General features: G+C 40.4%; 3 protein-coding genes across 8 annotated transcripts in view; 2 read left to right on the top strand and 1 right to left on the bottom strand.

Moving 5' to 3' along the window:
- The first annotated feature begins 367 nt into the window (after positions 1–367).
- On the top strand, positions 368–38,882 carry GPCPD1 (glycerophosphocholine phosphodiesterase 1). Of its 2 annotated transcripts, XM_062490664.1 has the most exons (20): positions 368–429; positions 6,600–6,685; positions 10,173–10,257; positions 11,191–11,284; positions 17,297–17,372; positions 19,184–19,225; positions 20,363–20,486; positions 20,639–20,882; positions 21,886–22,048; positions 22,140–22,272; positions 22,491–22,545; positions 24,094–24,186; positions 25,267–25,344; positions 26,193–26,232; positions 26,976–27,037; positions 27,915–27,980; positions 28,826–28,962; positions 29,757–29,892; positions 30,204–30,364; positions 36,678–38,882. In XM_062490664.1, the coding sequence occupies exons 1-20, from the start codon at positions 422–424 to the stop codon at positions 36,880–36,882; spliced, it is 2,088 nt and encodes a 695-aa protein (XP_062346648.1). In that variant the 5' UTR covers positions 368–421; the 3' UTR covers positions 36,883–38,882. The 2 variants fall into 2 exon arrangements, with proteins under 2 accessions (XP_062346648.1, XP_062346649.1); XM_062490665.1 differs by lacking the exons at positions 368–429; positions 6,600–6,685; positions 10,173–10,257 and adding an exon at positions 10,923–11,078.
- A 3,125-nt stretch (positions 38,883–42,007) lies between these two features.
- On the top strand, positions 42,008–46,716 carry MAL (mal, T cell differentiation protein). Of its 4 annotated transcripts, XM_062489480.1 has the most exons (4): positions 42,008–42,112; positions 45,290–45,457; positions 45,580–45,702; positions 45,930–46,716. In XM_062489480.1, exons 1-4 carry the CDS (start codon positions 42,026–42,028, stop codon positions 46,002–46,004), a joined length of 453 nt encoding a protein of 150 aa, XP_062345464.1. In that variant the 5' UTR covers positions 42,008–42,025; the 3' UTR covers positions 46,005–46,716. The 4 variants fall into 4 exon arrangements, with proteins under 4 accessions (XP_062345464.1, XP_062345465.1, XP_062345466.1 ...); XM_062489481.1 differs by lacking the exon at positions 45,580–45,702; XM_062489479.1 differs by lacking the exon at positions 42,008–42,112 and having other exon boundaries at positions 44,926–45,457.
- Positions 46,717–49,866: 3,150 nt separating this feature from the next.
- MRPS5 (mitochondrial ribosomal protein S5) overlaps positions 49,867–70,761 on the bottom strand; it is a 26,109-nt gene continuing 5,214 nt past the window's right edge. Inside the window, exons 3-11 of one of the 2 annotated variants that reach the window (XM_062490667.1) lie at positions 65,577–65,702; positions 65,021–65,254; positions 62,570–62,604; positions 55,385–55,475; positions 54,638–54,684; positions 54,026–54,083; positions 53,133–53,195; positions 51,875–52,011; positions 49,867–50,429 (exon numbers count right to left, since the gene is read on the bottom strand). In XM_062490667.1, coding sequence (XP_062346651.1) covers positions 50,205–50,429; positions 51,875–52,011; positions 53,133–53,195; positions 54,026–54,083; positions 54,638–54,684; positions 55,385–55,475; positions 62,570–62,604; positions 65,021–65,254; positions 65,577–65,702 — 1,016 coding nt within the window. In that variant the 3' untranslated portion in view covers positions 49,867–50,204. The remainder of the gene's footprint in view (positions 50,430–51,874; positions 52,012–53,132; positions 53,196–54,025; positions 54,084–54,637; positions 54,685–55,384; positions 55,476–62,569; positions 62,605–65,020; positions 65,255–65,576; positions 65,703–70,761) is intronic. The other variant, XM_062490668.1, reaches the window with a different exon arrangement.

A 70,761-nucleotide genomic window follows, 5' to 3' on the forward strand; every position in this document is an offset into this window, starting at 1 on the left:
GCACTGCTTCCTGTGAAATAGCTATAGAAGATGTTAAAAATTGGACATTGCGTTGGTCTTAAATAGACACAGGTAGCTTAAGCTGGCGTGTAATTGATCTTTCAGTAAAGCATCAACAGAATGGATCCAGGCTTTGGAAACCCATTAAAAAAGTGATTTGTTGAGTGCTGTGGGGAGCATCATACATGTAATTTGTCCAAGTCATGACTAAGTGAGGAATGTTAGTGTGATCACAGACAGCTGAATTACTCCCTGCCTAAGATCTTGTCATCCGTACATTAATAACAAACAGTACTTCAGAAAAGAGGCATCAGACTGATGCTGCTCTTTTTCACTTGCAAACGTGCCCCAGCTGTTTCCTGTCTGTTTCAAGAAGTTTGCGGAACTACTGTGGCATATCTGAGGTGGAAGAGTCTGTCACATGGACAGGTATTTGCCAAGTGCTGAAAACAATTAACTTATTGTTACTTAAAGCAGATACATTGTGGGTGAATAGAGAGGGGTCGGGTGTTTGATTACTAGGGCTGACGTGGCTCCACACATGGGGAGCGAAATTGATTCTGAAAATACAATCCTCAGAATATTTTTCTCACTTGCTGTGCATTAATGTGATGTAATTTCAGAGGTATTGCTTGTTCTTTGCTGCTTTCTAAATGTCAGCTTAAGCCTGTTGGTAGAATTTCAACCTTTGAATCAGAGCAGCATGTCCAGATCTTCTGTGCGAGTTTGTTTGCTGTCACTGCAATGCAGAAGGAGAGATCTGCTGACTTTCTGGTCGTCCTTGCTCCTGCAGTCAAGGTGCAACGGGGAGGGGAAGGAGGGGGCAGGAAGAGCCCTCTCGTTGTTTGGTTGAATATGAAGGAGTTGATGATGTAATGCTGTTTTTAAAAACTCTCTCCCGGTTGTTAGAGGGAATGCCCTGACAAATATATATCCTCTGACGCTGTTCTAAAACCTAGGTGTCGTCAACTACTCTTGCATAATTATCTTGTATGTCTAATTTGTTGCTTTAGATGTATGATACCTCATTAGGACCAACCACAAGCAACAAAATCTGTTCATCATACTAGGAGGTTAGCCAGAAGTGGTTTGTTCTCTTCGGAATACCGCAGTCTGTGTCTTAGGTTTGCATCTCTTTGTTCAGCACAGCAGCAGATCTGATGCGTGGTGGATTTTCTATTGATACGTGTAGCAAAGCTTTTAAGAAGGCAAAATCTGAGCACAGTACCTTTTCCAGAAGTGCTGGGCTGTGTTCAAATTCGTGGTTCATGGGGGAGGTGCAAGGTCAGCCCCGGTGCTGCCAATGTGTCCTCCCAGCTGTCAAATGACTTGGCTGGGACTGTGGTACCTTTGCCCTGCTTCAGCAGGGAGTTGTACTCTCCTGGGTGTTGATACATCTCATGGGTCTCTTCTCTTAAGGTGGAAAACGTTGGCTCAAAATGACAAAAGTAAAAGCAAAAATGCTCCAGCCTTCTAGTCCTTGCCAATTTTATTTTTATATATAAAAAATGTAGAGGTGTTTTGAAATAATTGAGCATGTTTGCTTTTTGGATTGTGCACTTTTAGGACCACGCACCACGATCTGTGATGAAACGTGTGCTAGCATTATGAAAGAGCCTGTTTGTGTACAGGGTGGCTTGGCCTTGGCTGTGTGCCAGTTGCCCACCAAGGAGCTCTGTCATTCTTCTCCTCAGAGGGGGAAAGGTGGAAAAAGCCTCAGGGGTCAAGGCAGAGACAGTTTATTAAAGCAAAAATAATTTATGCGGAAGCGAGGGCAAACAAGATTTTTCCCATTAAGGAAGCAGGGCTCCAGTATGTGTAGGGGTTGCTCTGGAAGACAAATACCTTAAATAACAATAAGAAATGCCTTCTTCTTTTTTTTTTTTTTTTTTTTAAACCTATCGATCTCTTAGCCGATGTCCTATGGTAAGGAATGTTCCTTTAGTCAGTGTGGATCACCTCCCAGGATGTTGCCCACCCACAGCAGCCTCCTGGTGATTGTGAGGAATGTTGGAGAGACAGCACTGCTGCTGTGTGAGCACGGCCGGGAGCTAACTCTGCTGTGTTATCCACACCTTTCTAGCTGCCAGTGCAAAGCACGGCAGTGTGAGGGCTGTTGTAGGGAAAATTTAACTCCATCTCAGCCAGGCCCAGTACAATGGCCTTTGTTTTTCTGCAGCTAACAGAGCAAATTCAGTAACAGAGCAGGCAGAAGTCATCTTACACTAAAAATCAGATGTTTGAAAGTACTAAAATGAATTCCAGGAATTTCGTGACACCTGTGTACTTTAGTTGTCCCATTAAGTACTTATGAAATGTATTATCCTAACCCCCCCCACCCATTAAAAAGATACTTTGTATTTTTTCATCTCATTGGAAAAATCTGTGCTGTCTATTATCCTGTCATTTTTAAACATAATATTGCCCAAGAGAATTTTGGGTTGATAGCTTTGCATCAGAATTTTTTTACTCTTAGTTTGTTAGATAGAGATTTGTGGCTTTTTGTGGGGAGAGAAGGGGAGAAATGTGACACTTTGCTGTGAATCTGATACTTTTTGGCTTTCTTACCAGCATGTTGCCAAATTCTGATTATCCTTTATGGATATTCTTAGTGTAACCAATCATTCCACAGCCCTTGCAGCCAAGTTAGAGTCGATAAAATCAGCTTTTCCTTCAGATTTGTCAAGGTACTTGCTTCAAGTGTTCCCTGCCTAATTTTGAAAGCTTTGTGTCCATGCAGCTAAATTCAAGGCCTTCAGGCTTGTAAGTCTCCACAGTTGAAAAAAAAAATCCCATTTTACTTCAAGCCTTTGGACCACTAGAATCAGAGCCTGGAAACATGTTCAATTATATTGAGTAGAGAGCAGGTAACCTGGCTTCATGGCTGCTATGAAATTTTATGACTCTGGAATTTGTTTGGTGTTTGTCAGACAGACTGTTATATTCCAGGATTGCCCCAGTTTACCTGGTGTGTATTTAGCTAATGCTGAAAAAACATAAAAGATATGGTACAGCAAGCAGACAACACCTCTTAAATCATATTGGAAATCTTAGGGAAGTTAAGGTGGGGCCAGGATAATCCACTAAGGATGAAGGCTTGTGAAGGGTTTTAATATCACCAAACCTGTAAGGCAGAAGGTTCAAATGAACTTCAGGTTTTGAATTAATAAATTAAGTCCCTATCCTCGTATATTTTTAATTGCAACCAAAAAATATTTTGCTCTTCCCCATCTGCAGTGACCTTTATTACATCATTTTAGAGTAAATCTGTGATACTTTGTGATACTTTAACAGTTGATTGTGTTATGTCATCTTTTCTTTCTTACCTGCGTTTTCTAGAAGTTTTCTTTCAGCATCAGGGAGGTTAGTGTTTGGATTTCCTATTTTTCTCTCCCTATTAATTTTTTTTTTAATTATAAATCGATTTTTTTTTTGTGAAGTGCTGATATTTCTCTATCTGTATGATATGTCTTTCCCATTGAGATTCAAGTGTTCACTGCTTTCTAGGATGTGGTGGTAGTCTAGAAAAGCTGACCAAAGAGAGGGAGAAAGTGTAGTGTAGGAAGAGGAGTGCTTGTTTGCACCCAGGTTAGCATCTCAATGCCTGTTGCTGCAGCAGATGTGAATTCAGCTTTATTACTTTTGGACTCAGAGGTTGTTTGAAAAGGGTTGTTGCACAAGAGTTTCTAGTTTGTAAACCTGCTCAATTGATTTTTTTTTTAATATTTGCTGATCAGGAAGTGTTTATCATTTTTAATGTCACTGTTCTAATTGCTTCAGTTCCCCTTAGCAGTTATGACATGACCCCCTCTGAGCTGAGGATTCCTTGCATTCTCCTAAAAAATTCATAATTACAGGAGTGGGGAGCAAAAGAGGATTTTGTTACTTCTTTGCCAGCTTTTTTGGTTAAGCAGTGCTGAAAATCTGAATGAAGGAACATCACATTTCAAAGATGCCTGACACTTAGAGGTCAGAGGATTTGATTATAAAAGCTTGCCATTCCCCTTTGGGAATTAAATTATTGTATCTTTTCAGGAACCATCAGTAACTAGACAGCTAAACTTAGGTTGTTTTTGGTTTTTTTCCTCCCCCTGAAGTAAAATGTTTTTGGATCATGTCTTGAAAGCACAGACTGCTTTTATAAGTGCATTGTAATGTACCACATAGGCTTGATTCCTTAACAAAAAGCAGACTTGGTTTTTCCTTGCTGTGTGCTGGCATTCAGTGCTCTGCTAGAAGATATCTTTTTTCAGAATGAGGGGTGGTACTTTGACCCTAAATATAAGTGCAATACCTGTACCTTCAGTTCTGCTAGAAAAAAACATGCCCTTGCTTGGTGAAGTGGAATTTTTCTTTTCTTCATATGCCTCCCTCGGGTAGGTTGAGTAGGTTTTTGAGATAAAATGCATTTTGAGTAGAATTTTGGCAATTTTTCATAGTTTATCAAAATCTTAAAATTGGCTACTGCTATGTAAAAAAGTAAAACTATTTTACTAAGCAATTTGGAAAAGCCCACACCTGTCTTGCAAGTAGGTATATAGAATTTTTACAAGGTTGGCTAAAGGCTTTATAAACTTAGGAGGGTTTTGGATGATTCTCTAGGGGCAATTGGGTAGTTAGTTAAGTAGGACACATGCTGGTTTTTGTGAAGTTTAAATTTGAGTCGTTGCACTGGCTTTGGAAGCAGCTGGTTTTTTTTGGTTTTTATTTCTTTTCTTCAAGCCAAAAGCATGTTCTTGCTTTGGGAAAATGAATGCACTTTGTCAGCTTTCACTTTCCTGCTTTGTAGGCTTTTGCAAGGCATTTTTTGCCTACTTCATTTCCCCTTTGGCTCCTCTGACCTTTCAGGTAAAGGCAGTCCAAGCAAGGGCATTTGGTGAACACAGTCAAGCCCTGACTACTCAGTGTCATCATAAATGCACACCAGTAATTCATATTCTCTGCATTACACTGAGATTTTTTTGGTCATATTAGACCAGTTTCATGAGCCCAGTCTTGGTTTCAGCACTAAAATGTGCTGTGCTTCTCTGTCCATAAATAACTGCTAAAAGCAAGTGCTAGAATGTGTCACTTAACATACACAGCTACTAGTGACACACATGTGAGAAAGCTCCTAAAGGGCATGGCCTTCATGGAATTCCTGTTTATCAATTGTGCTTCAGTAGTCTGGAATTCTATCATTTGCAGAACGATAAAATTAGTGAAAGACAAATGCAGAATTATGATATGTGACCAGAAGCCTTTATATTTCTACTATTTTTTTGCTCTCATTTTACTGCTGAGAAGTCATCTTCTTTGACATGGAGAGGGAACATAAGAGAGGAGAAAAGGGAAGGTGTAAAGTAAAGGCAGTGTAGTTACAGTAGGAGCAGAGGAGGAGTGTTATAATTGAGGGGAGGAGAAGATCTGGAAGAAGCAGTTTGAAAGGCACAATCCCTACAGTAACATTCTAAATACCCACAGGGAATGAGGTTTGAAGATGAACTTCTTTTCCCTTTCCTGTTTGGTATCTATCTCTTGCTTTCAAGGCATGTTTATCTTTCCTGTGCCCTTTGAAGGCAAGGGCTTCCCCTTTAATAATAGAGCTAATGAAAGGCAAGCTTTTCTTCAGTGTTGTTAGTTCTTCCTGATGCTGTTATTAAGGATTGCTGACCAAGATTGTACTGAAATTAAATGCTGTTTGTCCTGTTCAAAAATAGCAGTAGTAACATTCTACTCTTTGGTTGAAAAAAAACCCCAGCAAACAAAACATGCACAGAACAAAAAGCCCTCCACAGCAATGTAGAGAACTGGATTAATTGAAACTGTTGCAAAATTTATTCTGCACATAATTAGTACAGTTATTTTGTAGCCCATATCCAGATGGATATACTTGGGTGATGACAGTCTAGCAACATCCATATGTGGACTTTGCTAGATTATGTAAATAATATAAAAGGATGTGATACATCAATAGTGTTTCTGCTGTAGTGGTGAAAGTGGGAATCTGCCAGTTTCTTTCCAGTTCCTGTTTCTTTTGGTGCTTCCAGTTGCAACTGGTGCTTCCTGTGAAAGCCTGGATGGAGGGGAGCAGAGCCTATAGTGATGGACAAGTGACAGCAGAGAGCTGTCATTTGTTAGGGGTTGTTCCCCTTTTCCTTCAAGGTGGTTGTGCTTCTCTGTGAAAACTTTTTTGTGCTTTGTAGAGGATGCTGCAGGATAGCACAGATGAGACAGAAGTTACTGTTTGCCAAGGGTCATAATCTTAAATCTCTTAAAACCTTCCAGTGGCCTGGAAATGGTCCTTAGAAGCAAAATTAGTCAAAAAAAGAGAGTTTTAAAAAATTTCAGCTGCAGACTGATAAATGCTGCAGGATGCTGGTACTTACATATGGTATTTCATTTAGTAGTCTTTTTCTTGTGCCAGTGTTACAGCTGGATGCTGTTTTCTGGGTCTGCAGCTGCTTTTAAAAGAGCTTTCTGCTTCTACTGCTCACTCAAACAGTAATATCACAAGTGGCTTGCTTCCTTGTAAGTGGTGGGATTTCTGTTTCCTCTTACTTAGAACAGCAACAAAATAGTGTTTGTTCCTCAAATTAGTATTTTTTTTTCCACTATAGGAGATTTCAACTATCCCAGGACAAAAGTTTTGCAGAAATGACCTCTTGTCAAGTCACTTTTGAAGTAAGAGGATCATCATCAGCAGGTATTCAAATCATGCTTTCTCCTTTTTTGTACGGTTGACGTAGGAGAAAACTTAATAGAGGAGTGTTCAAAGGCTGTTTTCCTCAGAGACAAAAGAGCATAACAGTTCAGATATCAGAATGATAAATAACTGTAAAATACATTAAGACATTTCACCTATGAATTCGAAAATGATAGTTGGGAAATAAATTTTACCTCTTTCTCCAAACAAAAATTTCATGATGTGCTAGAGATGTTGATGCTAACTGAAATGGTTATGATTGGTTTAAAATCTTCTCACTCTAGTATCTTTTTATTCCATGGAAACAAGCATTTGTATTCTGAACCATGATATTTAGGCACACATTGATTCTGTTTTTCTGCTGATTCTGTTTTTCATTCTCTCTGTATCCCTGCTGAAAGTTCTCAAAAGATGTGACTTCTATCAAAAGTTACAGGCACAAAGAATATGAGGCTTAATTCAATATCCTGGCTATGGAAAAAAAAAAAAAAGAGTGCAAAATAACTTCTGTAATCCAAATGAGGAGCACAAGGTATCACATCAGGTAGAACATGAAGATCTGGTTGATAAATTGTGCATATTATGTTGACCTTCATTTTCAGGAACTTGGAAGGAAGGAGTTGTTGTTTAACCACAGCTGGTAACTGAGGCCCACACAACTGCTCCCAGCCATGTTCCTTCCCAGCTTCCTGTGTACCCCCAGCTTCCTCTCTGGTGGGAAGAGAAAGGAAAAGGCCTTGGTTCTGTGAGCACTGCCCCAAAGTAACTGAAATATCCCTCTGTTAGCAGCACTGCTTCCAGGACAAATTCAAAATGCAGCCACTACTAGCTGTTGTGATGAAAATTAACTTTACCCCTGTGCACGGTGAACCAGCACAGAAGTTACGCCAAAAAAGTAATTGATGGTTGCCTAACAGAAGCAGATGCATGTGGGAGCAGATTGGCAAAATTCCTGTGCCAGGGCAACACCAGATGGCAGAAGTGTCTCCTGTAGCTGCTGGGGAAGAAAATTATAAAAACTTCTTAAAGGTTTTGACATCTGCCTTGTGTTAGACCTCTCGTGTGTTTCTCCGTTGTGATTTGGCATTTGGGAACTGAAAACTGATAATTAATGTCAACATGAAGCTTTTAGTAAGGAGTAGAGTTTTCTTATAGCATTCTGGAGAAAATGTTAACATTTTAGAGTAAATTGACCTTAGCTCAAGACTGGTGTAGGTGTACCATGGAGTATTGCAAGCTGTGCTCCCTCTGCTTACACTGTTGCTTCCACAGCTGTGATAGCATTGTCACTAGCAAAGCTGACTTTGGATGCATAACTTCTTGTACTAGTAGTATCTGCAGTGAAAAGTAGGATTAGTGAGAACTAGATCCTGCCTCAGCTGCTGTTCACAAAGAACTAATCTGGAAATACTTATAGCATAAAGAGATGACACAAAAGGGTGCTTCTGCTTATGACAATATTGGTATTGTTGGGTTTTTGGTTATTATTGCTGGATTAGTGAGGCTGTTGCAAGCTTTGAGTTACAGCAGCAAGCTTGGATTCACCTTCTTTGCAGTGGATGAAGGAGCTCTGCCAGAAGCAGCCTTGAATTCCATGACAAGGAGTGGGGAGAAGCAGAGGACCCTAAGCTTGAAGCACAAACCCAACCCAAACCCCACTGTGTTCAGAATTGTCTATGGGAAGGCAGTGTGTCATGCATTTCATTTTGGATTCACTGGGATAATTAAAGGCAGTGTTTTACAAATTCTAATTCGACCTCATTGTAGTTGTTGAAGGGAGTTTTGGGGTGGCTGCACATCCTATTCCAGCATTGCCTTTTGTGTGTGGTGCCTTACTGAGTGAGAGGTGGTCACTGGATGTTCACACATTTAAGAGCCTAGAGAACTATTCCAGCTGGCACCCATTAAGAGGAATATAATTAGATGGTGCTTCAAAGGTTGGCTGTGTGTACATGAAGATGTGTTAAGTACTGCTATTTCAAAGGGATGCTAAAAGAATTTTAGCTTCTTTTTAATATCTCCACTCAGGAATTTTACCTGTGTGGTGTTCAGGTGGTCTTCCCTCCCCACTTCATCTCCCCTGCAAAAACAAATCATCATGTGCCTCAGGATGGGGTGGAAAAGGGAAAGTCCCTGTCACATGCAATTGCTTACTAAATATACACATAATGCAGATTTTTGTCTGCATTTCTGTGCTTAGAGTGAGCATCCAGAAATCTTGGGCTTCTTTTTTATTATAAATTGCAGCAAAGGTTTGGGATTTTTTTTTTAAAGCGACTGAAGTTCAAAGTGTTGTCTGAAATTATCTCAGTAAGCTGCTTTCAGAGAAAAATTGTCTTTCTGTCTTCTGTAGACTTTTTCTAACCCTTGGGTCTGCAGAGGTTTCTTTCATAAATAGGCCTGGTGGTATCCCTGATTAGTTTAACTGGAGAAAAGGGATACAGTTTTAGAGACATAACAACATCCTGAGAACTGTACCTGTGTACTTGGAAGTGTCAGCTGTCATATGTGGCTTAGGAAAAGGTAGTGTACAGCTATTGCATACAGTTTGTCTACTTTGTATCTTGGGATTATTGTGTCCCCCACACTACTCACTTTGAGAGCAGGAAATAAGTCAGAGATGCTCGTATCATTCTTTTGTGGTACCTAACTGTACTTCAAGACTCCCTATTGTGTCATTCTGCAACAGCTTTTTATTATATCTAAAAATCTTGTTGAAACCCTGTAGGAGCAAAATACTGATTTGTTCTTTCCATTAGTATTTATTATGGTCATTCTTACAGTTAGATACATAAAGGTTGTATATTAAAAACAGGGGTATGTTGCACTGGTCACCTTGGGATACCCCAAAATTAAATATACTGTTGTGACCTTTTGAGTTCTGTATGTATGTATGCATTAAGAGAAGTGTGACAATTTCATGTGGGTTTCTTGTGTAACAGTGTTATGTTTTGATGTCCAGTAAAAACTGAAAGCCTAACAGCAAAGTTAACTTTATTTGTCTTGGGAATCAAATTAATTGGATATGTTGCCCTGGGAATAATACTAGCAACTTCCTGTTTGTCTGTGCTTTCTAAATTGTTGGTATGAATTTGAGGACATATATTTGAGGATATATTAAAAAATACAGAGTGTCTAGGAAAATAACTGTGTTAGCTTGAGATGAAACATTTTACTGTGAAAATGTGCCCACTACATTCCCAGGGATGTTTTGAGCACTATTCTTTAAGAATTGTTTGGAAGCCAACCCTTTTAAGGGCTGGGGTTGTCAGTAGTCTGTCTCTCAGGTCCTTGGGATGGTGAAGAAAATGCTGTTGTAGTTTTGGATGGGGTAAGATTCCTTTCTGGACAGGAGGGATTTTAGATGAGTGATTCTGGTGTATAAATTTAAAATACTTGCAAGTTTGACTGTGGCTGTACTTTTTTAGTGCCATCTAACCTGAAGTAATGATGATTGTGGGTTTTTTCTGTTTGTTTTTTTTTTTAGGAGAGGTTTTTGCAATATGTGGGAGCTGCAGTGCTTTGGGAAACTGGAATCCCCAAGATGCAGTGGTCCTCCAGCCTGAGCATGTGTAAGTTGGTTGTGATTTTTTGGTTTCCTTTGGAGGATTTTTTTCTTCATTTTTGGATTATTACTTTTTTTACTTGTTCTATTTGAAGTAGCTGGAGTTCTGGAGGAACAAATTTATTCTGACTTTGAGGTTATAAACTCTTGAGCTGCATGTACTGTTAGTAGAACTCCAGAACTCTGGTTGCCCTTGAGCACTTTGAAAGCTTAAGAATATGTTTAGGAAAATATAAAACTTGGGTGTGTTTTTCTAGTTACAGGTGATGCTTCTGCTCTTGTGGCTGGCATCTCAGTAGTTTAGCTTTAGATACTTGGTGTAAGAAACTGCTTTGGGATAATTATCAGTCCCATGGCTGTGCAGCAGGTTATAGGAGATGTATAGGAAAAAAAGAAAGTAAAGTAAAACGTGTTTATAGTCAAACTTGTTTATATAATAACTTGTTTATAAACAAGTTATTATTGTGCTAGAAAGTGATGGGCGATTATTTAAACTGAAAGTTGCATTAAAATTCTTGAGGGAAGGGGATGTGTGTATAAGCACGAGTGTACATAAAGAAAGTTTAAATGCAGTGGAAGAATTCTGTATTCTCTTAAAATGGTGCCAGCCATTATGTGATGCAGGAAAATAGGGATTGCAGGCTGTGTTTGTAATTCTGTCAGTGACTTGCTGTGTGATCTTGGATGAGTTTCTGAATCACTTCACCATGTTTTCCCCATCTGTTCAACGGGGATGAGAATTCTTGCTCTCTTAGAGCACTTCAGATGTGTCGAACAAAAAGTTCCCTTTCAATTCTACATCTCCTGTTCTGTGCAGATTTGGCTAAGGTACTAGAATTTATTTTAGAATATTACTTAGATGTGTGTCTGAGGTGGCTGTTAGGCTGTATTTTGAAACTTTTGTTTTGGTTGGTTGTTTTTTTTCCCCCTTTCTCCACAGTGTGTCTCAGGAAACCTGGAAAGCTACTGTAGAGCTTCCTAGAGGAGTTCCTGTTCAGTATCGGTATTTTAAAGGATACTTTCTAGAACCTAAGGTATGTACAGTCTTTTCTACTTCAAGTTGGCTTATCCCCAGTAGAAAGTCCCATACTTGAAATACAAAAAGGATTTCCTAAGTTAAACATGAGGGTTTTTTAAAATAAGCCTTGAATTGCAATATGTGAAGCATTAAAACGTTTGTGGAAATACTCACAGTTCACTTCTGGAAATACATGACCATATGCTGTTAACTTAAATTATATTCTCTTCTTTCTTTTACTGGTATTAGTGTTCTAAAAATTTCAGTGGTAAAGAAATCCCTTATGTTTTTATAAGGTTTAAATAATATGGTGAAGTTCTCCTAGTTAGAATTTAATATGGATTTCAGCAGAGATCAAGTGATCCATGGAAGGAATGTGATAGGATGTGATATCTACAGCTTTCATCCTATATGATAGAATGGAAGCAAGTGATAGCAGGAGAAAAATGTTTAGCATAAGAGGTGCATTACAATTGTAAAAGTTTTTAAAATCACTGCAGGTTTGTATTTGTGAAGCATGAGAAGTATTAACCAAATGTTGTGCTACATAATTAACGTAAGTTAATCTCTTGAAGTGAAAAGGTGAAACAAGGGATGAGGCATCCCATTGTTTTCTGTATGTTTGTATATCGGTATTTGCACAACTTGGAGGGAAAATAAACACTCAAGAGACAGAGACTGTGTTTTCACAGGTATTGATGTCAAACTCGTGTATGACTTAAGTGACATAAATGAGAGTTTAATGTAGGTGGCATTGTACTGGTTTGTAAACATTACACTAGGGCAGGGGGAAGTTCTTCAGCTGGGATGAGGCTGCATCCAGGAAAAAGCTGGGCTAAGTTGGGAAAATAAGCAGCTACTCTTGAACTTCTCATAATGACAAGCAATAACCTTAAGAAATTTTATCCTGCCTTTGCTGTTTCTTATTCTACTAATATCCTGTAGCTGTTCACCTTGGGCTTTAGTTCCTCACTGAAACTGGGATTACAAAGGTTGTATCTAAATGTGCAAAGGAGTTACAGAACCATTCCAGCAATATCTTTTAAAAATTTCAAATTACTGTCAAGAGCACCTAAGTTTTTGTCAGCCTTTTTTCACAAAGGAAATAAAAATTAACAGAGGCATCATTTCAGTGAATAATACTGATTTCAAATGAAGTACAGCTCTGTTTTTTTCATTACCGCACGCGAAATAGTCCAGTCAGAAACTGGTATTTAAATTGGTACTTTGAGGAAAAAGAAGGGGAAGGTCAATAATAGATTTCTTTTGCTGAGGTCAAATAGGTCAAAAGTAGATTAATTCTTACAGCTCAGCAGCTCTGATGGGACTCTTACATTTTCTTTTTGCAAATGCCTCTAAGTTAGATGTAAGTAATAACACACTTGAAAAACCAGTTAGTAAGCAGAGGCTGAGCCATAGATGATAGACAATACAACTTCTGTTTTACATTTACAAAAGTTTACCCTCTGTATTGGTGAGTGTGTTTCTTTGAGTAGGTGCTCTGTATCGTGCACACTTTATGCACCGTGTGATGCAGAGTCTGCCAAGGTAAGTATGAATTTCATGCAATACCAGCATAAAGAACAACTAAATATAAGGAGCAGGAAAGAAGGAAACCACCCATACAAAACCAAGTATGTGAATTCCTGGGGTACAGGGTTATCAGCTTAGTGGTGTCTGGCTTGTGCCTGTTGAATGCACAGGACTTTATTTCTTATAAAATTTAGTCTTTTGAGGAAAAGAAATCCAGGTACAGTGTTTTCTTCCTCTTTTTGTAAACTTCTTGAAGAACAATGAAAAAGTAACAGGGATATCATGAACAGTATAGTGCAAGTGAGGCAGTACGTGGGGAACTTCAGCATAAAGGAAATGCTGATAAGGAAAAGATAGTTTTGAGTTTAATTGTTCTGCATATTTTAATTCAGATTTTTTTAGTTAGGCATTGCGTGTGATTCATCTTCTAAATTAGACAATATGATCCCTGACACTTATTTTTTTGTATCAGTTTTATGTGTAGTAAAGTGACAGCGTAATCTTAACTATATGTGCAAGTCTGAGTGTATGAATTTGACATCACATAGTTGGTAAATCATGCTGAAGACAGATCCACCTGAAGTTAGTGTTCCCTTCTACAGCAGCTGCTTCTGTGAAGTTATTTGAATTGTGTGTGATGGCAAAGATGGGGGTGATAGAGCAGGGCTTTTTAAAAATACTCAGTATATTGAAATCCATAGAAATTTTGCATGCGTACAAATACATATACAAAGAACATTTTGCTATAAAATTGGTGTCAGGTCTTGGCTCCTGCATATTGAGAGATTTTACTGAGTGGCAAGCATTTTGATCTTGAGCATTTTAAAAGCATTGGGTGAAGTAAGATAGTAACTTAAACTATTTAGCTCGAGGTTGTTGTTTCCTTGAACATAGTCTGGTACCAGTGAGTTCCCTGTGAGGATCTTCCTGGGCTTTTTTCTACACTCACTTTCTGTTTGTGGCAGAGGTGGTGGGTTATGAGGGGGTTTGTGTGAGGCACACCAGAACTCCCTTGGCTGGAATTTGTCTTCTGTGTATCTTACATTTTAGAAGAATAATTTTACATCATGTTTGCATGATGCATATTAAAAACCTTAGTCAGGAACACACCTTATTCTGTTCAGCTGTGTTCTTGTATTTGCTTTTAAAACTGTAAATAAGCATGCAGGTTCAGGGTTACTTCTTTCAAGGCAAGTGTGAAATAACTAAGCTATCTGTGCAAGTAGCAGGACTTCAGAAACTGCATTGGAGGACATTGTTCACACTTTCTGCTTAATTACAGAAGTTTCAAATGAGGGTTAAATTTACTTTTCTAAAGTGCAAGTAAATAAATCCATTTAGTACCTGGATTGTAGTAATAAAGGTGAAACTTAGACCTAGACTTGGTAATTGATGCCTTAGAAAAGCTTTTTGTAGGTTAAGAACCCACGGTTGTCGTGACAGTAATGAAGGAATTATCATCTGCTGAGATAGCAGATTGTGTGTGAAAGTGTTATTGGAAATACTAGAGCTACAAAATCTCTACTGAGCTCAGCATTTCCTGCCAGATGACTTTTATGTGCTGTGGCCTTGCAAGTTTGGTATGATGGCTGAATGGCTTTAGTTACTCAGTTTAGTGCTTAATCATTGTTTTCTACATGGTACAGAAATCCAGAGAGATTTTTGTCAGAAGTGTAGCTTTAGCAATTAAGCCTAATTTAGCTGTTTCATATTACTGAAGTAGAATATTGTTCTTGAAACATAGTTTTAATTAGTGACGTGCACATGGATGAATGTGTTTGTGTGGCATTTTTAAGATATGGTTTGGGTTTCCCCCACCCCAGTGCCTACTCTATTGTGTTGCCTTAAAGCAGGAGCCTTGGAACTGATCTCCTAAATTACCACTGAAACATCCACAGAAGTGTTTTTATTATTTAATTGTACTGAGTACCCAGGCACTTCATGCCTGGTGCATCTGCTGTGCACCTCTGAACCATTATGCTAGATATATTTTATCCTTCATTTCAGAAACATCTAATGATTGCTGGGGAGGGAGGCCCAAGCTTCTCGTAATGGAAGAGGACTTCATTTTTAAAGAAAGCTCTTGAATGTCCTTTAAAAGCTTTAAAATTGCATCAGATGTTCAGCTAATCACGGTCAAGCAACATAATGTTTGTGTTGGCTTTAAAAAAGAAAACCCAGAGTGTATTAGTAGAAAAGGATCCACAGTGCCACTTACCTCAGTGTGTGTACTGCCTGTGAGATGCTGGATGTGACATTTGAATAGGTGCCCTTTTAAGACTGTCCTCCAGAAGCTCCTTTTAGGCAACATTAGCATACTATTAATATTGATGACACATCATTTAGTTCTGCTGCTCAGCTGGGCTGCTTTTCAGATGTGGTCAGTATATGCCACAGAAATGATGTTACTATTTTGACCTCCTTGTAACAATGACTTCTGTTACAAGTAATTAAAACGTTTTTTTAAATGCCTGTAAACTCATAGATGGTCTGAACAGGGATTGAGAGGGTTCTTAGTGTTGCCTGTGCCTGTTCTCTAATCAATTGCCCTTTTTTTCCAGGTAGCTTTGCTTGGCTCTTCTTAGTATGGAAAATGTTGAGGGTTCCTGGGATTAAATGCACAATCAGTCCATTGTTTTCCTTTCAGGAGAGGAAATGGTGCTGAACGTATCCAGCATGGTGTCCTTATTGCTGGGATAATGTTATTCAAATTCATTCATCATTTTAGAACTTTCATTTGGAATGGGCAGTTACAGTAGTGTAAGAAATAAATCGGTGTTTTCATACAATACATTGGGTGATTTTACAAGAAAAAACCTTTGCTTACTTTCTGTAGAAAACATCTTAATTCGTGTTAGGGAGATTTGCATTGCCCAGGTTCACAAACTGAAGTTGTGCATGTGTTAGTGGGAGCTGCTGTCAGAGGTCTTGCACGCCTGCATGGTGGGAGTAAATGGCAACCTCCCTGCTGACACACGTGGTTTGCAGCTTTAGAAACTGTCCTTGTGACAGGCAAATGTCACTGCTGTGAAAGAAGGGGAAATAAAATTATTTCTCTAGGAATCCTCAGTGTGGTCATTGTGGCAGCAGTGAGAAGTTGGGAACTAAAACTGCTCCATAACAGGAATAAACTGGAAGCAGTCATATAATTGTATTTATATTTTGCATGCATTCTGTCTTTAAAACATGACTAAGCATATGTGTTTTATTCTGACATGACCTTTAAGTGTGGATACCTCTGAACTCATTAGGAGCTGTTGCTTTAGCTGAGACTCACAGAGCAAACCCATCCTACTGAGCACTTGTTAAATGTTTGGCAATTGCTGTTAACCCTCCCAAAGGCATGGGAGATTACATGTGGTCAGTCTGTGTCAAGAAATCCCATCTGCATGTGAAGAATTTATTGGGTGAGGTGTAATGGGACAAAGCATTGTGGTCCTGTATAATTTTACTACTGAGTTTGAAGTTTGTCTGGATGTCCCTGTGGGTCTGAAATCTGTTTAAACAAGAACCTGAAGTACTGGGACAAGCTGGCATTGAAGTTCACGTGTCTGGCAATATGGAAATAAGAGTTAGTTAGGCCTCAAAATGTCAAAATGACAAATTGCAGCTATTTGACAGTGTTTTTTACAGATAGTAGCAACTGTTAAGCCATGCTAGGGGAAACTTCTCAGGATGACTGAATTGGGAATCAGGCATGTTCTCTCTGTTGTTATGGTTACCTATAAGCTTTTACCTAGAAAGCTATTTCAAAGTTAAATTGTTCTGAAATAAGAGATTGTGTTACTGTTCTGGTTATCTGAGTCTTGGCTATGTTTGTCAACAAATGTATTCTTTTGGTGGACATTATTTCATTTTAATGAAAGAATCTAATTTATCCTCATCCAGCTAGAATAGACTGCAGGGCCTTCGTTGCTGGCTAATTAGATCAATTATTTATGTTTTAATAAGGAGGTAAATAACTTGCTTTCCAGTACCACAACTAAAATAACTGTGTTTTATAGTCTTTGAACTTAGTAAGGCAAATTTTGAAGGAGAGCCCACCCCTGCAACTGCTATGTGCATGAGTAGATGCTGAGTGCTCTTTGGAATTGGAGATGTTTTTCGTAAACTGTTGCTGTAGCTTGAGAACAAACTGAGCGCTCTTAATGAGTTAAATTTTTTTTTGTACCAGAAGGAAAACTAAAGTAGTCCAGCAGAGTATCTGTTAGCAGTAAAGGTTTAATGATTCCATGTAACTTCTCTACCATGTCAGACTGTCACAAGTTTTGTCATATGTATTCACAACACATCAGAGTCATCAGCAGTTGCAAGGGTAAGAAGCCTCATCTGTTTTCTTTCTCCTTCAGTCTCTCTCTCTCTGTTCTCCTTCTCCTTCTTCTGTTGCTTCCTTAAATCTCTAAGCTTAGTTCAAAACCATCCCAAACAGCTTCATGGGTACGAAGTCAGATCTAACAAAAGAAATTATTGCAGACATTTAACTTTTAAATTACAGACTATCGATGGTCCCTGCGAAGTCATAGTTCACACGTGGGAGACTCATCTACAACCACGATCAATAACCCCTTTAGGTATGGGCATCAACTGCATCTGTTTGAGGCATATGCATAAGATTGCTGATATGCTGCACACTGGTTTAGAGGGATTGATAGCTGTAGTTTTAAAATACTTAAATTTATTAATGTGTGGGAGGTATTGACTTTTTCTTTGCACAACATGGGCCTTACTCTCAAAATATATCCGTACGTATACATAAGTGGCTTCAAAATGGAGTGGATGTGAAATTCTTAGCTGTCATCCTTAAGATTATGTGGGTTAGTTTTTTATTAATTTGGAATTGTAATAATTTTCTGTAAGATTAATTCTTTGAGACTAAGGATCCATATTATCTTTTTTTAAGACAATGGGGGGGAGGGTATGAGGTCACTGCTGTTTTTATTTAAGTACTATTTAATTAGAAAAATTTTAAACCAAAAATGTTTCATTGGGCAAATTAAATAAAAGGATTAATGACAGTAGAAACATGAATGGACTTATTTACCCAGCAGTTTAGCAGAAGTGTATTTTGTTGATAGAAAGGGTGGCATGCAGACTTGCATATAAGTTACTAATGCTTTTCTGAACAGGGAAGAAGTTTGAGGTTTAAGAGTAACTGAAATAACCTTTGAATGTAGCTTGTAGTTTAGATCTTGTACACTGCTATAGCATGTTTTATGCACTGTCTTTTCTAGCACATGAAAAACATTATTTTCTCCACACTTGCAAGTTCACATTTGTTAAGAAACTTTCTGATTATTTGAAGAAGTGTCTTTCAGAAAGAGGGTGGTATCAAAGAAACTGTTTGTTAATTATTAGTAGTTAGTACCATGATCACGTTCTGCTTTCCCTTTGCCTTTTTTTTTAATTTCAGTTGAATTAGTAGAGTTTCTGTTCTTGTAAAAAGGTTATTTCTGTATTTGTCAGTATCTGGTAAGAGAAGCAGCCTATCCTCTGCTAGGGCCTAGACTTTATCTCTAGATTTAGATTGCCTCACTCCAAACAGTTGGGATTTTTTTTTTTCCCCCCAGGTAGTACTTGATTTTTCATAAGCAGTTTAAGAAAATGCAGCTAACACAATAAGTTAGCACTGGGTCATTTTGATCCTAAATTGTCACCCGTGGTTATTAAGAAATTAGGTTAGGAGCGAAATGATTCTTAGGGGAAAAAAAGGATTAACCACTGTAGAGGCACAGTTATGTGAAGTTTTATGTTTTGAGAAATGCATGGGTTTTTTAGACTATCACGGTTCTGTTAATGCTGGTGAATTTACTTAGTGCCTTAAGATTTCTGTTCTTAAAGCTTTGGAAAGAGTAAGAATAAAAGTAAGTGTGAACTGAGCATTTTCAATATTTCATGCTAGATTGGTTTCTGTCATGTGGGCAGAATAAGCATTGTGACTAACTTGATCTAAAAGCTTTTAATGTGCAGCAGGACAACTTTCTTATATGTTTGCAAGAAAATTTAATGTCTTTGACAAGTAAAGCATGTTAGATACTAGTGGGATGTAGTTGTCAGCAAAATACTGCAGCAAGCCAGAAAATTGTGCAACCTTTTAACTCTCAGTTCAGATTACTTGGAGTGAAATGTGGTATTTTGTGTGTTGGTTGTTTTTTGTTTGTTTTTTTTTTTTAATGCAGAAACTGAGAAAAAGCATGAATTGAGATCAATCTTTATAGAAGGTTGCAAAAAACATGCTGCTTTTGTCTTTCAGTTTTCCTACCTTTTTTTAGATACACTTTTTAGAAGTGAAGTGGAAAAGTAGAATTAATTTAACTTGGCAATGGTTTTTAAATGTGAATACTAATTACTTTTTTCCATTCTTTACCATTCCTTTTAATTCTAGAGAATGAAATTACTGTCGACGATGGAGAGTTTGGAATCTGTAGTAAGTGAGATATATTAACCTTTATTCTTTAGCATTAATTTAATTTAAACAAGGTTAAATCTTGTAATTGAAAAATGTTTGAGATCATAGGTTTTGAGAAGAATATCCTATGATAGTTTTCTCTGCTTTTACAGTTATTTTTATATCCAGCATTTATGAATTCACGCTCAGGCTGTTACACCTTCTAATGTTAATAAAAGACTGCTAGGAAGAGTTGAAGTGTTGTCAACACTAATGGTCTAAAGGGTTGAAATTTGGGAACTTTAAATCATGAGCATGCATCTTTTGAAAAATACAGAATGGTCCTAGCTTTCTCTTAATGCCAAGCCTTAGGAAAACTTCTCATGCCTGGAAAAACATAACCACTCACACTGAGTATATCCACTCTCTTCAGCTGGAGACACAGCTGCCAAAAGTTTCTTGTAAGGCCCCATCTCATGTTCTTGTGTGTGCAGAAATGTTTCACTTCTGGCAGTTCTGACTCACCTCTCACTTAATGCTCACTCCTCTGAAACTGAAAGTGACTCTTTATCATACCTCATAAATCTTGTCTTCAAGCTTTTCCATTTTCTCTTCATATCCCCTTCAAATGATGGGTTTGGCTCTTTAGGAACTCTTCAAAACTGTGGGGTTTGCTTCAGCACCTGGCTTTCAGCTTGTGTTTCTGGTCCTCCTGCTTGTAGGCTTTCCTTGTTTTGGTGTTCAGGGTGAGGATTCTCCATGCTTTTCATCAGAACTGCTGCTGCACCCTGTCCTGCTGACTGGCACTGATTATGATGATGGACACATTTATATCTAATTGCTTATGAAACTTCAGAGTTCCTGTCAGTATTATTCCATGTGTTGAGAGATCCCAGGACAAGGGAATGCTACTCAGTGCTGTCCTGCAAATAGTTTACACATGATCAGTGTTCCTGTTTAATCCCCTTAAAAGCCAGCAGACAAGTGCAGTATCTGTTGGCTGTTCTGGGTAGTACAGAAAGACTGGGGAAAGGCTGCACCCAACTTTTTGCATTGCTGTTGGTCAAAGTTGGTGATAAGGAGGATTATCTGGAAGATGATGGCAAGAGGAACTGCCGAGATCTCCCTAAAGTAAGTTACTAAAATGTCTTCTCCTTTCTGTTTGGCTTTTGATAGATGGTATTAAAACTGTGGATTCTGGGTGGCTGACCTGTCAGACAGAAATAAGGCTACGTCTGCATTACTCTGAGAAACCCCCTGTACTGATATCTAAGAAGAAATTTAAAACATCAAGGTTTAGGTAAGAGCCTGCTCATCTCAGCATGCAATTTACCTCATATTAATTGTCAACAGCTCAAGCTTCTTCCTAAACCTTTACCATTCACAAAGGCACTGCAGTGACTTACTTGTGACTAAAAGTGACGCATCTGTTTTGTGTTTCTGGTTGAGTAGAGTAAAATTGACCCTGGAAGGCCTAGAGAAGGACGATGACGAAGAGGGCCAAGAGAAGACGTCCCCGACTGTCCCTCAGAAAATGGCAAACACGGTGGAGTTCTCCTTAATCAGTAACGATGACTACAAGTGTCGGCACACTCAGCCAGACTGTGGCTATGCTTTGCAGCCAGACAGATGGATAGAATACACCATACAAACCATGGAGCCTGATAACTTGGAATTAATATTCGATTTTTTTGAGGTATGTCTCTTTACCCCTAGCAACTCCAGTCTGCCTTTTGGAGCTCAAGTCAATTATGGTGAAGATTTCACTGTTGAAAGAGCTGCTGTCTGATGTTCTTGGTCTTTTGGGTTTGTTTACATGAGACTACTGACTGCCAAGCCATTTATTGAAAGGTTTTTGTGAGCCTTCTTGATTTGACACAGGAAGTTTTTCAGTTCTGCTTATTTAGAAGTCAGAGCAAATTAGAATTGAATCTCTATGTGTGCAGTATTGCATGCTGTTAGGTTGACTTGATAGTAATCCTTTATCAGAGCTAAGTTATGCTTCTCCTGTTCAACCTGTACAATGTGTATATGAACTGGTTATATCACAAATTATTGAACCTAAATTTTTATATTATAAGAAAAAAAGATTCCTCTGAACTCACTCATCTCACTACTACGTCTGTCATTTTGCACCATTTTTTCCCCTCAAAGATCTTAATATTTGAAGTTCTTTTTAAAAGAAACTACTTACACAGAATAAAGCTTTTAAAGCGTTCTCTTTTTGGTCTGAAAATGCCTTTGAGATCATTTACAGTCATAATTGTAAAGTGTCTACATAGTTTCTGACCTTGATTATGGTCAAGTGCACATTCTGTGTATTAGTTCTTCCCTGAAAATGCATGCCAAATTTTTTAGCATTTTAAGCATAAATATTACTCTCCTTCATTTTTGTTCTAGACAGGACTTGTGCATTTTGGAAGACAGACTATTCCATGCATACTGTTTTTATCTGAAAAGCTCATCAAATGTTAGGGGTCTCAAAGGAAAATACAAGTTCTGTAGATTTCAGTCAAAATTTTCATTTTTCTGATAGTAATTCTTAACTCACATTAAACAATTTTAGCTGAAATGAGTGTTCTGTGTAACACACAAGAAACCTGTGTTGTGTCCTGAGTAGCGAGCCAGAAGAGTTTGTTTAGAATTCTCTCTCACGTCTAACAGTAGGGGTTTTGGGTTTTTGTTTGTTCTGTTTTTAGGAAGATTTAGGTGAGAAGGTAGTACAAGATGATGTGCTCCCAGGTCACGTAGGCTCTGCCTGCCTCCTGTCATCCACAATTGCAGAACTTGGAAAGAGTGCTGGAATTCTTACCCTTGCTATTATGAGCAGAAATCCAAGGAAGACAATTGGAAAAGTTAGAGGTACAGTTGATACCACTAACAGATGTGGATAACTTTCCTCAAAGCCAACTGCTGCTTACTGACACGTGAAGCATTGCTGTTTTTCTTGCAGTGGACTACATAATTATCAAACCAATCCAGGGATATGCTTGTGATATGCAGGCTTCATATGCAAGATACTGGAAACCAAGAACAACTCTGGATGTTGGACACAGGGGAGCGGGGAATTCTACAACAACAGCTAAGTGAGTTTGTTTGCACTTTACACTGGGAGAATGGTTTTGTGTCTCTGACCAATCAGCTGAGGAAGTGGACAGTTCAAAAAGCTGCAACCCATAGTCATTTACTTCAGTTTCAAGTTGTGGGTATTCTCTGGAACAAAAACCTGTGGTTTGTATTTCTGTTGTTTCAGTTCTGTGCTATACTGCATCTAACAAAGCCTTTTTCTTGGCTGTTGTTTCAGGCTTGCTAAAGTTCAAGAGAACACTATTGCATCCCTGAGGAGTGCTGCTAGTCATGTATGTACACACTTTTTCACACACAAAGAACTTGTCTAGTGCAAGATAGGTTGGCTTGTGTGCTTAATTTGCATGATTCAGTATAGTGAATGGTAATTGCACTGATGCAAATTTGATAAAAATCACTGTGGAAGTTGCTTGAGTTATGGCAAGTTAATAGTAGATTAGACTCTCATTCTCAAGTCCCTTAAAAAATCAAAACTTCTATTTAGTATATTCTGGTGGTATTCTAATGCAGGGAGAATTTTAATCTCAACTCTATACAGACAGTTTGAACAAAGGAATAAAATTTTGGCACGGCTGGAGTCTGTCAGCATCCTCTCAGGTGGCAAAGGTCTTGCTCAGAGACTGCTGTGTACTGAAGCTCGCTGCCTGAAAATGTGACTTGGGGGCTGAGCTGATGGAATAAACCAATCCTTGTTTTGGTGCTTGCTGAAGTGAAGACTTGAAATCCTAAAACAGAACTTCCAGTTTGGGAGATAATAGTTCCATGTGCCTAAATTCTTTGATGGAGGTGGTCACTTTTATTTCTTCCAGTAATCTTGAAAATTGAATAAAACCATAGCTACTAAATTACTGTTTTGAACAGTAGTTCTTAGTCCCTGCATGGACACTACAGGTTTGTAGACAGCTTTTAAAATGCTCACAAGAAATATGCATTGAGGCAGAAGTTTGCTGTGAAGACATCAGCAGCATCACCAGAGAAGTGCTTTCATCTATTTGCAGACTGAAAAGGCTGAAAGCAACCACTCTGAAAATATTTCTGCTGAGAAAAGGGCTGAAAAATGTCCTATTTTCTCTCTGTGCTGGTTGAAAAAGTGGGTGTCAGGGTGATAATTTGATGAATGGTATTCTTGGAGGCCTTTGAAGGCATGATTTGAAGACAGTCAATATAAGTATAAAACCCCAAACCTGTTACTATATTTCTGTTTCTTTCTGGCCCTCCCTCTTTTCCTAAAGACTGTACTTACAGCTTTGGGATTTTTCTTCCTTTTTTAAAGTCTAACAGAAAATCACTTAAGAGCTGAAAAGGGCAGGAGAATGCTGGGATGCAGCTATTTCTGCTCTTGCAAAGATTATAATGCCCTGCTACTGTGTTACTCACTAGTGACTCCAGAACTTCCTATATGGAATATCTCCCTAAAGCCTTGGCAATATGGAGCCATCACTTGTCTCTTGGTGTAGTGATGGGGAGGAGGGAGGAAGATCCCTCAAAGTCATCTGTGTTTAAAACATTTGTGTCTAAAAAGATCATCTTAGTCTTTCTCTGTAATCAGGTTCACAAGACTTGAATCTTACTAGAGGGTTTATAAGATTAAGCAACATATATATATATATATATATGTCTGTATTGTAGTAATTAAGAAAATTTGCCATATAATTTTTTTCATCATTAATAATCCATTGCTAAGCATGGTTTAACTGATAACAGCCGATTGTATTTGACTTCTGCTTGATGTCCAGGACCTGTGAATACTTGACAGTACTTGCATACAGTTTTGTAGTCCTTTAATGGGCTTTTGTTTTGTGTTTTTCAATTTTCTGTAGGGAGCAGCATATGTGGAGTTTGATGTACATCTTTCTAAAGATCATGTGCCTATAGTATACCACGATCTCACATGTTGCATGGCCATGAAAAAGGTAAAGAACATAATACCTGTATTTTATGTATTAATATGCCCATTCTAGAGATATAAAATGTCAAGCTCTCATAGAAATAACTCTGGGGACTCAAGGGATGGAATGGGAATAAATATGCAGCATTACTTTGTGCATAGAGCAGGGAAGTTGAGGTTTTTTCCTTTTGATGTCATAGTAACAACATTTCAGATGCGTGGCTTGGCACTCTTCAAGTCCACATTGTAGTTACTATTTAGGTTCTCTCTGACTTAAGATTTGTAAGAAATAAGCAGACAACTGTGCTGTATTCAGAGTGCCTGTGGGGTACTCTTATACTCACTCCTGAATATTTGCATTCTGTCCTGTTCTGGTTATCTTTCGTCCTAGTTCTGGCAGTGAATGCAGAGGGAGATTGCAGGGCATGCTGCTCTTGTCTTCTTGGCACTGAGTCTTGTGTCTTCAAACTCCCACACCCATTGCAGTATTGCACTTTATAACAAGCTTGGTTTTTAACAGCTGTGGAAATGGATCTTTGACTGAGGGGGATGAATGTTCAGTGTATCTTCACTCAGTGTTGTCTTATTGCTCAGTAAAAAGTTTTTAGTGAAGAGGGGAAGTGAGAAATGGACAGAATTTTTTTGATGCCAGATCTTTATTTTGGGAGCAGTCTGTGTATGTCAATTTTACCCCAGGACGTTAATCTTTTTTAATTAGTTTCTGAGACATTGGATAAACAGCAGTAAACTGAACTACCTTGGAATATTTTTTACTGCATTTCTTCACTTATTCTTTCCTGAATGCATTAACCAATCAAGTTTTTACAGAATAATTATGGTAACATTTTGAGAAGAAATAACTTTAAAACCTCTCACTTGCATGAAAGACCAAACACTGGTTTTTTTTCAAATTGACACCTGTTTTATGCTGTAAAAATGCCTGTATTGTCTTGTGAAAACTGATCATCTTAATAATAAGAGATCACTTGCATCATTATCAATAAAATAGGAAATATTAATGGCCTTTAATGCTACTGTATAAAAAGTGTGTAGGCTTTTTTGTTGTTTTCAGTGTTGCTTAATTATGTGTTGGTTCTCTTCAAAGAAACTGGATACAGAGCCTTTGGAACTGTTTGAGATTGCAGTCAAAGAACTCACATTTGATCAGCTGCAGTTATTAAAGGTATTGTTACCTTGGCTAATACAATATGCTGTGTGTAGGATTTCAAATTATCTATGAACCTTGGAGGTTTTGGTAGCTAATAGGTCAGGAGAGTAGAGTCTTATAAACTGTACAAAGAGAACAATTAGGTAATTCAAGAAAAACACTTTTTTCATTTTTCAAACTTGGATAAATGTCATTACTTTCATCCTCTAGAAATATGGTATCTAAATTTCAGCTCTTAAAAGGGACTGTGTTGAACTCTGTTCTACCTTCCAAATGAATTGTCTATATAAATTGTCTAGATAAAAAATGTCAGGGGATGAGTGGGCTCCTGAAGACCCTGCTGAGATACCTGCCCTCAGTCAAGGAAACCCATCTGGCTGGTCCAAGAACCATATGATTCTTTTTACTTAATATTACTTGGTCTGCTCCTTTTTGTGGAGAGAGCATTTGAATGGACAAAGGGAGTTGGCTGTGTCTGGCCTAATTCTAGCTCAGGATGTGTGACTGTAATATAAAACAGGTCAGCCCTCTGCACTGAATTGGAACACAGAGGAGGAATTAATGTTTAGACTTCTTCACACCTTGATGTTGAATTACAGTTTGTATGGATCTACCCTTAACATGATTTCTGAATTTTCAGTGAGCATGTTTTCAGTTTGGTTTTGAGCTTTTCTTGAAATCTTTAAAACAAAGTTTGAAAGAAAATTGTGATATGTACTAGTATGTCTTTTATTCTTTCACAGATTACTGAAAATGTCTATAGTAGACTTTCAAACTTTAAAACAATTTACAAGCAAAATTAGTTATATTTTGCATGTAGGGACCTGTGGGTGGAGTGTTAATGTTTCTCTTATGCTCTTTAGCTGGCTCACGTGACAGCCCTGAAAGTAAAAGATCACAATGGTATGTACTAGTTTGGAAGAGTGTTGGGATTGATTTATTACCATGTAATTATATAAATTCTGTGGTTGCTTGTTGTAATCACATTTGTCCTGAACATTTCTAAAAGCTTATGTAGTTAATTTTGTGCATGCTGTAGAGTTCTTTACTGGGAAGGAAGGATCTGAACAGAAGTTGCTCCCTTGGGAAGCAGGGACAGAAGGGTAGAAGGCAAATATATTGATCAATATATGTTTTTGAATAATTGTAATAAAATTGCCACTCATGTTTCTGTCTTACGCTTCTCCAGCTGTACCTTCAGCTCTTCAGAATTGCTGACAAGAACTTTGGTAAATCCTGTAGGATATCTTTTCAGTACTGTTAATTTTTGGCCTTAATTATCCCCTTTGTAGGGACAGCAAATTCTCACACATCTTACCTGTATAAGAAAAGATAAAATTTAAAAATAAATAAATAAATAAAACAAGCCTTGATAGCCAAGGATGTAATTCACTGAGTGAAGCAGTGAGGAATGGGAGAAGCCATTCTGAAATATACTGTAGCAAGGTTTTAAATTCCAAACTAGGAATTGCCAACACCATAATGGCAGCATGTCAGTGTTAGAGGAAAAGGTGTAGGTAATCAGAAGGGAGACATGATTTTATTGTTCACTCCTAAAGGCCTTATGATTTTGAGCCACTCTTTTCTTTCTGGCATAACTGGGATTATGCTTCTGTTTTAATTCAATATTTTATATTTCTTTCCAGCATCTTTTAAAGAGGAAGAGAACTCTGCTTTTGAGACGCAGCCATTTCCTTCTCTGCAAAGAGTAAGTAGTGAATATGGAGCAAGATGATTGGGGAACATGCAAACCTGTGTTTTACTTTCAGCTTTGCACACATAGCAAATGATACTGGTTTTTTTTTGGTTTAGGCCTCTGGTACCAATGCTGGCACTAAGAACGGGGATTTTATTGTTGGATACTGGAGGGTTTTCAGTGTTTACAAGTAACAGTCTGTGTTACAAGCCTCTGAATTCATGAGCCCAAGCTGTGTAGCTCAGGATGTACTCGGTTTTACAGCTGGTTGACATGTGGGCACTGCCTGTTAATACATTGATGGTTGTTTCTGATTTTCAAAGAGAGCACTTCTGGCCTTTGGCAGTTCCTCACAGTGTCTTGGCCATGTCTCAGAGCCAGACACTGAGAAGTATTGAGTGAATTTCCAGCGTGTTTCCATTTTGGATTGGTTTGTGTTAGCTCCACCGTTTGAAATCACCTTGCAGATAATTCTTTACAAGAATTTCACATGAAAGAACTTTTGTTATCATCCTAATGGCAAGCTCCTGGATTACATACTTATGATGCTCTTTGCATTCAAAATAACTTCCTGGAGAAAGAAAAGCCATTTTTTCTTTAGGAGTACAAATAGGGCATTTCTCACATGTGTTAAGGTGAATTGACTCACATTTGTACCTTGTCAAAATCTTGTCCTTAAGATTTTATCCACCTCTATGTGTTCATTAAGATGGATGGAGTAGAAATGGGTGTATATGTGTGTTGTAGAAAATGTAAAAAACTTAGGGCTTTTAATTCTGTTAGACAACATTAGCATTAAATTCCAATATGTTCTCCCAAGAATTACCTTCACAGTGCTTTGTTGTCCTCCTTTGTTTTGGGCTCTCTTCATAGTAAAACTTTTTTTCAGGTCCTGGAGTCTGTTTCTAAAGATGTTGGGTTCAACATAGAAATAAAATGGATCTCTCAACAAAGGGTAAGTAAACATACATGTGATTTCCTTTGATTCTTTGACATTCTCACAGCTAAAGCTTGTAATTTGATGTGAGAGTTTATGAGTTGCAAAGGCGTAATTTTTGTGGGGTTTTGTGCCTTTTTTATTTTTTTTAATAATGCATTGCTTTGAAACTGGGAGTATAAGTAGCACCTCCAACAAATGAACAGACTTATTCTTAAAATGATAAAAAGTATCTGTAGGATTGAGTTCATAATGCAGCTCAGACTGCTTTTGGTAGGAGACTCTTTTTGAAGTCAACAGATCACAGCAGGGCAGGCAGGAAAGTCCCAAGAAATTCAACCTCTCCTGGCCCAATGCAGGAGCAATTACAACAGGGTGCAGTAATGCAAGCAGCTGCTTCCTTCTAGGCAGCAGGCTGCAGACTCAGCTGGACTGTGCAGCACTCAGTCCAGAGGGAAATGGTTGTAAAGGCTGGGATTGGAAGCCTGGAGTTGGGGGAAGGAAGTTAAGGAGAGTGGTAGGTGGAAGTCAATATGCTAAAAATAACAGAGAGTAGCTGCTGTAATTAGTGCTCTTCAGGGAATTTCTTTGTGTTTTTGAAGCTGTAATAGGCTTCCTAGGAATGCATTCCTTGGATGGGGAGACAGAATTTTTCAGTGAGTTTGATTGCTATGAGAATTCAGCTGCACCTCTCAGGCTGTCAGTCCTGGAGAGCTGTAACCAGGGCTAAACAGACTGAACGATTGATTCTGTGCTCAAACTGGCCAGCTGAATTCTCACTTTGCTCAGGTTGACATTGCTGGTTAAAATCATTTTATTAAGCATTCATTTAAGTGACTCAAACTTGTGCTTTCTCTTTCTAGGATGGACAATGGGATGGCAACTTATCAACCTACTTTGATATGAACCTTTTCCTAGATATTATTCTGAAAACTGTTTTGATGAATGCTGGAGAAAGAAGAATTGTGTTTTCTTCTTTTCATGCAGATATTTGTACAATGTAAGTTAAGAAGAGAGAAATCATGTACTTTGTTTTTGAAATGTATTTTTATTTGGTAAAATTTACTTTGTATTTAAAAATACACACCAGGAAATAAATAACAGGTGTTTCGCTTAGACATAAAATTTGGGTGCCGAAATAGCTGGGAACTGAAATGAGAAAAAGCACTTTGAAAAACTACTTTGCCATCTGAAATGAGCCAAAAATAAAATGGGAGAACAAAGTCATACTGGATATTTTTGTCAAGTGCCTTTCTGGATGCTTCACTCTTTCTTAGCACAGCAAAAAAAGGTCAGGAATTCTTCTGCCATCCCAAAGCCTTTTTCAGCCATACTTGAGGGGAGTGCAAGCCTAACTTAGAAACAATCATCTTGTTTCAGTATCCAGTTTGAAAAATGCATTAGGAAGGTTAAGGGCTGTATATTAACCGTGTTAAGAAATTCCCATTGTGGATCTTCATGATCATCCTGAATCTCTGCATTTAAGAAGAAAATTACAGAATTAAATGGCCTTTGGAGATTATACGTGAACATTTTGAGGATGTGGGGATGAGTTCAACATCAAGTCTAGCTTCCCTTAACATGTGTGTTAATCTCCAGCAGTGGCAAAAGGGCTCATTTGAGCAGTTTGTCACACAGTGTGATGCTGAACTGTGGGACCATCTCCTTGCACCAGCTAGGAACTAGAAGAACATGCAGGAAAGAGAGGAATTCCCTCAAAACAGTGAGATGAAACTTTTATTTTTTCTGTTTTAGTTTTTCATTTGCTACTTGTAGGCTTTTTTTTCCTGACAGGATCCGACACAAGCAAAACAAGTATCCTGTGTTATTTCTCACCCAAGGGGAATCTAAACTCTATCCAGAGCTTATGGATCTCAGATCTCGCACAACTCCAATTGCCATTAACTTTGCACAGTTTGAAAACTTGCTGGTAAGCTGACAAGTAAAAATCAAACTAAATTATTACTGCTTGTTTTAAATCTATCATTTTTGACACTAATGCTTTAAATTAAGACTAACCTCACAAAAGAAGTGCACTAATATTGGGTAACTGCCAAAAAACGTTCATAGTTTCAAATGCTTTTTTAATAAAATTGCACTATAAATAAACTTTAATTGTATTAAATATTTTTTTTATTATTATGGATGAAATGCTGAGGAGCTGCTAGTGTCCTAAGATTAAAAAAACTGATGTAAGTGTTTCAGAAACATGGATTTTAATTGAAGTCTTTTGTATTTCAGGGAATTAATGTGCATTCTGAAGACCTGCTGAGGAATCCAGCGTTTATTACACGGGCCATATCCAAAGGCCTGGTTATTTTTTCATGGGGTGATGATGCAAACGACCCGGATAACAGGAGGAAGTTGAAAGAATATGGTGTTCATGGGTTGATATATGACAGGTACTTAGTTGTGGGTTTTTAAAATAATAATAATAATGATCACCACCATCATCAAGCTTAGAAACTGTTGTAAATTGATTCTGGTGAAATTTCATGTTGCCTCTTGCTTGACTGGGTACAGAAAGTACAAGGACCCCATAAACCCAGATCAAGAGCAAGTCTAACACCAGTTCCCTCTCTTTCAGCTGTATATATGAACCAAAATAACTTTTGTTTTTCCTGAGATTAACTTAAATGTAATTTGATTCTTTAAAAGAGCTAGTGCATGGCATACATGTTTAAGGTGCTACTAATATTCATGCTAGTAACTTTTAAGTTTTGTATATGATACGGTGAGGAAAACGTTATTGTTTGACTGGAAGTTTCAGCATTCTACATTAAGCTGTGGAAATAGTTAACACAACATGCTGTTGTGTTTCAAAGCTGTGGATTATTTTCCCTGTTAAAATTAGCTTGAAGTGACTCCAGGGCAAACTGCCAAATTAGTAACTTCAGAAAGTAGCTCTTACATCCAAAAATTCAGGTAGAGACATCAGAATACTGTGTTAAATATTTGAACAAAAGTGTTGTTGTGTTATTTAGTTGCTTACAAGAACCCAACGGTTTAGGTCTTTTTGTCTTTGAAGATGAGAAATTCATCATTATAAGACGAAGTTTAATTTGAAAAGCTGTATATTGAACTAGAATTTCTGACAGATAAGAAAGCGTTAAGTGTAACTGAAGTTTCAAATTACAGAAGGCTTTCAAACCTTCTGCTTTAGCAAGAGTATTGCTTTGTATATTGTTTTACCTGGGGGGCAAAAAAAGAAGCAAAACCAAAAAAAACCAAAACCCAAAAAAAACCAAAGAAAGAGGAATTAATAATTGTCAAAGGCTTTGTTTTACAAAGTGAAAACTGAGAGTCAGTTTAATCGTATCCAGTGGCAAGAAATCAAATATGTTTTCTCCTAGAGTTCTAGGCTCTCAGTATAAAAGAAAAAAAGTTAACTCTTCAATCTGTAGTTGACTGCTGAGAGTCCTTTCAAGATGGTGGGTCTGTTGCTTCTCAGATTTGCCAGAGGTGTCACATCTTGTGCTGTACAGGATGTCTCCTATTCCTTAGCAATAAGAAAGGAATAACTAGGTTTTTACACTGGGGATCAGCTTCCGACTGAAGACATGGACATACAAGTTCTCTTTCCTGGTACAGCAGTGCTGCACATTGCACCTCTGCTACAGCTCAGGATTGGGGCCCCCTTTAGTCAGTGGAAAATACCTCTGGACTAGAATGCAGGTGAAACAATCCTCTGACTACATAGTGTGCAGTCATAGGGTAATGAAATTTTATTCTGTGGTATGCATAAGTTCAAGTGATACATTGTTGGTGGGGTGTTTTAATTAAATCCTGCTGCATCAAGTGTTCCTTCTTCTCCTGTCTACTAGTCCAGTCTTCCAGAGTTGTTAATTACTCTTTGTGCAGTAGATATTCACTGCTATGGTAAAGCAGTAAAGCAGGTTGACAGCCTAATTTCTGATTTCATATTGCTTTTATTGCTTTAGATATTCCACACCACTTAAGTGCTGTGGCATTTATGTTGAGGTTGCAAGTCAGCTACGTGTCGCCTTGTGTCCTGTTGTACTGTGTGGTGTGTTTTCAGTTGTGGTAGGACAGTAGAACATCTTTTATCTGACTTTTTGATAACCAGCCAATTCATTGAAAGGTTGAATTCCCTTGTGGATTTAACTGAGCAAAAATTTCTTAACCTTCCTTCACTGTTCAGATCATCTGGATTCTTAATAGTGTTCATCCCTTCTCTCATTGCCTCCTCTATCACTTCCACTTCAATATATTTCCATTTTCTGGAGAGGAACCCAGTTAGTATTAGCTCCAAAGCTGTTAGTGCAGGCTTGTTAAGTGTAATTTCTAAATGTCACTTCTCTTGTTTTCTGTAGGCCAAAACAAGTAATGGGATGTCCCTTTGCAATTCTTAATTGCTTTTCGAGTTTTACTATTTGTGTGAATAAAATTAAATTCAATCTTAATACAGATTAGGGATATGACACTTAATGAAAATTGCATCAGATGTCTCAAGGTGGACATTTTGAAATGCAGGTGGACCTGGAAGTCCTGGAATGTAGGAATGTAAAACCTAGCAGCATATGTTTCTACTCACAGCTGGAGCTTCTGGGTAAAGAGCCAGTCTTCCAGATCATTTCAGACTTGAAGTTGATAATAAGAGTACAAATAGGTATGGTGTCAGCATCTATATTCTGTGCTGTTTGGAGTTTAGACACGAATAAATTCAAAACTAAATCTAAAAAGCAGAACTCAAGAGAGATGTACATGACTGTTACAAGGTGTAGAAATAAGCAGAGGCTGCAGTAATCTGTTTTAGTGTAAATCTAGTTCATGCTGTCGTTGTGTCTTCCAATTTCAGAATATTTCCAGGGCTGAATTATGATGATGCTTCTTCCACGGTTTCTGCAAAATCTTAGTTCTCTGGATTTATGGCCAAGTCCAGATACCTGTCAAATATGGTATTTTGTGTTGCTGTTTACTAGACCTTTATTTACACCATGTTAAGTGCTAATTATCTGAATAATCTAGGAAGTGGATAGGGGAATTTTAGTGAATTTTAGATTGCTTGTATGTAGCACCGAGTTACTGTGTGCAGTAGTTATTTCTGAGATTATGAACTGTGTGCATAGAGATTATTTCTGTAAGCTATTTTTTTTCCAAACTTTAATCATCCATGTAGAATTGACCAAAACACTGTAGCCAGTTGTGAAGATGGCAGAAAAACTGTGTCCTGAATACCAAAAGTTGGTGATACCAAGCACTGGGCAAAAAAAAATGCAGGTAGGGGGTCTGGCTTTGCTTTGCATGGAGAAAAACTGCAAGACTAAATCTGGGAAGCTTACAAATGCCAAAAATATCAAAAGGCTGATGTCACTGGGGCAGAGGAAAGAACAGAAATGCGCTCCCTTCCCCCATCCAGGCCTTTCTCCACTTGGGCTGCAGATTATTATGTACACCCAAAGTCATTAATCCAAACAGATGTTCTGGGATGCTGGGATGATAGTCTCCCATTTTCCTATGTTTAACTACCATTTGTCTCAGTGTTTAACCAAATTATTTGAATTCAAAGGGCAGCCTCTACAGAAAGGTGCCACGTCTGCCTTCAGGCTTTTATTTGGGCTCTTACACAGGAAAGTACTTCGTGTGCATGACTGGGTATCTTCTGTCTGCACAGTAATCTCATCCTTAAAATGGTTTATTAGTCTCATGCTTAGATTTTAATTAGAGAAGAAATTCCAATCTGTTGTGAAATTCTCTGGCTTGGTTAAAATGCTGATTTTTTTTAAAGCAGGATTTCTGGGGTGATTGATCTGGTGTTTTTCTCTTGGATAGGCTTTGTCAACAGTCCAGAAAATATTCCTGTATTTGAATATACTTAGTAAGAACAAAGCAGCCTTGTGTTTTTACACCTGCTGCATGTATATTAAATACCAATGTGGAGAGGGGTGGGTGCTAGCTTACACTTGCATCATCTTTTCTCATTCACTTTACGTGATCTGAATTTTGTTTGTTGAATAATGCACAGAACTGCATAAAAATACTAAATCACTGTTTCCAAAATGTGGATGCTGAGAGCTTTTCCACGACAGCTTTGTCCAAACACTACAGTTCCTTAGGCTGCATGTTGCATTTGCAGGCAAAAGCTGTGCTTGATTGGTATTAGTAACTTCCCAACATTTACACAAATTTAGCTGGTAATAAAATCAAAAGCGTTTTAAACACTTCTCAAAAGCAGAAGACTGCTGAAATCTGGGCTGCCCTGTTTGCCTGAAACTGCATGCTACTTAAATGACAGCATGGATATGTGGAGAAAGTGAGTATGAGTTGATTTATAATCTACTCAGTGACTGAATTAAGATGTTATACAAGGACAGTGTAAGTTTCCCTGTTTTGTGAATTGCGGAGTAAACTCAAGTTTTTCTCAAGATCTAAAGAAAAGCGAAAAGCTTTATTCAAAAGCTTCAGAAAATCTTTTGAGCATGAAAACAGTATTTCAGTGCTGCTGCCTCTTGTCTTGTATGTGTTTCCAGAGGTTGCAGAACACCTTTCAGGAGCCAAGCACTTCTCTTCTACACCCACTGCAGAGCCCTACAATGTCCTGCACGTCTTTTGTAGAAGGTGCTTACTTTAAAAAGTAATGTTTAAAGGACTTGTAAGTCTTCTGCAGGGCTTGCTTATTAACAGGAGGTCGGATGGAGAAACTTGGGTGCATAGTTGCTTACAAATAATTGTCCTGTTGAAGAGTGGATGACAGGAAGATGAGAGGTTATTCCTTATCTTTACAGTGATGTTGGAAATAATTGGAGAAGTACTGGAGCTCTGTTGCTGCAAACTGGTGGTGTACTTTTGTGGACCCAAACAAAAAGTAGGGTCAAGAAATTCTGAAGTTTTGCTTTGAGTTGTCTTCTCTGCTTTTGGTTTAAAAGAAAATGTTTACACACATTGGACTGGACTGGCTCTAGTGGCAGCTTGAAAGGAGCTTAGAGGGTTGAATTTGTCCAGAATCTCAATTGAAAAGGATTTAGAATGGAGCAGGAATTAAAAGAGTTTATACTTGTAGTGGTAAAGAACTAGTAATAAAGTAGTAATAAAATAGTAAAACTACTTGCCAGAAGCTGCTCAGAAAAATGCCTAGCCATGTCCTAGGAGCAAGGGGCTTAGAAGAACCATGCTTTTACTGTTCCAGTGCCTAACTGATGGGAAGGACTTCAGATTCTTGGTTCCTAATGTGTGTTTTATATAGAAAACTATCCTCAAGTTTCAGTGTTCTGTTTGGAATTCACAGGGTGAATTCCATAACGTGTCAGCTGACAAAAGCACAGGAAGGAAGGTAGAGCTGTTACTTTGCAGAAAGCTTCCATTGGGCAAATTTGGGCCATATCTTAGGCCTGTATTGGACTGTAAGTTCTGTGTAAGTAATTTAAATGCTATACCTGCTGTTTGAATTTCATCAAACTGGACAGCATCTATCCTCACTTTAGGAGTTTCTTCACAGAAATTGTCCTTGACCTTACTGTGATCCATATCAGTATTTCCTGTGGAAATGTTTCCTCACTTGAATCCCATTATTGTACCCATCTTTGAGCTGCATGTTGTTTTTGGTGTCTTGGAGTTGCCAGCACTTCAGAAGTTGTCTTGTCGGGATAAAAGGGCACCTTGCACTCTGTCACATCAGCACTACATTGTTTTGTTAGTGGCATTGGTTCCTTTCGGGCATAACTTGAAAACCTGTGAGAGATAAAGGATGATGAAATAAAAACAAACTACTTTCTTGAAGGACTCATAAGTGAAGTCTGAACATTCTGGAAGACTAAGGCAGAAGCCATAGTAATTTCTTGCAGAAGTTTTCATCTGAAGGAGATAAATCTGCAATACCTGGAACTGTGTACGTGTAGTATCTGAAAGTGAGAGCAGCTGGGTGCCAGGATTAAAATTTTGGATATGTACATGCTGATATTAGAAATGAATGTTGAGAAATCAAGGTATATCCTTGTTACAGTAGGTGTTGTACCAGTGCTAGGTTACAGGAGCACCAGTGCTTTTCTTTGTAATAAATTGCACCATAATAGTGTTTGAGTTGTGCTCAGTGCTTACACTGTCACTCAAAATGTGGCCTGGATTTGGACAATCTGGTATGATGCTGACATTACAAATCCTGCAGCTTTGTTCATGTATGTGAAAACAAGAAAGTGAAAAGGGGATAGGCTGTTTAAAATAGTGTGGATGGTTAATTTGCATTAGGCCTCGAGGGAGGTCAGATTTTCTGTTTTTCACTCTTCACGTAATATTGTGGTGGTAATTATGGTAATTTAAAAATGAAAAAGTTCTGAACTGTAGGGAAGTGAAATACTTCTTGAAACAGTAAGTATAACACTCCATTATGTGCAAGCAGTGTATCACAGTCTGTTCAAATAATCTCAGGGCTCTGAAATTTCTTACGCTTTGAACTTTGAAGCCTGGAACACTGCTCTTGTTTCACTGCTTTGTGCCACCTGTAAAATCAAAAATTAAGTGACTATATGCCAGTAGGTTTTTAGTATATCCAATGAAAGACTAACTAGTCTGTGTAAAGGGAATGCCATTTTAAATTGTGACATGAGCAGCAAAACCTGGGATACTAACCCCAAACAAACTGTCTTTGGGACCTAATTTTGCTCTGTTAAGGAAAAAAACCCAGGTGCTTCATCTGCTGTACATTTCTATGGATTGCTAGTTTGCACTGATCAGTGTTTTTTCTTTTCTCATTTATTCAAGGATATACGACTCAAATCCTGAACAGCCAAATATATTCCAGGTGGAGCAGCTGGAACGTCTCAAGAAAGAACTGCCAGAGTTGAAAAGCTGTGTGTGTCCCCCAGTTAGCCACTTCAAATCCATAGTTCCATGTAAATGCCATTTTAGTTACCTGGAACAGAAAGCTGTAGATAACCTGAAGAGTGTTCAGATGCAAAAGGACTGATTTTAGGCAGAATGCTGTTTTGTATCTATAGAATTTTCACCATTGGAATAGTTCAGTCTATGCTTTCAGGTTGGTTTGTTTTAATTTTAAGTCTTCAAATAGCAATAACTGTGTTCCTCCTTCCTAACAGTACTTAGTAAAATTCAAACAATGTTAAAGTATTCAGCCAGTTATAGTTATTGTTCCAATTTACATATAGAGTTTTAACTTCTTCCTCAAATCTTGAAAGCTATCACTAGTGCTTTAAAAAAAAATAATTAATTAACCAGTCTCAGTAGTGAAAGCTCAAACTAAATTGTAGAGAAATTTCAATGATCTGATACTAAATATGCTGAAAATTTGTTTTGATTTTGATTTTACTTTCAGGCTGACAAGCTGTAGCATTTATCTGGCAGCAGGAAATTGAGAGTGATTTTAAGATACGTATAAATAGATCTGGCCTATGAAAAGATCTGAACGAATTGGTACCTCATGTTTATGTATTTGCACTGGCAGATCCACCTGTACAAAGCTTGGTGCCATTTTAAAATACTTTTTTTATGTTTTAGCAAACTGCAGCTCATTTTTCCCCACTTCATTGGACATTCAGGCTGCTGCCTTCGTTTCCTCAGCTCTCAGTTCAGTGGCACAGTGCCCTTGCACAGCAGTCAGGTGGGAACCATGAGTGCAGGTTTTTCATTAATCACACACAGGCCTGCTAAACTTTAAAAATGTTGCTAATAATCTTAACAGAATTACAGGAACATCTTCAGTGGTCGAGAATCTTTTTTGCACAGTAACCTTAATGAACAGAGTATATACCCTGCACAAACTCTACAAAATGCATGCTTTATCCATTAAGCATGAAATTTAGGTGTTTGCTGAGATCCTTGCATCTTTATGGTGCTAGTTATGTGTGAAGGGTGCAAGGATCAACTCAACAACTTAATCTCCTTTGCCTGAGAAACCACAAGCCTGTTACTCAGACATTTGGAGAAGAGGCTGTACCATATGTGGTTTGTCTTACTTACATAATGCAAGCTACTGGCTTTTGTATTTTGCAAGATTTTTGGCTTTTACCATGGAGCAAGAATCACAAACGTGCTGAATTCAGATAATCAGTATTCTGTTGGCTGGTATCTATCCTCTGTAATTTATTACAAGTCATAGTTTAGAGTTCTTAATAGATAAGTATGCATGTCCCTTTTCCTTCTGACATTGCAGGTCATGCCAACACAACAGCTGTAACTTTCTACTGAAGTGTTAATGTATAATAAGAATGGAAAATATTTATTTTTTTTCTCTTGTAAATTGACAATGAACACAATAGTATGTACTATATTCTTTATATACAGTCATTGCTGCATATAGAACTGGTTGTACAAAGAGTAAAGCCATTGCAAATAAGTGCTTGAGCCTGCACTGCTGAGCAGTTTGAAACAGCTTGTTTTGACTTGTGCATTTGAGTATTTTAAGTTTGTTTGTCCTGCACAAACAGCACAATAGTGATTAGGTATCTGGAAGCCTTCTTTTATTAAAAAAAAAAAAAATGCAAAACAACCCTAAACCAAAACTGGAAGTGTGTGGGCTTTGTTTTGAGAAGGGGAGGGGGCACCAGAATCTTGGCATCAGGAACCTGTGGCTGTTACTTGAGACATTCCTCACCTGATTAATTCTTAATTTTTTTTCTTTTTTTTTTTTTCCTCATTTGTGTACCCTGTGGGATCTTTTTGACAGGTTGTGAGGGCTTTGCCAACTGATACTCAACTCCTAGCAGAGTTTGTGTCACTGCCTGTGAGAGCTGGGCAGCACCTCCACAGAGATGTTGAGTGTGACCCCTGTTCTGTGCAAAGGGGGGTTAAAAGCTGTGCTGTGTGAAGCAGTGAGATGCTCAGGAGGGCTAAGGCACCCTTAAAATTTTCTTTCCCAGCCTTCATGCTCAGGGAATAGTACTTGCCTGTTCTCTTTGAGGGGAGTGAGGGTGGAAATAAATTCGCTCACTGTGATTATTTCACTGGACAGTTTTGAGCAGCGTCGGTGTTTTCTGGCTTGACTCCCTTTTTTCTGAGCGAGTTGTCTCAGCAACTTCCTCCAAACCTGAGGAGCTTCAGCAGCTCTCTCGTTGTGCCAGTTCTTGGAGCTGAGCTCACAGCTTGGCCATGCTGAACAGCTGTTCTGTCAAGCCACTGGCATTGCGGATGGGATAGAGGGAACCAAAGAGCAGGCATTTGGGATCTGCCACCTCCTTGGTGGAGTGATTGTTGGAGACCAGTGTGGTCCAGGGCAGAGCTGTCCTGGAAGACATCTGGGATGGATAAAACTCAGTCATGGACTAAGTGAAGACTGAAACTCTGCAGCCACCTTGGAGGGACAGCCATAGACTGTGGAAATGATGCCTGTACCATTTAGGAAGTCTGGATACTACCTCCAAAATTTCTCCAAGTAACTGGGCCTTCATGTATCTTCAGTCACATAGATCTTGCACCTTAACTGCAAACATGCAGCAAAAGTCTGGGTCACAGCAGCTGCCTGATGAGGAAACTCTTGCTGGCTCCACATTTGTCTCACACCTGTGGAATTACACCCCACATCCTGGAGGATGTGCCAGGACAAAAAGAAATACCTTTATTTTGGAAGGCAAGCTGCTATCCCCAGTGTTCCTGGTGCAGATAAGAGGCTCCAGCACCCTCTTCCTTTCATGGCACTTCCTGTGTGGGAGTAATCCACTCCTAGAAGCCCTGCACCAAAATTTGGATGCTGCCTCCAGTGTTGAATACGTCCACGGGGGACTGCTTTAACCCAGTTCTCTCAAAAGAGCTGTTGCTGGTATGTACCTCCCCAAAACAGCATCTCCTGCACCACCAACGATGGGGTGAGGTGCTTTCCTTAGCAAGTAAAGGCATCCTCATCCTCCTGGAGTTCACATCCAGTATTGGGATACCAGCTCTAAAACTGGGTGTCCAGGCATCTCTTTTCAGAGAAACCTTTCCCAGATAGAAAGCCCTTAGTGGTTTATATCTCCCTAGGGAACCCCGTCATGTTATCAGGTGGCCAGCACCTGAGAAGGATGAATCAATGACTGCTTTATTTAAATTGACAATAATGATGTTTAGATGAAAACCAAAAAGATAAAAATGCAAAATGGCAAAACATCAATCTGATCAGAATTATTTACTACACAATACAGCTGCTAATACAGTGCTCTATTTATCACACCAATAATACAGCTAGCTTAATAACTGTCAAACAGAGATTGATGTTACTCACCCCTGTCACTGACCATGGGCAAGTCTGTCATTCAGCCTCCAGAGGTGTCCCTGAGGGGTGTTCCCACCCAGGGGAAGGATCTTCGTGCATCTAAAGTAGAGGTGCTGGGAAAACTGGGACTGATCTTTAGTAGTACAAAGAGCTTGATTGTCCTGCAGCTTTTAGATTCTATGTTGTCCTCAGCAGGACACGTTTGAATCAGATGTTACCAGCTCTTTGGTTTCTGCTCACAACTTTGGTCTCTCGCTTCCCTACCAGGCTCTTCCACACCCCTATTGATGCTCCATCTCAGTTGGGAGGAGTACCCTCATGAGGGGCCTAATTTAAGAGAGTTTGGTCAAGCTGGTCTCAGCACTCTTCACCACTGAACCCAGTGTTCTACTAATCCTCCTGTTTTTTAAGCCATCACCAAAAATTTGTAAATAGGACAAAGAAAGGATTCTTTAAAACTATCCCAGCCCTTCCAGATGGAACAGCACCAGTGCCCCTGGTACACATAATGCAGTTGTTTGTTCCTCACGCCAGTCCTGTGGTCCCAGGAAAGGGAGAGTTTCATCTTCAGCCCTTACAGAGACAGTGAGAGCCCTCTGGAACTGTGTCTGTGTATCCAGCTCGAGTATCTGCATTCCCACTGCTTCCAGCTCTCCCTCTTTGCTGACTGGTTTCTATGTCTGCCTCATATCTTAAGTTTTCATCCAGTAGGTGTAGCTGTGTCACCTTAGGGCAAATGGAGTCTCACTAGAGAAGCGGGAAATCGGGTGGATGCAGTAAAAACACTCTCCCACCTTTGAGGAAGTCATGAAGGTCAGCACAGAACTTGCATTTAAGTGAGGCTTTTTGGGGGGGGGGGGGGGGGGGGAAGAGAAAAGAAAGGTGGCATTATCTCCTTTGATGTTTTCGCTTCAACTGAGTGGAAATAATAGAGCTCAACGTCTGGGTGAGAGGCACCCATCCCATCCCTTCCCTGCCACACCAGCACTGTGGTTCTGTGCTTGCTCTGCCATGTAACCCTGCCCCTCACTTCAGCTTATTAAAAGCGTTTGCCCAGTTTTTCTTCTCTCCAAGCCTTCTCCACTCATCTGCCTCACTGCTTTCTCCAAGGGACAGTTTTAACACCCTTTCTCGAAGCAAGTCCTTTCTTTGCACTTTTTGACTTCAGCTTCTGGAGTTCTGTGTTTTTTGCTGCATGCCCAAGTGTCTTTAAAAGGAGTAAATATTCCATATGAAGGGGAATTACTTGCTCCCATGTACTACACACAAAAAAGGAAAAATTTAAGAAGTGAAACTGCTTGGGAAGTCCCATATTTTAGGTCATTTGTGTTACCTTGGCGTTTCCAATCTCCTCCTGCAACGATGGAGGTGTTCCATCCTGCAGTTTGAGCGCCCTCACCCCTGGATATCTGGGACGTTTCGAGGCCCCAGCGTTTGTCCCATGTCACATCCTGGCCTGCCTGCCTTGGCCACCAGCCACTCTCAGCATCCTCTGCTGTGACCGCCCCAGGTGTGCGGGGCCCTGCTGGCACACGGCGCAGATAAAAGGGGACGAGAGGCTGTCCAGGTGGAGGGGCACGGGTGTGTCCTCTGCTGGTCTCAGCTGTCACCCCGGTGCCACCCAGCCCTGCCCAGGGACCTGCCTGGCACGCTGAGCCCGTTCGGGGGACAGCCGGGCTCTGCTCCCAACACCCTGGGGCTGCCCCTGCACGTCCCGAACAGTTCCCATGTGACTCCAGGTCACAGGGTTCGGCCACACCTGTGCCGCTCACAGCTGTCTACATCTGACAGCAGGAAGCAGGGAGGAAAGAAACCAGGGGAGGAAAAGAGGAAGAGGGAGAGGTAAGAGGCTGCATTCAGCAGTGAGGAGCAGAGTGGCTGATAATCACCGTGCCAGAGGCTTCCAATGTCTTCCTCAACTTCCACCAGCACTTTGCCCAGTGGCCTGGCGGTCCTGACCACCTTCCCAGATGTGCTCTTCATCCCTGAAATCGTAAGTGATGACTTTTCCCTGGGGGAGGGCCGTGGCTGCTGGCTGGGCACTCGGCACGGGTGTCCGAGGGGTGACACTTGTCCCCAGATACGTGGCTCGGGACCCACGCCACCTCCCTGAGCCACGAGGGGCTGGGGGCATCTCATCCTCGGAGAAAACCACAGGGCGTGAGGCTCCGAAGCTCTCCTTTAGTGTCCCAGTGGGATTTTTCTGGTGCCTTTGAAAAACGTCGTCCTTTCCTGCCTAAAAACCCGACAGGGGATGCTGTGGATTTCCAGCAGGTTGCCAAATCGAGCCGGATAATTAACAGGAAGGTGATTTTAGGGGATGGCACAGGCAGAGGATGAGCTGCTCGCTTGCAGCAGCGGATTAGGGCGAGCTGAGGGAATTGTTTTCAGCAGCAAAGAGCCCGGCCAGCCCAGGCTGTGCTGCTCCATCACAGCATTCCCGAGCCGCAGGTGCGGAGTTAGTTGCTGGACCTGGGCGTGTGGGTGAGCAAAAGGTGAGCAAACACCTTGTAACTTCTTTCCACATTGTGACTTCATGGAGCAGAGGGAGATCGTAATCTTAATGGATTTGGCCCATACGGTTAAAAGCATTTGCTCTGAGCGTAGGTCATAAAATGCAAAATCTCAACTTGAACTTTTCCCCAGCGTCCTCTGCCCTGCTCTTGAAACGTGCTCTTTCACAAGATTTTTTTCCGAATTCTGGGCGCTTTGTTCCAGCACTGAAAGCTCTGGCTGTGTATTGTAGGATGGCATTCAGATTATTTTACGCTAAAAACTTCAGTTTTGTCGTCTGGCACCAAATCCCTTCCCATCACCCAGCTTGGTCTCCACACTCCCGGGGGGTTTACAGCATTCCCTTCTTTCTCCTGGTGATAACAGTGTGGTGAAGAGGATGTAGAGAAAGGCTTTGCCTCAGCTGCTCAGTCGTGCTCTGCAGACCTGGTCTCTGCCTGAGAGGAAGGTGCAGGTTTCCTGCAGCTACATGGAGGAGGATGTTCAGTCCCTGTGGAGTTTTTGGCTGGGCAGACACTTGCCAGCCACCCCTGCCAGTGAGCTGTGTTAGCCTCAGCGAGCTCGTTTCCCCTTGAACTGTTCATTTGCAATCCCTGTCTCCAGGGGATTTGCCAGGGCAGCTTGCTGAAAGGAGCACCCTGTCCTTTGGTTTGGGAAAGATCTGGAAATGTGCATCCTGAAGGCCCAGGAACCACCCGGGAAGGAGGAATGCTGCATGGCTGGATTTCTCCATCTCCAGGAAGATTCTGGGCGGGGTAGCCGTGTGACCTCTGCTGTGTACAAAGGAGGTGGCTTTTTTTTTGAATCACAGCATTCAGAGGGATAAAGAGTTTCTCATTCCTTAGTGGAATCTCAGGTTGCCTGCCATGGGCCAAGATGGCAACAAAACAAAACAAAATTGGCATTTTGAATGCTAAGACGGTTGTGAAATTTTCAGAAGATCCTACCTGCAGCTCAGATGATTGCCACATTTGCATGGGCTGATTCAGAGCTACCATTTTTAATCTGCGAGGCTCAGTTTAATTCTTGTAATCTATTTAATCTGAAGAACTTTCTGCACATATGGATACCCAGACCTATGTGGAAAAGCTGAACCAAGCTGAAAGCAGATATGTTTGCTTTGTAAAAGCTATTTAAAGGATAATTTTTTTCTTAGACTGCTGTCCACATCCTTCTGTGAGTTACTGAAAGCCTCTCAATCCTTCCTTCCTTTTTTATGAGTCTTCACTTTAAAACCAAAGTCAATAATCAAACTATGTCAAACAGATATTTTTTTTTTTTTTGACAGAAACAGAAGCCTGCAGGAAGGAGGCTTGAGTGGTAGGAAATGAGCTGTGGTACTTCTTTCCCCAAACTCTTACCGTAATTTGTGCTTGATTTTAATGGAGCAGCCGTAACGCATTTCCCCAGGATTTTTAGCTGCAACACATTAATTTTGTCAGCACATGAGTGATTAAAAGGGCTGGATTAGTGTTCAAGTGTCAGCCTTTGGTTGTTACAAGAGGGACCAGAACAGCAGCATTTTGGAAGACCCATTTTCTCTCAGGTCTTTGCCACATCTCAACCACATCATTGATGTAATGTGTCAGTTTGCATAATGGCACCAACAAGCTTTCCTACAACTGTGAGGTGGCACAAATGATGTAACATTTTCTGAGTTATCATAAATCAGAAGCTTTCTTTTCACTTGCAAAATGCCTGGAAGGAAATGGAAATGAGTAGGATCTGGCACTTGGATGCTGAATGGGATACACTGGCCATACATGAATCAGAATGACCTTAGAGTTAGCAAGGCTCTCCTACCTCTGGACATTTGCCTGAATCCCATACTGGCCAGTGGTGAGGGATAGCTCCCCAAAACAGCACTGGTCCACACCAGTGTGGGTTCAGCTGTGGAGCTCCTTACCATAGGATGCTGCACAGACTAAACTTTGCACAGGTCCAAGAAGCAACTGGGCAGATGTGTGGCACAGAAAAGCCACTGAGAGCATTTCAGTGCAAAGGCACCACTTGCACTCCAGACATTCCACAACACTGAACATCATGCTCCCATCCTCTTGTGCAGGAGTCTGCTGGTGAAGGGATGGAGCCTAGACATATCTGTCCCTGTGTACCACCAGAAAACCCATGGCAAACTCCCAAGGCTGGCTGACAAGGTCCCACCTGATCCCACACCAGCAGTGGGACCAGGCACTGGTCAAACCTGTCCTCAGCCTGTTCTCACCCTTCAGAATGATATTGGTGGCCTTTGTGAGGGCAGGTGTCTGTGCTGTTTGTGCAGGTGGGCTGGGTTTGACACTGCTCCTGGCAGGGATCTGACATGCTGGGTGTGAAGTAAACACACCTCTCCTAAATCAGCCTCCCTGTTCATTAAAGCTAGTCCTTAGAAGGGTCTGAACCAGCCTCCTCTGAGCACACTGGTGTAGGAAGGGTGTGAGTGGCAGTGGCACCAGGAGGCAGGGCAACAGTGAGGAATTTTTTTGGGTCAGAATCAGTGGCAGATGCTCCCAGCTAAATGCCCAGTTTCAAGTGGAGGCTGCAAAGAGATCATGGGCTGATGCCTTGTGCTGTGCCAGAGGCGTGCACGGCTTTTGGCTCTGCTCCGGACAAGTCATTTTGTCCCACACTCACCCTGCACCCCTCTCTGATCTTGCAGATCTTTGGGGGCCTTGTGTGGATCTTGGTGGCATCCTCGAGGATCCCAGACTCCATGCTGCAGGGCTGGGTGATGTTTGTCTCCGTGTTCTGCTTCATCATGTCCATCTCCCTCCTGTGCCTCTACTTATGCGGGGCTCACGGCGGCGGCGGCTGCTGGGTGACCTTGGTACGTGCCTGTGACAAACCCCAGGCCTGGCTGGGGCTGGCTATGTCCAAACTGCAGGCTGGGGATGGTTGTATGGGCAGTGTGACTCCCTCGGAGGTGACTGTGTGATCCTTGTTCCTTAGGATGTCATCTGCCAGGAGACAGCAGCGCTGTTCTACCTCAGTGCTGCGGTGCTGGAAGCCTACCTGACCTATATACTTGGTTTCTTGCCGGGACAGGCGTACAGGGAGAACGTTGCTGCCGTGGTGAGTGCCTGGCAGGAGGGCAAGGAATGGCAGCAGGTGCCTATGGAGTGACCTCAAGTGAAAATCCTTATTTGCACCAACAATCTGGGGAGCGGGGGGAAGAGAAACCAGTCGCTGTCTCACCATGCATGTGCCCCCAAACGTGTGGCACGTCACGAGGCGTGTGCTCAGTGCTGGAGTGGCACTGTGCAATAGAAAATTGACTGGCTGCTGTTTTTCCATCACAGGTATTTGCATTCCTGGCCACCCTGGTTTACGTGATCCACAAGGTGTTCTCACTCCTGCGATGGAAATCATCCTGAGAGCCTGAAAAACCCTGGGAACAATGACTGCCGTCTCCAGGCTGGGTTTGGGTTTCGTTTTCTAATGTATAGCCTGTAAACAAGCAGCTTTTTATGTGGGATCTTGGTGATGAAGACAAGGAGCCTGCCAGAGAAAGGAATAGCCTGGCACAATCTGTTTCCCTTCAATATCTTACAGGTTGGGTACAGTTTGATGCTGGAGCCAAAAAAGAAGAAAAAAACAATTAAAAAAAAGCCACGAGATTTAAAATGGTATAGTTGGGTTCAAAGGGCTAAAATATCCCTGGACTGCACCTTTATGCATCCAGGGTTGTTACTGGTATCCAGGGAAAAATGAACAACAAGCAGCACAAGTGTGAAACTGTCATTTTAATTGCTGTGTGCCCATTTAAGTCTGTTTCCCTCACCCTAAAACCACTGTACAAATTAATATTTTCACGCAATGCCTGGAAATGCCTTCTCTGGCTTGTGATGAGCAGTGGGGACAGTATTTAACTCAGCTCAGGAGCAGTGTGGATCATTACAGTTCCTGAAGGGTGCTACTGAATTCTGAGGCATGCCAGGAATTACCACTGCCATTGATCCCCCTGCAAAGCACAGCCTGGAAGGGGCTCATTAGGCTGTAGGAGAATTCTCTGGGTGATCAGAATCAAATCCTCAATAAGCAGAGGCAAACAACTCCTGCTTTTGGTGAATGGCTATTCTCTCATACACTGCCACGGTGTCACTAATAAATATGGGTTTGCTGTGATTTTGAGAATGCATAAGTCCTTGCTGCTCTTTTTTCCTTTGCTGCACCCAGGCACAGCCCTGGGAGCTCTGCACCCTGTCAGGGCAATGCCACCACGGGGGATTGAGTGAGTGGCTGTGTGGAGCTCAGTTGCCAGCTGGGGTTAAACCACGACAATGAAAAGGGGTTTAGACCCAGGAAGGGATATTTTCAACACATTAGAGGTGCCTAGAAAACAGTGGTGCCAAACTACCTCTTCCAGCTTGTGGGGAAAAAATGCTTCCATTTTCAGCCTGAAGTTCCTGGATAACAAAAAGGACTAGAAGACAAGAGGGAAGTAAAATTTCACTTAAGAGGCTCCCTTGTGGCTTCATATCCAGAGAAACTTTTGACCTGTGACCATGGGTGTGGTTTGAAGCTTTTTAATTGCAAACTAAGAAAAACAGTTGTTTTTATTCCTCCCCATTGAAAACCAGCCTGACTTGTTTTGCTTGTGTTACTGTGACAACAGGGAACTGGTTGCAACAGAGGTGGAAAGAGAAATCCCTTTTCAGAGCAGGGAGGGAACTCAAAGCCACTTTGGACAATGGCACATGGCTCTGAAGTTCAACATCCACCTGTTGAAACTGGTTTCATCATCCCATCATCATGGGGTGTGTGCGGGGGTGCCCAAGTTCCATTAACGCCCCTGAATGTGACATTGGAACATAAAGATGCATTTCTGCTTGGATGTGTTTACAAAGGCAGGGATCTGCAGCCCTGCCCTGGGCCTTTGGGATGAGCTGTCTCTGTTTCTCCTGCACCCAGGTGTGCCCAGCACCTGTGCACCCAGCAGTGCTACCTGTTCCTCCACATCCCTGTCCCTGTGCCTTGTGGCCATCACATTCCCAGCCCATGTCTTGGCACGGCCCCAATCCCATTCCTTCTGCCTTGCTTTGCCCCTTTGCTTTCCCCTTGCCAAGCCACTCCAGTCTGCACCAGCCCCCCATTCATGTCCTTCTGTCCCCACCCTCTTTGCTGAGTGCCTCCTCCACTGCATCAGCCCAGCCTTGCTGGGAGCCAGCAAGGGGGAAAACAGCCGGGTGCTGCTGGCATGGGAATGTCCATGGGAGGGGCACGGAGGGAGCCTCTGCCCTGGTGTCACCTGGGCTGAGCTTTGGCCTGGGCAGGGCTGGGCAGATGAAAGGGAAGGAACACCCTCCCACCAGGTCAGGAATGAACTCCTAGAAAATGGAGCTGGAACTCTGATACCTTCCTGGTGTGGCCCCACGCAGCTGATAAGGGTGAGGGGGTGTCCCTGCTTGGCACCAGCACGGGACAGTGGCACAGGGAGGGGTGGCTGCTGGATGGCAGCGATGTGAACCTTTCCTGCACAGTGGAAAGAAAATTAAAGAAGTTCACCGTGGCCAACGTTCCTGTCATTTCAACATAGCCCTGAAGACTGACATGCCCTGGAAGCTGTTTTGGAAAATTGCATACCTCCAATGCTTCCTGAAGGGAAAGGTGCTGCCCAGAGCTCAAGAGAATCTCCTAGGACCTACCAGACCACGTGTGCAGCACATCTCTTCACCACAGAGAGCCCTGAGGGCAGCACTGACCTGAGAATTTGCTGTCACCCTGCTGAAAACATTGGGCATGATGAACAGTGCAGGCTAGCAAGCCTTTTCCTTTGGGGATGCTTCCATGGGGTCAGTGGCACACTGGCAGGGCTCCCCAGGATGTGGGAGGGCTGGCCCTTGCACTTTGTTAAACCCAGACACTGCAGTCCCTGCCTGCAGAGTTGCTACCAGCCTGACCCAAAATGTGGGGCTGCTTCATCCCGTGTCCTGCTTTTGCTCAGGAATTCCCAGACCTCTCCAGACTGCAACCCCTCCATCGCTGGGACTCCCCTGCAGATGGAACTGGATGGAGCAGCCCTTTTAAAAAGCCACAAATCAGATTTTTTTTTTTTCCAGAGCATTTACAAGTCCCATTCACACTGTTGAAACACTGGGCCTACTGTCCCTCTGCAGCCACCACCAGGTTTCATCTGGTTATGTAAGTGGAATTCTCATCTCTGCTCTTCTCCAGCTTCCTTAGCACGACAAGGAGGTCTGCAGGCACCTGCTCTGCAGAGCAGGTAATTGCATGCTAGTTAAATCTATGCCCTTGAAGGCAGGCAAAGCCTCAGTTCCTATTAAAAACAAGATTGCAGACATATTCATTAACTATGCCCAGATTGTAATCTTGGTTGCTCTTGCTTAACTAAGTGGTTTAACCACCATATAAACTGTTCCCCAAATATTTGCATATTGGATACCTTGCCTCCAGCAATGGAATGAGTTAGAACTCCCATCTTCTAAACTGCAGGAGAAGAATTTGATTTTTAATAAAAAACTACCCCCAGCTCCATGGAAAATGCAGGAGTTTCTCATTTTACAACCAGCCCTGCCTGTGAGCTGGGTAGAACATCTACACAAGTCCCTGTGTTACTGTGAACAAACCTTAGGGAACAGTAAAGCCATAAAAGATTAATTTTATGTAGGGACCCAAGCTCAACAGCAGAGATGCCAGCTGAACTTGAGCACACATTCCCCAAGAGCAGCCTAACGTGCTGGTGACAAGAAACTTTGCAACCTGAACACTTGGCAACCCCTACTGAAGGTATATTTTGATTGAGCTGGCAAACAGCAAAAAAAAAAAAACCCTTCATCCCACTTCTCAGCAGGCACGGCCTCAGAATTAGAATTTTCATTGCAAGAGTGAGATAAAATTCAATTAAATTTACCCCGCCTGCCTGTGTATACACAACTGCTGTCTTTAGAAACTTGTATTGAAATCAGTGTTAACACACTGCTCCTAAATGTCTCTAACATAAGAACTCCAAATGCAAATTCCCAGGCTGGTCTTGAAGGATTTTGAAGGTATTTTCTCCCACACTAACAAAAGAGGTGGCCCAAGCCTGTTTTGGCATTTGGGGAAATGCCATAACAGGCAGTCATAGATTGGAGGCACAGAGTTTAACCCCTGAGCCTCAGCAGTGAGACAGGGGGTGCACACACCAACTCCCACTACTGCTGCCTGCTCCAGCATCTCCCAGACACCAGCATTTTGCAAAAAAAAAAAAAAAAAAAAAAATAAGACCCAAACAAACCCACTCTGATGATTCTTTATTGCTTTCACAATCTTGTATCTTCAACACTTTCCCATGAGCTTGTGAAAGAAACATGGGAGCTCTTGATTACAAACCATCTTCTGGAATGGAGTAAATGCATGCTTGAAACTGAACACTGACTGCTTCCATCTGAACATTCCCACTAAGACAGTGGTCAGGGCAACTGTGGGAAAGCAAACAGTGCTCCTGGATGGCAGCAGTGATGTGGGATGGCATGAGAGAGCTCCTGCTGCCCTTCCCTGAAACTCAAGCCTGTCTTGAGCCAGGCTTTCCCAGCTGCAGCTGAGCTGGGGACACAGAGGGACGACGGAAGCCGTCAGCACGCCGCCCGTCTGACACCTGCCCAGGGAGATTGCAGCATTCCCTGGGCTTCCTTCACCTCTCTCCACTCCAGCTTTGTGTTTGGAACCTCATCCTCTGGCTCAGGCTCCTCACGGACAGTCCCCTCGGGCAGGGCCACCACGATGGGCAGAGGGCCCTGCTCCTCCCGGAATTCCACCACGTAGAGGCTCTTCTGGTTTGCCAGCTGCTGGTGAGTCTCCTGGGAGCAGGACAGGGAAAAAGACAACCAAAACAATGATGCACAGTGTGGCTTTACTTCTGGCCAAAATCTACATGGGTTGTGGGGTAGGGGAAAAAGATCCCAAAAAAGTGATTTCCTAATGAACAGTTCAAGCACTGTGTAAATGAAATGACTTGTAAGGCTTACCTTACAGGGCAAAAATTCAGATAGCCAGACCTCAGATATACTAATCAGCCCTACAGTGTCATCCCAGAGGAACCTGCTTCTGGAAAGACATATCTTGCTCATAAATGTGCCTGTTGACACGTCAGAACTGTGCAGGAACATTTTTATGCCTCTATGTGGACATAAATTTTGTTTTGACAACAGGAAAGTGCCTGTTACTGCCCAGACAGGTGGCATTAGCTAACAGAAAAATATGAATGTAACATTATTTTCAAGTACACCTCCTCCTTGCCTACAAGGTGTTTTGATAACACTCAGATTTTACAGAGTAGATGTTCACAGGTGCCAGTGAATTTTTCCTACTCGGGGCAGTGAAGAAAACATACCAAGTTTAATAACCCCCAAAGCAGTATTTTATATAGCAGGCCTTTCTTCTGTTCATTCTGTGGAAGACTGAAGATTCTCAGAGACATTGAAGATGCCTCAGAGATTCTAAGAGACAATGATTGGAAAACACAATACCAAACTTCCCCATGTCTGATTGCCCTGAGGTACTGCTAAGCTGTGAGATCTGTGACTCTCATCAGGCAAAGAGGATCACAACCCCCTCACCTCCTGAGGCTGAACTGGTGATGTTGGCCAGGACAGGGTGACAGAGACTTGACAGCTACAGCTCTGCAGGGCTGTACTGGGAATGGAAGCTACTAAACCTTGGCAGCTACAAAACTGCAAACAAATGAGATAACCAGGAATTTCCAGAGGGCTGACTCATCCTGAGGCTGGTGTTCAAAGGAAGTAGGATGAAATGCTGCATGTTGGAGCTTCTCCATCAATTCCAGGCAGCTGGCTCAGACAGAGACATCTCCACTGTGAGCACTTGGAGGTGGAGGGAACACCACCTCCCCCCTGGCTGACTCCAGAGATCTCAATTGCAGCAGCAATAGAAGCAGCTGGGGCTCCAGTCCTTGCACAGTGAGAACTTAGAACACAACCAAGCAGCAGCAGGCAAACCTGGCTCACAACTCCCTCTGCCCAGGATTTTTCAACAGTCACCAAAGCCACAGCAAATGAAAGCCCAGGAATTCAGATGTCCCCTGCAGACACCTGGCTGTGGAACAGGCAGAGTTACATACAGCTGTTCCTGACTGGAATAAAGCTCCATAAAACTTGCTGATTTTGTTTGCTCTTTGTAAGATTACTTCATTTTAAGCCTGGAATATAAGATGTTTGCCCACAAACTACTATAACATCCATTCCCTTCTGTCCCCATACCTCATGGGCACTGGGAATTCACCCACCTGCAGGGCCAAGCCTCTAAAGAGAGCTCTGGTGATGTTTATCAAGTTTTTGGATCCAGTGACCTTGGCATACATGTCCTTAATGCCAATTAGCCTGCAGATGGTGATAATGGCTCGGTGGCAATGCAGCCCATACCCTGTGGGGGGGGGGGAAAAAAACATAAATGAGCATTGTATGATTATTCATAAGCACTCAACTTACTCAGAAGTGAGCACTAAGATGTCTTGTTATTTTTGTTACCCAGCATGTTAGAACACATTAGATGTTAAAAATGGCTCCAGGAGCTGTGCAGAGGCATCACTTCCCTTTTCCTGGCCCAGCAAATGGAATGAGTTACACTTTGTCATAATTTCAGTGGCACAGAGTGAAGGAGTAAAACACGTATTCCAAAATCCACAAACACAACAGAGGTTTGTGTGTCTTCTGCATCCACCTCCATCACAGAGATGGAGATTTTATCAGCTCCAATGCATAACTGTACTACTACACTGACATTAGCTGCAAATGGTTTCTTAAGACCTGACAGGTTTTAATGGAGGAGTTATTTTTTTGAAGAGTCTTCTTTTACTCCAGAGAGGTTTGTTTCACATGGCTTAGCTCTAGTGACCTTTAAAAACTGCAGGACAGTCTTGCTGCTGCCGAGTTAAGGACACAAAAGTGAAACACATCCTGGGGACCAAATAGCTGGAAAGCTGCAGAAAAAGGCTAGAATGTTTGTTCTAGTCAGGTTGTCTGATTAGAGACCTTGTCAGTTAGGAAACTGAGGGAGAAAGGGGAAACCAGCAACAAAATATACAGAGACACAGATGTGAAAAAAAACCAAAGAGACAAGGAAAAGAAAAAAACCACCCCCCCTAACTGATGAGGTATCAGGAAACTTCAGGTGCCACTTCCAGGAAGATCCAATTGACTTCACAACCACCAAGGCTGTAAAGAAAGGGAGACCTGGAGTGGGAGGGGTGTGAGAATTTATAAGCCACCAGTGGCTGGAGCAGGACCAGGGTCCACATCTGGGTAATTTAGAACTGAAGGAATTCACTTAGGAAGAGTGAGAGAGCTCCCACTAGTGTAAAAGGGACAAATCCCAATTTGCAAGAGCAAAGCCATGTCAGCAACAGCAGGTATTTCTAAATAAAAATGACTGATCATTTCCAACACTTAAAACATGGTAGACTAGACACTACATAAGTTTAAGTCCATCAAATAAATACCAGTCAGTAATTGTTAAAACTTCAAGTTGTAAACTTCTTTAATTACCTTTGTTTTGTTTCTTCATGCGGATTTTTGTCCTTTTAAATTTTGCAGAAATGTCGTGGTAAACTGGAGAGGAGGGATAAAAAGGCATTACAGATAAATTCTTCCTTCTAGAAAAGCCTTAGTTAGTACCTTTCTTTTTCTGAACTGTGAAGTTGGTTTTACTGACCCCTGACTTCTTTAAAGAGGAGAATTAGTCTAGGTAAATTTCTGGAATAGATTATGAATGTTGAAATACCTGTCAACACTATGTTACTATTGAAAAATAGGTAGGTGTGTCTCCAGTGAGCCTCATTTAGGTTTGAACTGAGCTCACATGATACAATTTAACTCATTTCTTTTTAATAATCTAGTTTTTAACATAGGGTTTCCTGGTAGGCATCAACATTCTTGGACTTTCCACACAGAGTACTAACAAAAAACTACCAGAAAAAATCAGGCTGACCCTCCAGCCCAGGCTCTCCCTGGCTGCTGGGTCAGCACACATGGATTGAGTCACAGGGAATCATCTCCTCTGACACAGAAAGGGGAAAAGCACAAGAGTTCATGGTGAAAAAAAAAAAAAAAAAAGCCATGACAGTATCTGGCTCCCTTAACTCAAACTGTGCCAGAAAAAATCTAATCTTTCTATTAAGAGCCTGAAATACCATGCATTAAGTATCCAAATTTTAAGCACAGAATCATGGAATTGTCTGGGTTGGAAGGGACCTTTTAAAGGTCAGCTGGTCCAATCCCTCTACAATGAGCAGGGAAACCTTCAAATAGACCAGGTTGTCAAGAATTATAATACAACGCATCAGATCAGAAAAACTTTAACATTTTTTTATGCTTTGCAAGTAGTTGCAACCAGTTCTTGCTGGCATATTCAGTGCTTAGACTGAAAGAGTAATACTTACTTGTGTGGTTGTCATACAGCTCTATAAAGTGTAAGGAGCTTATTGCTTTATTCTTTGCCTAGGAAATAAAAGCAGAAGACATTTTTCTCCTTGAATTCCTCTGCTAAGCATTTGCAATTTACCGTTATTCAATTAATTAAATATAAAAAAGAAAAACAACATAGGAAAACAGATTTGCCACATCTAAACTCCATGGAAATAAAAATGTTTAATTCTGGAGAAGAGGAGGCTCAGGGGAGACCTTTCTGGTCCCTACAGATATCTGAAAGGAGGCTGAAATGAGGTGGGGGTCTTTTCCCAAGTATCAAGTGATAGCATGGGAGGAAATTGCCTCAAAGCTGTGCCAGTGGAGGTTTAGATGTGAACAGTTTCTCCCCTGAAAGGGTTACCAAGCACTGAAGTGGTTCAGACACCATCCCTGGACTGGATGATCTTAAAGGGCTTTCCTAACCTAAATCATTCTATGATTATCTGTATCAAGAAAGACAAAGCAAACACATGGACTTCCTTGCAAAGACTACAAATTATATTGATTATTAGAGAAAAAACCCCTAAGTGTAGAGACAAATTGTTGGTAATTGTCATCAAGCAAAAAATATTCAATCAACATACTTTCCTTAAAGCATTTGTCCTGTCACCTGCCTTCCCTATTGCAAAACCTGCAAGACAGAAAGAGGCATTTTATTGCTGAGAAAGAGATGATGCAATGATCTTCAGAAAGAAAAGTGGAAAAAAAACCAAAGAACTTCAAAGCCACGTTTAGCATTTAAAGTTCCACTCCACTGCAGAGATCATACTCAGGAAGTGGTTCAGAGACAATCACAGAGACAAACAGTTTAGGAGTTATGAACACCTAACATCTGGATGCCAACTGCTTGTTGTCAAAGGAAAAAAAAATGAGGCTTAAGCTGTTTTTGTGTGTTTGACCAAACTTTGTTTCAAACAGTTGAGTAGTGCTGACTGCTTCAGACAAAATAAACAGTCCACTCTTTTTAAAAAGAAGAAAAAAAAGCCTGGGACAACTTCAGTTCCATCATTTAGGACATCTGGGTTACAATGATAACAAGTCCCATGAAGAAGCTTTCCAAAGAAGAGGCAGGAAGAGTTTTTTTCAGAATAAGACATCTTTCTACAAGAGAACCACACCTTCCTCTCTTTATGTATTTTCCTCCACTGCCAAGTGCAAGCAAAATTCAGCTGGGAGGAATACACGAGACCTTGAATCTTTCACATAAGCAAAGTTCAGCAAAACTCTGGTTGACCATGAATACATGGTCATGAATACAGCTGTTTTATTAAAGCTCACACAAGATATGCCATCATCACATGTTGCCTTGTACATACAATAAATGCACATACCTGCAGCCCCTTTACCATTCCCAACAGCCACTAAGGCACGTACTGATTTTTTTCTGCCCTCCTTTGCCTTCATACAAAATACATTTCTCACCTGAAGGAAAAAAAAAAAAAAACAACACAAAGCTTCTTGTTATTGCACATAGTCCAGATGGGTTGGGCTTTGTTAGTTTTTCTTTTTTTTTTTTATTTTAAGAGAGTTAAGTTTGGAAAAAAAGGTATTACAGGTCTACAGCATACATTTAAAATATCAATACTGTCTTTGTCAATGGGTATCATCTGCAGTAGGACACTGATTTCAAGGCATTAAATACACAAAGGCTGTTGAAAATCCATGCTCAGAGAAAAAGTTAGCTCAGTGCACTCTTATGAAAGAAACCCACTGCGTTCAGCTGCAAAACAGATAATGCTCTGATGCTGCCAGCTTTAGGTGTGATTTCAGGCATGATGAAAAAACATGGGGGAAAAAAATGGAAAGTAATACTAACATTGAGAATGTGACACCAATATTGAAGTGCCCCCCTCATATTTTAACCTATTTTAGAAGCACCCTCAGGAATTGCTCAAGGTCTACATGAATTAAAATTTAGAACTGAAATATACTTGCATGCTGCAGAAGAGATGACAGCTGCTGAAAAGGAGGTTCCATTTAAGAGAGGGGAAGAAGAAGGAAATAGCCTGAAGCTGTCAGGGGAGGGTTAGGTTGGGTATCTGGAAAAGGTTCTTCACCCAGAGGGTGGTTGGGCACTGGAACAGGCTGCCCAGGGCAGTGGTCACAGCACTTGGCTTGACAGAGTTCAAGCAGTGTTTGGACAACAATCTCAGGCACGTGGTGTGACCCTTGGGGTGCTCTGTGCAAGGCCAGGAGCTGGACTCAATGATCCTAATGATCCTGATGGGCCCCTTCCAAGTCAGAATATTCCATGATTCCATAAGCAAGTCACTGCTTTACAGCCCCCCCCCCCCCACCTTATGTGGTCAAATATATCCCAAAGTGGACAAGAGACAGATGTACAGGTGGGAGGGAGAGCATGTTCTGGGAAAAGGGAGGACAACTTGACCTAGAGAATGCAGAATGTGGCAAAAGGTCACTAAAATGATGAGATAAGGGGGAAGAGAGTGGTTGCATGCCAGCCCAAACCAGCTTTGGACTGCTGGAGTTTAGAAATACTTCAGGTTTTGTCCTTTGGTGAACGTGGCTCATTTTGATGTAAAAAACACACCTCTGAAGCTGAGGCTACCTGCCTGTGAGTGGAGACCCCTAACATTGAACATGAATTTAGAATGTGCTGTACCCTTAAATCCAGGTGAGAGACAGCTAAACAAGGAGCAGCTCAGCCACGCAGTGATGTAGATTCAATATGCAGAACTGTAAATAATCAAACTGCATAAATATGCTTGTGTTTTTGGCTTTCAGTGTGCTAGCTTTACCCACAGCACCCCTTTTGGAGCAGAACTACAAATAAATCAAATAGCTCAACTCTGTGTGGATTGGCTTCTTGCACACTGGGCGAGAGAACCCAGTTTTGGGACAAAAATCTGAGATCCTCTGTCCATCTGTTCCAGTCCTTTTGGTTTTGTTTATACATTGAACTAAATGTTTATTTAAATATAGACACACAGTTTATATGCTGTATGAAGGATATATAAAGTATAAAAAGATAATAAATAGCATATATAAAAACCCTTTTCCCTATATGTAATTCTTTAGTAAGCTACTCTAGTTGTAGTGTTACACATCTGAAAGAAGATTATTAGAAAATACTTGGTCATGGTTTAAACATTCTTACCACAATTCCCCATAAGAAGTGAAAAGAAAACCAAAAAAACCACCAACCAAAACTACCCAAAACCAACAACCCCCCCCAAAATTCCAGTGCTTTCAATAGATACGGATTATAGCTAGGGTTTCAAAAATTTTACCTTGCTTTCATTAAAATAAAGACACTGTTTAATTCAAAGTGCCCACACATTCTAGAGAGCATTTTGAAGAAATATCACTCTTGCCAATTGCTTATTCCAAACTATTTTTCTTTCTTCAAACTTATTGCTGACAAGAACAAGCTAAAAAATCCCACGCCCCATAAGATTAAAGTGCCTGTGTAAACAGGCTATTTAGAGAAAATGCAAAGTAACAATGGAAGAAAAAAAGAGTGAAGCAGAGTCATCTCCCCAGGAGTATCAAGAGAATGCTATTTTTGCTTTGCACACACTTTTATCTTCTGCTGCCAGTCTCAGTAGGCACCTGTACAAAAATAGAGTCAGCACGTCAAAAATAAAGGATGCGATGTTTGTAGAAAACTACTCATGGATTATTTTTCTCCCTTTCCAGAATGTGGCAATAAAGACACACACAAGGAGCTTCTGTGCCACTCGTAAAACAGCACAGTCTCTGAAAAGTGACTGAAACCAAGACACAACCACCCCTATTATCAGACTGCCACTCTGGTTAGATCGAAAACCAATTTTTAAATTTTGAAAGCAGATTGTCAATCACAATGCACCTCAGATTAACTGTCTCCTTGTATCCACCATCCAGTGGGGAAATACTACAAACTCAGCTTTCCTTCTAGAACTGAGGGAAGAGCAGCACCTCAAAACCAAAATGAAACCACCTCAAACATTTATTAAGAGGAGAAACGACAATGCAGTGTAAGTTACAGTCAAAGACAGGCTGCTAAACATTATTATGCTTTCAGCTGTTCCACTTGGTTAGAGAAAGGGTCAAAATCCAACACTTCCTGCAAGGTTTTGTTTCTGTAAAAGCTGAATGAATGCCTGACCAGCTTGACTGCCCTTGGGAATCCCTCCTTTCTAGAAATCCTACTCCAGTCATGATTTCTAGGAAGCTGCCACCTCTAGGCCACACTCTTGACACTGCCACTCTTTTGCTGCTGTTATGCAGAGAAGTGTCTGCACAGGCTGATCCCCTCATGGGACAAAAGCCAATACTTCTCCAAGGTACAAGGGGAAATGAGATAAAATGAGAGCAGGGTGCAGAGCTGGAACAAAAAGCACTTCCATGCAAATGAGCCTAGAGAGGGTCAGGGGCACAGCTAAAAGGTTTGGGAATCCAGTTACCTGAAAGAATTGAGTAATAAATTTGTTAACAAAACCCAAACTCATGTTAGCCACCGTGTCCCTATCAGCATTCTGTGCACCAAGGATAGAACAGATTTGTTCCTCAAGGGCAGAACATCTCCCAGCTGCAACCTTCCCATTGAAATGGTCTTTAACCTTGCACCCTCAGAGGAGGAGATGCTCTCTCCACCCAAGAACCCTCAGAAAAAGATGGGAATGCAATCCCACACTGAGCCCAGCAAGCCAACACAAACAGAAATGAACAGCACTCACACAAACAAAAGCAGCACTAATAACCTCGTCCTGCTCCTCTCTCTCCTCTCTCAGTGTGGCTTTGTACTACAGCTCCCACCTGAGTGCAGATCAATAATGCATCCTCAAAGTCACTCTACATCTGAAATGGCTTTATTTCCTTTTCAAAGGATGAGCCATAATTATGCCCAATTAAAAGTCCCTCAAAAGCTTCTGGGTGCTCCAAATGCCAATTATTTCTTCCATCCAGGCTGACAGGTAAGAGAGAAAAAAATCATCAAGTATTTATTAAACAGAACCAGTTAAGGGTAGCATTCCTAAACTCTACTTTTAGGGCAGGCCAAAACCTTTGAATACTCCAAGAGTATCAGAAATAGTGCACAGCTCTGACCTCTTAATTTTTTCCTGTGACAGGTGGCTTCAGGTGCAATCTTAAAAACTGTCTGAAATCTTCACTGCCAGTCTGAAGACATTGTCAGTACCATGTAATGAACAGAAAATTTCCCTGTATTCTAGAAGCAAAATCTAGAGCCTACAAATACCTGAAAGTACTTCTGAGGCAACATCTCATTAGAAGTAAATTATTACTCAGAGAGTATCCTTTATACCATGTAATTCTTCAGTCAAGGCTGTCAAACAATGGATCTCAGACACTGTAATTCATGCAGCATGAATTCATGTAATTCATGCATTACATTTTCACAAGCCTATTTTTTTTTTTTGCACCTTTTGCAAAACCAATTTCCAATGACTTATAAAAAGAAACAAAGTGTTCTTCAGGCTGTGCATTATAGAGTATTCTTTTCACCACAAGCAGCAAATCTACCAAGTAGAGGCCTGATGTAGGCTGGGAAGCAGCTCCCTCATGTCAAAGTGACAGCAACAAGGCAAACAAGATGTCCAGGAAGGAAATAAAAACCATTATGCAGCCACTGCCACCCAGAGCCTTCTGTCCCCAGCAGCCACCATCCTTCTATCCTGTGTGTCTGGCAGCTCTTCACAGTCTCATGGCAATGGCACAGATCACATTTCCAAGCTGGATGACATCAATGACAGAGGTGGTTCCCAGTGCCACACCTGCACTGCAGCAGAGGAGGAAGGAGGAGTGCTGGTTTGGCAGCTGTTTGCCTCACAGTTTTCTAGTTATGAACTAGAGAACTTTTGAGTTAGAAACCTCATGGGTCAAGTGAAGAACTAGTGAATTCCTGTGTTAGATTAGTCAGTACCAAGGGGATTGAGTGGTTAGTTGTTTTCCTGCCTAGCAAGCTCATGAAATGGAGTTTAATTTACAGGTTATGATGCTCTGCAAATCTGAGTGATCCAAATGGACTGAGACAAGAACACCTAATGCTACTTTGCATTCCGTAGTTCAACACTCAAACACAAATCTCTGAGTGTTTTTGTTTGTTTATTTAAAAATGACAGTACCATACCTGAACCATCTGGTTCAAAACCAGAGCTATTCTGACACTGGAAAGGAAATGGAGCCGTGCTTGCACAAAATTCTTCAAGTTGCCTTCACCAGAAACAGGCAATGGAAACAAAAAAGCATGAACAAACCAGTAAGTGATCACCAAACACAGTTTTCACAACTGGTAGGAGACAATTTCAGCGTTGGACAAAACCCCTTTGAGATCTGCATTTTGCAAAGGGCATTATTTATAACTTTACCTACTCCTTTAGAAAGCTCCCCTCAACAAGAGACTCAAAGGGCCACTAACCTCATATTCTGTGCCTTCAGGCCCTGCTGAGCACAATCACTTTCTAATTTTAATTGCACTACAAGGCAATTACTATTACAGCACAGGATGTCATGTAGGCTTTTTTTTTCCCCTACATTACCATATTCATTTTGGAGAAAAATAAAAGAAAAAATTCATCTGAAGAGTGGATAACACCATGAAATGAAGCCTTCCAGTGAAAATAATAATGGCACGTGTCATCTACACCTGTAGATTTTAATTACCACTGTGATTATATTATGTTAGACACCAGTTATGCATTACCATCAGCTCTCTTTAAAGAGATTGTTCTTATCTCTTAATATATCAGCAGAACAGGAAATGTGCCTTAGGCTGGCAGGGAAAGTAAACGGTTAACTCAAGTTCTCTATGACAACTTTAGTTGTAGACATGAAAATCTGAGCTTGTCTCTGTTATTTGTCAGGAGAAATCAAATTACAGCTTTTCTGTGTCTAGATTATAAGAAAACACTTTAATAAGCAATTTCTCTCTTTTTTTAGCAAAACAGCACAGCCTTTTCAGTAGCATACTCACAACAGAAAGAGCCTATTCTATCTCTGTTCATAAGGCAGTCCTTTAAAAAATGGTCTGAATTTCTTACTGTGAAGCACAACTTCCCAGCAAACATTATTTTAAATTCCTGTACTGTTGTGAAGGTAAAGATAATGGAAAACACATCCAGAAACAGCAGCATGTCTCTCACCTATTTAAGCCAGGAATGCTAAAATGATCTATTTACTTCAAAACTCATACCTTTTATCAGAAAATTGTAAGACTCAATTATCTTGAACTGAGAATTTTTGCTGGTGCTATTTTTTCTGCAAAAGCATTCCACTTTTCTCAGTTCACATCTGTGGCAATCTCGTGTAACAGCAGAGCCCCAGCCTTCTTCTAAAAGCTTTTTTATTACTCAGATATAATAAAGCATTGAAAGAGATTTCTATAGCACATGGAACCACTGCAGAGCAACTCAGCTTTGCTGTTTGTAATTAATTCTGCCAGTACAGAAGGGCAAACTCGCCTGCTGGAGCATCCAAAGTGAGAGTCAGCTGTGACATGGCACAGACCAACATTCTCTGCTCTGCAATGTGCCCCTCCAGGTAACAACAGAAGGCACTGCCAGCTGCAGGTTTTGGGAACAAAAATCACTTCTTTTATGAGCAGTTCCTGTGCAATTCTATTTTCACAAATGGCCTTCAGAAACAGACTCAGCTGAAGGCCAAGTGCTCCAAATAGTCTTTGCTGCATCAGTCAAAGCCCACAGTGTCGCCCAGTCCACTCCGAAAAACCCACTGAGGTAAGAAAATGGGTTAACAGGTCACAGATTTTGTCTCCCCATCCCTTCTGACAGATTACCTAACTTGTTTTTAAAAAGCTCCAGTGACAGACATTCCATATACTCCCAATCCATTCCAGCATTCAAATTCCCACCTGCAAGTCATTCTTTATGTCTAAATTTACCTCGCTTTTTATTTATAGCCCCTGCTTTTTATCCTTTTCAAAGCAGACATCTAAAACAGTTTACATCTTTCCCCTCTGCAAGATTAAAAAAAAAAATAGAAACCAACTCATGACTTTTAATTACCCAGGCTGAGATTACAATACAGCATCATTGTTTTCCATGTCTCAGGAGACACTAAAATCCACTGCCACAAGCAAAGATTTCGATTTATCTAGAAAACACTCAAGCCACTGGATAGAATTCCAACTGATGGTCATCTCAGCAAAATGCAGAAAGATAATCAAGGGCAAGGAAACCCATTTGCACATTTATCAGGACAGGAGAGAAACCTCAGATGCTTTTTTGCAGTAGAGCTGTCAGGTAGCTCAGCTTCTGACTTGCCTGATTATTCTTTTAACTTTCAAACAAGGAGCTGTTGTGAATCAGGCTGTTTTGTTAAGAAAATGTTCCTCACAGTCCTCCTCTCTCCACTGAAGAGACAAAGTAACTCACTTTCTCATAGGTTGTGCTTCTAGGTGTCATGCAGCTGAAACAGAAAACCAGTCTAATTCCTACTGCTATGATACTGACTTAGCAAAGACTTGTTAAATAATTGCAAGGTCAATATAAAGCAGTGATAATTCTTCAAAGTCTCTGGAAAGATTTGCTTACCTCGATGACTCTTGTCTCAAAATCTTCATAAGTTTCTGTTGGGAGAAAAACAGGGTTTTTAGATTTCCTTGTGTTACTTGCCTGTCAGCACACCCCCCTGTAGGTGGTACAAATTAAGGACACAGTTCTATGGAGATGTAATTTATAAAGCAGTCTCAGCAACAAGTAGAAAAGGTAAGATAAGAATAATATGAACCAGCAGTGTAAACTGCCTTCTTCCCTAAGTAATGCTCTATAACTTCAAATAAACCTCTAATTTCATATACACAGAGCAAAAGCTGTAAATCATTAAAATCACCAGATGGGTCACTTCCATTCTGACTAAAGTATTATCCAGTATTTTTCAGAATATTCTGAAGCTTTTACCATACAATTAACAGGGATTCAAAGAAATGTGGGGTTTGGACTAGAGGACCTGTAAAAAGTCTCTTCCAATTCAACCTGTTTTTTGGTTCTATGAAACTGCAAGTACTTTTTGATCCACACTTTAGTGAAATTCCAGGAAGGGGAAGGCGAGCATGAAACAAAACAATACATAACCACTTCAAATAACCATAGTCCTCACAACCTCTTGCTTTTCCAACTTACCCCATGAACAAGAGTATTTCAGTATAACATAGAAAACCTTTATTTGGTGCAGTTACAGTGACATTCTGAAGGAACCATTAAAAGCATGTAATGGTGTAGAACTGGGGCCTCAGTCCATCACCAAGCATTGATTTTTTTATTTACACATAACTTTCAAGATGTTTATGAACATGGCCATCTAGGCACAGTTTGGAGATCTGTCAGTGTACACAAAGCAGATTTCTAGCTCACAGGAAGGATATGAATCCCAGCAGGCACTCTCTGCTCCCTCTGAAGCTCTTCGGCTGCTAAACAAACACTGTAAACTTGGGAGAAAAGTAATTTGATGTCTAAGTGGAAAATACTGTTCTTTCCACTGTTCTTTCTCTACTCCTATCTGGCAAAGTAAGTGACACCAGGCAATCCAGTCATGCCACAGTCTCAGGCCAAAAGGATTCAATTGGTTTGGCAGTTTCAGGTCTGTTCTTCCTATCACCTTGACATTGCTTTGCACACAGTGAATGTCCCAATTCCCCCTGTAAAATCATTAATTCTCTGAATAAAAAGATGCTGAAAGAACTGTGGGGGCCCGAAGATCCCCGACATGTTCAGCAGATTAAAAGGAAAGCAGTACATGCTAATCAGGAACTGCTTTTTCTCAAACACATTTATAATACAAGCTGACAGCTTCATTCTCCTATTTTGATTGCAGTGCCCTTTCTTCTTTTTGGCAAAACTCGATCTGACTAGAACAGGCTCCACACAGCCAACTTTAAATGCAAGTAATCCACATCAGTAGCACCAGCCAACAGCAAAACCAAGGAAAACACCAGAAGGTAAAGTTCACAAATGCATAAACACTGTTTACAACAACTGTCACTTCTTTCAGTGGGGTAAACTAAACACAGTCTACTGTTCACAGTATGGAATTAGAAACATGGCACTTTCTTGAACTGCTCCATGTTCCACCACTGACTTATGGGGAATTTGGAACAATTAACCCCTCAAATCTCCTACTTTTACATTGACAGATCCATTGTCGGTTGGCCAAGTCCATTATCACATTATTGCTTTCCACGGAATATTTGCTCTTGAGGTAACAAAATGAAATGCAAACAGTGCTAGAAAATACCACCTATTGTTCTTAGCTCTTCTTACTATAAAAGTGTACAGGAAGATGTCAATAAGCAGAGTTTCACAATAAAAACTTAGCCCAACAGGAGTTGACAAGCCTTTTTCATGTTTAATTAGTTGAAAAGGATCAGGCTTCTAAATGTTAAAGCTGCTATAGAATCTCTTGTAGTCTGAATAACAGCACTGTAAAAAAGTCACCTCTCTGCTGTACATATGAGAGCTCTAGTTTCACTATACTGGACTACTTCTGAAATAAAAAAAATAACTTTTATAGTTATTATGATAGTTATTTATTGCAGCTTCTTTTAAAAGCTACATTCAAATTACATAATCTTTAACCCTATTTCATTATTAGAGCTAGAATTTAAAAAAGATTGATTTATCCCACAGGATCCTTTAAGAAACTGTAATAAAAAACCATTACTATATTTCATATTCAAGACAATTGCTGCTGGACACAGAAAACATTTCCATCCTTCAAGACTCCAGTAACAGTCTGTGACATAACACATAAAATCATACAGTCTGCAACGTAACAGAACAGTCAAACAGCTACAGGAAATGAAACAGTGTTTTAACAAATTGCACTGCTGTTAGCAGTACCTGCTCTTTGATTTAGCTTGCCTGTGTGTGGGCGAGCAACAAAGTGCAAAACCAATTTTCAATCACAGAAAAAGTCTGGATCTCACTTTCTCCAAGTCCCCCCTCAGAAAGGCTAAGGGAGAGGAAGGAGTTCATTGGTTTTCTTACCTCCATTAGGACCAGGGCCAGGAGGATCCAGAATGATACCTCCCCAGCACTTTCCACTCCATCCTCCCTCTCTCTTTATTTTTATTTTCTTTTTCTTCTCCCATGTATCTCTCTGCTGAATAATTTCAGTCTGAATTCTCTCTCGTTCCTCTTTTTTTCGTTGGGCAAGTTCCTGCACTTTCCCAGTTTGCAACACAGGAGCATTAAGACCAGGCCAGAGGAAACCAGAACGTCCTGAAAAATAATACAGAACAATCATGCTTTGCTTCAAATTAGGATTGCAACTCTGCACTGAAGAAAAATACAACAAAATGGCAAATTCTCACATATTTCAAATGCATTCTATGACGCAGAATTCATATGTGAAAAAGCAAAGCAGATGTTTAAAAAATCGTATCAAGATTTTTTTGTTTAAAGACAAAAATATTTCAAGTTCTAATCAAGTTCTGACATCACAGAAAGAGAAAGGAAAAGATATTTGCCCACTTATGAAATCAAGAAACACTACACACCAAACCATCAAGACATGTCTTCAGCTTTGTATTTGTGAATCTACCTTCACCAATCTCCTGGCCTCTATTGAGATTCTTCCTTAGCTTCTTCTTCCTTTTCTTTCCTCTTCCTTTCTTTACTCCCACACCAGTCTCTGCCAAAGCTCCTTTCCACAGCTGATCAGCTGTCACTGAAATAAAAAAAAAAAAAAGAAAAAGAACTTCCTTAAGTTATATTCAAACACAGCTTGCACTGGAAACTGAAGTTGAATTAAAATCAACCCCAGACTTGAAACCTGCTTGATCTTTGCTTTGCTGGAATTTAAACTGTAGCATTACTGCCTTGCCAAGAAAGTAATTTCCTACTCTGTGCATATGTATTTGGTGCAAAGATGTGCCTCTACTCCTGATTACTGCACTGAGAGAGGCACACAGTCAAGTGCACGCTTTACAAGGTTTTTCAAAATTGATTTAAAGACAAATATTCCTAACAAGTAACCACTAAGGTATTAATTTCCAGGTCATGAAAAGAAAATCATTCATTAGTAACTCAGAGCAGCAATACCTTGAAGTACTTATGCAAGGACATCAATCAGTGACAGTCAACTTGAATCACCCCTAAAAATATCCAAGGGCTAGCGTTATGGCAGTGTAAATCTTGTCTTCTCTGATTACAAACTGATTTTGTTTATTAAAAGGAGACAAAAAAAAAGTCAGTAAACACTTTTAACCAGGGGAATTAAAATAACCGTAAAATCACTACCACTTTCCACCAGCAATTCATTCTTTTCAGATTAATATGCTTGAGAGAGCCTGCCTCACAGACTGGAAAATGCTTTGGATCTGGGCAGGCTCTGCCATGCTGACAACACAGTGAGGGACAGAAATAATCCAGGATGCCCAGAGGTGCCACTAAGTGCCCAGGTTTATTTTTGTATGAAGTTTGTTTAAGGTGTCAAAGTGGTTCTTTCAAGAGTTTGACACACACATATACACTCAAATATCTTTTTCCAAGTAGGAAGCATAACTGATTCCTTTTTGTGAATCCTGAATCCAGCAATCAGAGCTCAGTAACACTGGAAAGTGAGTACACAAGGAAGGACACACAACTCTGCAAGTCCAGGGAGCTACAAAATAGTATTAACTCAAGACAGCCAAGAGCAGAGTGGCCTCCAAATTCACCACAATACCCAAAAAACGTGGTGTATGAACAGCTCAACAAGGCAAAACATGGAACAGTGATTTTGGCTCTACTGCAGACAAGTGGGAATCTGTGCATTACAGACCAGTAGAAATGCCCACGGGTAACAAAAAAGTTTATCCCACTTCTTACATGCTGTTAGGCAAGAACTGAATTTGCTCCTGGGTAGGCTTTAGTCCCTGTAAAAAAAGAAGTTATTGTCTGAAATTACATGCTCTTTTGTAGACATTAAAGTGAACCCCAGTGTCCAAAGGTTTAGAAGTTTAAAAAACAAAAAAAATCCCACAAACAGCAGCTGTATCAAATAGCTTAAAACCAGTGTCTGAACTGTCAGCCACTAAAAGCCTTCCAGCTAATTGCAACACACTAATGCATGTAGCTGTGAGCTAAATGTGTGTGTGGGGGGGGGAAAAACACAACAAAAATCCCCACCAAAAAAACAAACAAAAAAACTTACATAAAAATGCATTACCTCCTTACTGCAATTTTTTTTCAGGGAAAAAGAAAAGCAAAGTAAGTAGGTAATGTGTTTTTCAGTAAATTCATGCTAAATGAACAATGGGGCTGTTCTATCAGGTGGAAGGCTGATCATCAATCCTGCTAAGCTTTTTAGCTTATACAGAAAACACTGTGTGTTTTCTAGCAATTCTTTAAAAAAAAATTATAATCCTGCTAGCCTGGGAACATGGAATCACAATAAAGGTACTTAAATTTTTCTTTGCAAGGCTATTTTTAAGCTGGAACAGTCCCCCATTCTGCAGTTTGGGTGACCTCACAAAGGGTCATAACAGCTACAAAGGAGGCTGCAGAGGGACAGCAACAAGCAGTTAAGAGAAAAGAGCATATCTGGAGCTGCTAATACATGCCAAAAAAAAAAAAAATCCTGCACTTTGAGCTGCACCCCAAATACACATACAGGTAGATCCTTTTAATTCCAATAGAGGAAAGCAGCAAAGGTGACAGAGTAAGGACATTGTCTTGCACCAAAGGAGAACATCCAATGCCAACAGATCCATGAAGAACAGGTCAGGCCGAGTCAGGCTTTGGCCTCAAGCACTGCACAAATTCTGACAAAATTAGAACCAGATGAAAAACATCACATTTGTTCCCACAGTGCAGTTCATCTCATCAGTCTATAATAATACCATCATGTGTTTGGAAAGCAGCTGCATTTAATGAAACACATCAGAAGCCTGCAGGCTGCAGAGCTGAGTTCCTCATAGGATGGAGGTATCACACTGATTTTAAGACAAAGTGGCAAGAATGGGATCTGAAAGGGATAGGCTGTCATCAGGAAGATTACAATGGTGGGGGCATTGCTTATGACAGATGGACAACACACCACTGGAGAAAATAAAAATCTGTGTAAGAAAGGTCAATCAGACTTGGCAGCAAAGCACTAAGGTGATTAGTGAGCACATAAACAGGCAGGAGAAATGTCTTAAATTGGAGGAAGTAGCTCCAGATGGAAAGGAGGACCACTGCACTGCTCTCACACTTGTAGAGATGCTCTGGAATGAAGACACTATAGCAGATATGCACTGTCTTTGAGATTTATGGCCTCATTTTATTTTGCCTTTGTAAGATAGGGTGTTGCATGCATTCCTCAAGAGCTAAAATAGTACCAGTCATAAAAGCCACAATGTGTTCTTAGTCAGTTACCCAAAAGCACAGAGCTACTGAGTGGGGGGGGGGAAGTGTCATCTATAAGATTTTATTTTATAGACTAGAAAAAGATCCACTACTGAACAGACCTGAAAGCATGCTTTATGCAAGCTGATCACTAAACACCAGCAACAGTAAGTCTGTGTGAGATCACTCCATTTTGCTTAATCTACACAAAAAGTATTTGTAATATTCTGGAAAAATTTGGGGTTTGTGTCTTTTGATAATATCCCTGAATATCAGGAATGAGACAGGTATTTATCAGAGAAATATCAGGCCACACCTCAGTAAACCACAAGTATTGAAAAACTTGCTGTAAACCCCATGAGAAACCAGTATCCTAGACACTCATTAACTGAGATTAAAATCAGATTTCTTTGTCTCCTGCAAGATAAGTTCACAGCTTGCTGAGCACACAAAGAAAGACAAAGAGCAGCAAGTTGAAAACCTGAAGGGAGTAAAAGGAGAAAAAAGAATCAATTCTGTAAAACAGCTAAATGGGCTCACTTCTTTCAAATACAAGTAATCTTTTCCTAAGGTTTTTGGTGACAAACAGCCTGTGGCAGCACAGCAGCAGAGACACAAAGACATTAATATTGACATAATATCAAGACTAAAGAACTTGTTATAATAAACATGCTTCTTTCAATGCACTGTAGTCCACTAACAACACCATTATATTTGTGCAGTTGTACTACCTTAAGGAATTCAGTAAGGACTTTGCAATCACTTACATTCTCTTCCAGGTTTCAACCTGGAATACACATTATTATTAATAGATGAAATCTTACAAGGTATGATATTTCAACCCCATTCCTTCTCCTGACACCAGTGGATCTGCCACCATTTCCAAACAAAAACAGGAGTTAGAAAAAAAAAAAAGCATAAGAAATATGAATGAGCAGAGAATTTGCTGCTACATATTCTACTACAAATTTAATGATAAATTACAGTCTATACACAGCTGCTCAATGACCACAATGAGACGTTTCTTCTTGGATGCAGGCCTTTAACTGAACTAACTTACCCTTTTTACTCAATCAAGAAGTTCAACACACTCATTTAGAACCTGGAGACCCACACACTTTCTGATTTGAAGGACTTCAACCTTGGTCTCCCAGGAATATAACTCCCCCTGTTGTTTCACAAACACCATTCCAAAAAATAACTTCCTGCTTCCAGCTCCTTTTCCACGTGTACTTAAAAGATTCCTAGGACAGAGGCTGGCACAGAGCAGGCTACATGAACTACTCCAACCAGGATTTGGCAAAAAAACTGCAATTTAAATAGCTTAGGTAAGGAATGGGAGTGCTTCACGGTATTATTAAATTTCAGCCTTCTGTTGTCATAGTCTCTCTCCACCATCTTACAAAATGTGCCTAAGAACAATATCCTTAACTGCAAAGCATTTAGGGTAAAGGTGTTAGGAAAAAACAAACACAGAGCAGCTGCCTTCAGAGCAAAACCTACAACTCATTGTGGTGGCTGACAATGACTCAAATCATTTAGATGCCACTTCCAACTGCATGTATTAACATTCAACTTCAAGCTCAATTCTTGTGAGTGGCTGGAGTCGTTCTCACCATTACATTAAAAAACTACTTCCAAAACAACAGCAGTGAACCATCCAAAACAAAGATGGAGATTGACTTTATGCACCTTAATCATCTTCAGCTGAACTCATACACAGTACAAAAACTGTCAGCTCAGTTCATACCATCTGTTATCCCTGGGAAGTTATGTTTCTAATATATTTTCCTCTTAGCTTTAGAATTTTTTTAATTAAAAGTATTTCAATTCCAAGACCTACTCAGGCTTTGTAAAATTACTTATGGAAAACGTTTAGGTCGAATCCTCTCCTCCATGATTCAAAAGGGAATATCCTGCAGATGACAATACAGAGAGATTTATTAACGAGAGAAAAATGGAACAATGGCATACTAATACCAGAGGTATTACTTTTAGCATGTGAGATTCTACAGCAGACTCATCAAAATCAGTGTTTTCACCTCAAATGAGAACTGCTCTTGCCACTTCACCTCTGAAATGCAACTGGCTGCCATCGTATGACATCAGTTTCTTGATTTCCTGTCTAACCCTGGCCCATGAACAGAAAAGCATGGATCTATAAGATATATAAGAAATGAGATATAGTGCCATATTATTCCCAAGTGTATTAAGTCACCATACTCAAAACATTGTTTTCTTCAAAGAAAGAGACCATTTCTCAAAAGAAAAAAAAACCCCTCATCTACTACCAAACTTTCTGCCCTCTGTTTAGTACAAGTCTGAAGCTCTTGGGGCTACCTACTTATTCAAAGTAATGTAATAACATTCTTTAAAATTGCAAAAGCTCCAATTATGTGGATTGCAAAAAAATTTTG

The sequence above is a fragment of the Cinclus cinclus genome, chromosome 3 (genome assembly GCF_963662255.1).
Source record: "Cinclus cinclus chromosome 3, bCinCin1.1, whole genome shotgun sequence".
Lineage (NCBI taxonomy): Eukaryota > Metazoa > Chordata > Aves > Passeriformes > Cinclidae > Cinclus > Cinclus cinclus.

Coding starts and splice junctions, on each gene's coding strand:
- MAL (XM_062489479.1), top strand. CDS start 45,149: ATGCCCAGTTTCAAGTGGAGGCTGCAAAGAGATCATGGGCTGATGCCT. Junction 45,458..45,579: donor GCGGCTGCTGGGTGACCTTG/GTACGTGCCTGT, acceptor CTTGTTCCTTAG/GATGTCATCTGCCAGGAGAC. Junction 45,703..45,929: donor GGGAGAACGTTGCTGCCGTG/GTGAGTGCCTGG, acceptor TTTCCATCACAG/GTATTTGCATTCCTGGCCAC.
- GPCPD1 (XM_062490664.1), top strand. Junction 19,226..20,362: donor TGGAGAGTTTGGAATCTGTA/GTAAGTGAGATA, acceptor GGCTTTTGATAG/ATGGTATTAAAACTGTGGAT. Junction 22,273..22,490: donor AATTCTACAACAACAGCTAA/GTGAGTTTGTTT, acceptor CTGTTGTTTCAG/GCTTGCTAAAGTTCAAGAGA.